This window comes from Dermacentor silvarum, chromosome 8 (genome assembly GCF_013339745.2).
Source record: "Dermacentor silvarum isolate Dsil-2018 chromosome 8, BIME_Dsil_1.4, whole genome shotgun sequence".
Lineage (NCBI taxonomy): Eukaryota > Metazoa > Arthropoda > Arachnida > Ixodida > Ixodidae > Dermacentor > Dermacentor silvarum.
Window position 1 is genome coordinate 141,965,998 of NC_051161.1, and position 72,089 is coordinate 142,038,086.

At 45.4% G+C, this 72,089-nt stretch overlaps 1 protein-coding gene across 1 annotated transcript; it reads right to left on the minus strand.

Moving 5' to 3' along the window:
- Positions 1–4,925: 4,925 nt before the first annotated feature.
- On the minus strand, positions 4,926–53,479 carry LOC119461738 (uncharacterized). Its single transcript, XM_037723112.2, has 9 exons — positions 53,325–53,479; positions 42,301–42,421; positions 41,118–41,245; positions 39,082–39,220; positions 33,438–33,592; positions 23,527–23,701; positions 14,650–14,798; positions 10,021–10,147; positions 4,926–6,938 (listed from the first exon to the last, which is right to left on the minus strand). Exons 1-9 carry the CDS (start codon positions 53,371–53,373, stop codon positions 6,710–6,712), a joined length of 1,272 nt encoding a protein of 423 aa, XP_037579040.1. The 5' UTR covers positions 53,374–53,479; the 3' UTR covers positions 4,926–6,709.
- Between the last annotated feature and the right edge of the window lie 18,610 nt (positions 53,480–72,089).

A 72,089-nucleotide genomic window follows, 5' to 3' on the forward strand; every position in this document is an offset into this window, starting at 1 on the left:
TCATTGAAGAATTGTACATACCCTTGGGGGAGCGGCACATAATAGACTTTGCCACATACTCAGTTACTCAAGTTGGTCCGACAGTTGGTTTCAATCCCCGTTCCGTCGTCACAACATACATAGAGATACAAACATACATAGATACATAAATAGCTAGCCCTGGCAATGTCCATGCAAATCCCTAAGAATGCGAACGCATGAAAACAATTGAGAGTTCACTTTGTGAGATAGGGTGTATCTTTGTCGTTATAGTTATCCTGATCCGTGTTGTAAGGTAGTCTGCGTCTGATAACTGGCGCTTGTTCATGCTCGCAGTACGCAGTGTTCGAGGTGGGGTCCAGGATTGGGAAAAGAGCAGACATCCGCCGCCCGTAGGAATTTTCAAACCCCGGTGAAATGTGAGGTTTAAATAACGACAAATCGGACCAACTTGCGTTTCTTTCAATAGGCTTCCTAAATTTAGCGAGGGTTTTCTTTTAGGCAATGCCACTTGTATTTGACTTGAAAACGAATTGAACCAGTGGTAATGGAATTTCACTCTGTGCACAGTGTCGAAAAGCAATTTACGGCGCTGAGGCCACGCGCAATGGTCAAAATCTGAAACGAGCGCTGTTTCCACTTGATGCTGACCGCCGCAACCACCCTCCACGACCAACGATTCCTTGCGGACTTCATCGGCATAGCGCTGAAGCACGTTGCAAGAGACGCCCTGGACTAAGGGTATCGACGCATATTTTTTTATCGTAATATAAAATAATTTCGCTCTCTCTCTCTCTCTAAACTTCTTCCTAGGAAATAAACTGTTAGCTCACCGCGTTGAATAAGAAAACAACATCTTATGCTTACCCCGCTAAGCTAAAGCATGCTATCAAAACGATATGTCGGCTCGCGGCATAACATGTACCATGATCAAATTCAGACCTTCCGAGCTATAATTCGTTCTACCGCTGCCTGCGGACAAAACTACATTAGTGAGCATATTCCTGCTGCCTAAGGCATTAGTAACAGTACTGGTGGGGCAGAAAACTAAACTAATCAACCCAAATGAAGCTGAAGCGTACAACACTAATTCAGCCTAATCAAAATTCACTCCGCGGCTTGAAACGCCAGCAACATATTTATCATATATAAAAAGAAAGCAATGGCCTACTCGCCTGGAATTAAGAAGTCGTCCTGAATGAAGCGTTTCATAGAAACAGCCACCATCATGCCGCTCTCTGTTGCGCACCGTCTGCTACTTTGTGGAAACGATGAATTGCTTTCCTTCCACCGGGATGACACGCCCATAATGGTATACAGCTAAATGCTTCCGAAATCCTTTTTTTTTCTTTTTTTTCGGGTTTGTACGCCGTGGCACTACGCTGATTTGAGATGACTTTCAATTCAATGGGTCTCATGGAAGAGTGTAACCCACCGAGATAATCTGAAAATTAAGGGGAGGCGGAATGCAGCAATATTTAAACGTAACGCACTTTGGGCCACAATAAAAATCATGTGGTGCGTAGAGCCTGGAAAAGAGTTATGGTGCCAGCGTTAACGTTCGCATGTGCCATTCAGTGCTTAAAATAGGATATCTTGCCGGAGTTGGAAGCTAACCAAACATCGTTAGGCCGGTTGGCTTTGGGAGACCACAGTACAACCACAAATGAGGCAGTGCAGGATGACCTTGGTTAGGCCTGTTTCGAAGTCAGAGAAGCGCAGATCAGAACTAATTTTGAAGAAAGACTCAGGAACATAGGTCAAAATAAATGGGTGGCTAAAGTGCACGACTATCTGTACGAGAACGGAGGAAGATGTCAGGAAGGTTGGAAACCAAGCACATGGTAATTGAAACTGTTAATAAACACCCAAGAGTCACGAAAAAAAGGAAGAGGGAGAAACAGATACAGCGAATTGGATGCAAAGAATGGAAACAAAAGACACCATGGAGATTTAAAAGAACGGAAAGAAGTAAATTAGAAAGGAAAATCTGTACGATAACACGAAGGGAAGTGCCTTGTTCGAGTCGGTTGCCTAAGGAGAAAAACATACTGGAGCAAATGTTCACAACAATATGAGGCATCTGTATGCTAGAGCAAAAATTCGGAGCTAACTCAGCAAAGCCTAATCGAATGCGAAGGGATTCACTAAGTGAGACCCCTAGGTAACGTACACCTTCCAGAAGCGCTTGCATGTAACGTGCACGGAAGGATCAACCGGTCAGCACTTGAAGTATACAAGAGACGTTTAGAGTATTGGCGAAAAAAAAGTTCGCCTCCATTCCACCCTGTGAAAGTGGATGCATAGCGAAGCTGGTGTGGACGTTATACAAGTAGCGCCACCCCAACTGGTGTTAGATGGCGTTACACAAACACCATCACCATAAGTGACGTATACATCACACGCGCATGCACGTCTGCCGAAGTGCAGCATACATTCTCTTTCTTCTAGGCGGTCCACCAAGCGCAAGTGCGTTACCAAACTATATAATGTTTAAAAGTAAATTGCGTCAGAAAATGCGTAAAGTAAGACTTACACACAAGTTGCAAACATGATAACGTCGGATTGTAATTCAAAGGTAAGAGAAAACATAATTCTGTTACGTGGAAACTCGAACACAAGCCGCTTTTCCAGCTGCCGTGCCGGTACTGTTGTTGGACAGTGAAGGCAATATTGTCGATTAGGGTCGTAGCACACGCTATGCGACAGATACAACGGGCAGAGCACCCATGCACCCAGGACACGCGCCTTTGCAAATGCTAGGCAGCACAGCGGGGAGTGGCATTCCAGGAATCGCCTGACGTGTGTGCGCAGGCGTGAGTAAGAACGGGTGCGAGCGAGAAAATCAGGGGGCTTTTGCTCCTTGAATATATGACTTTGCCTAGGTGCTACGGAGGAAACGTTCCTTTGCTCGCTCTGTATGCGTTTGTGTCTAGGCGTGCCGGTATTGCGGAGTGAGGTCACGCGCTGACCATGCGCATGCGTGTGTTTGTGCACGCTCCGACGCTGGCTGCCGGCGCGGTGAACCAGGTGAAGCAGTGGGCACTGACACCCCACTTGGTGATCGCTGTGTCTAAAGGTACGTCGGATGTAAGCGAATCCCAGAAGCTAAAGGTACGTCGGACAGACTATCTCGCGCCTTGGGTGCTCGTGCTGAGTCAGTCATGCCGGATTATACCTTTCTCGTGCCTTCCGGCGCGCTACGTTCATAATAATGTCATTGATTTTCCCGGGGGAGCAGTGAGGACCGTTGTCGAGACTAGGCCTGCTCTACGAGACTGGGCCTGGCACGAGCAGTATCTTCTCTCGACAATGGCGAACGCCGGCAGCAAGAGGATAGTGGCATGTGGAATTTAGAAATTAAACGACCGCGACGGCATCACGTCGACGGCATGACAACGAATGCGTGATGGCGACGCAATGATGGCGATGGCGTGACAACCGTATGCGGACTATGGGATGACGACGAGTATGTGACGAAAATGGCGTGACAACCATGAAGCCTTTATGACGATGACGGCATGACGGGAATCGGGTGACGAAGCTGGGATGATGACGACGGCACGACGGACGACGAGGAGGGTCAGACAACTGATGCATAATAGCGACTCCCTGACGATGACAGCATCAGAACGGTGGCACGATTTAACGACGACAGTGTGATTACGATAGAATGACAAAGAAGGATTGACGTCGATGGAACGACGCAGGCGGATGACCTTGACGGCATGCCGACAATGAGCTGACGGTACCGAAGTGATGTCGATGGTACAACAACAGCATGCCAATTACGGCATGACCACAGTAGCATGACAAAGCTAGAATGGCGATGATTCAACAACCACGACGACATCGATGGAAACAGCCACATCACCAAAATTAAACAACCACGACGGCAACAACCATGACCTAGTGGCCCAAGCTGGTAGAAAACTTGGCTCGCTGAACCGGCGTGATACGCTCAAAACGGCGGAAGTAAGCAAAGAATGCTAATCGCATTAAAATCTGTATGTCCCATGTCTGATAATATTCCCATGTATTATATTTTGGCAAATCCTGTATGATGCGCATTAGAACATAAGAAGGTCTCATATAAAAACTTGTACGCTCCATATGATTACATGAATGTAGCCCTGTGAAGAAACCATGATCTCAGTACGCAATATCATATGATTATATGGAGGTCGATATAAAAACTTTATCTCCCATATATCATATGGGGCAATTACCATAGATAAAATCAACGTATTCATACAAAGGCTCATAAGCTCCAATCCAATAATCCCATATAAGTAAACTGCACCTCTATTTGTTTATATATTATTATTGGATTGTGTAGCTTTGAGGATTTTCGATAGGGTTATTGATACTGTACGGAGGATGAATATAGTTGCGCAGGCTGTAGAATTTCAACGGGGCTTGTTGGCGGTGTATCGCACCACCTACAGTCTCGGCACCTGTTCACGCAGTTGACAATCGGGGAACCCGGCAGTCGGATCGCCATGAATGGCGAACAGAACCTATTGCCGCAATGCTGAGGATGCACGTGACGCACACTGGTGAGAACTTCTTCACGGGGAGGTTCTTCTGCAGAAAAAAATGACGATACTCCACGCCTAAAGACCTGAAGAACGAAACTGGTCTTACCTTTCAAGTATACGACGATGCAAATGCACGTTTCTGCTTGGAGAAATCACCTTCGGTTATTGTCTCCAGGAAGTGGTTTTATTGGACAAGCGAAAGAGGATTATTAGGGGCCTGGGAGAGGAAGTCGGCATCTGTATTGTAGTCCATGCTTTTATACTACGGGGATGACAAATTCATGCTGTCTGGAGCTACACCCAGAGTTGCTCAGGTGATTCGTCAGATAGGCTATTATTGAACACTCATTTTGACTATTTAAGACACCGGCCATAGACGAAAGTGCTGTATATGTTAAATGAATAAATAGGGCACAATATTTTATTTGCCAAGCTCAGAAAAGGGCTTTACAGAAAAGTCACAGAACTAGACTTCCGTGCTTCCAGCAGAATCTGACTATAATTTACAAACACGCAGTGAAGTTTGAAGATATTGTACGCACACAGAATCAAAATAAAAACATTAAAATAAACAATACACATAAGGTTTCACAAAAATCCTGTTCGGCTCGTACGTACCGCGTGACATGGAAACTTTAAGCGAGGGTTTTTATGTGACAAACACGTGGTCTTTGTAATCACATATTCCATTTCATGTGCTTAAACATATAAATTTTCGCAACGGCAACAACCAGTCTAAATTTGGAAGGCTTCTGACTATATACATATATTTGGTCTTAGCCCGTACATCGTAGGTGTGCTTGCGAAACGGAAAGTTGAAAGTGGGACAACTTCATCAAACTACATATATATTGCCTAGGTTGAACATATAGCTCATCTACGGTGTTTCAGGTAATTGTAGCTGATTTTAAAGATATATTGGTACATATTATACGAATGAGACACCGTTTATTGTTCCTAGTACTTTTGAGTAAAACAGACTATATTTGAAGTATATTTGTTAGGTCATTAAAAACCTTTTATTGTGAAAAATTATAAATGTCTAATTTAGAGCATAGGTCATATTACAAAAGTTGCAGAACATGCTTAGAAGCACCTAACGAAGTTATTTTCACCTTCTTATCTTTTGCGTGGTTCTTTTTTCCGGGTCTTTGAAGAAAGCTAACCATATATCAAAAAGAAAAAAAACTTGACTCACTGCGCGTTTGCATGTTGCAATTGCAGCACTCAATTGCGTCTAAAAAGAGTTAGGTAACCTGTCACGTAAAAAAAATGAACTTTTTCTGCAACTAACAAGTCGACCGACCAAGGCTGTTTTCTGATTTTTACTTTGTTACTTTAAGATGGTAAGTTTTTTTTCTATGCACAGAAGTGCTCCAAAAAACAAGTACTAAGTAGAACGGCGTATCCAACTCTGTGAGCACTGCCCGTAATGATTAAGGTCCTAAGATAATTATTTCGGAATTGGGTTCGAACACTAGGTTCGAGCACTTTATCAGGTTACAACTCCAGTTAGATTCAACCACTAGCCGGGCCATGCTTATTTTCCCTATTCTCTAAATTCGCGAAAACTTTTTATTATCTGTGTGATTCTGCTTTATATGAAACTTAGTCACTTCTGTACTTAGGAAGACCAAACTAAAGCGCACTGTTCCAGATAACTTTACTAGTTGGGTAACAGAAAAGTCACAGAACAAATGCGCTAACTCACGGTGCAGCACCAATATTACACAGGGCTGCATGGGTTTATTTGATGCCCTTTTGCTTATTTTTTCCTGCACATGCCTTGCGTATGTAGAGTGATTTGAACTGAACTTGCGTGGTGCGTGCTACAATGACCCATTTTTTTATGAGTGCAACGTTTTTACTCACAGAACATTTTTTCTACGTAAAACTCTGCGAGAATACAATCAAATGCCACAGCGAACGACTAGATAGATTAAGGTCAACCCTCTTTCGCTGAAGTGTTTTGCAAAGCTGTGTGCAAACATGTGGTAGTCACGAGTGCAATAAATTTTGGAGGACACACTATGGTTGTTTTGCAAGAAAAGACGCAGTTTCTGGAATAATGCGTGTTCCGCGCCCCACGCCATTTTTCTATGCACAAAAAACTAGTTGAGATCACAGCTTTTCTAAGACCAGTTCTCTGCCTTCTTTCATGTAATGCTGCGCATCTCCCTCCGTGCGCCTTACGAACATCCGGACACCACACGTTTGACCATTGCTTGTGCAAAGTAGAGAACGAAAGGCAGCAAGCAAGAGCCACTCGCGGCTGATTTGGTCGCACCGGAGACTGCGACGGTAACGAACGCCGTTCGCGCCGTTCGCAGGTAGCCGTCAACTACAGTCAGGGAAGCGCCGTCGGCCTTGCAAGTCTGGAATTCGCCACGGATGCAGTCCAGCTGGTTCTGGAACAGCCTGGGAAGAAAGCAGGAGACGGGCCTTCTGTCAGGAGTCTGAGAATTGATTTCAAAGCGTGGTACAGCTAAGGGCAGCGTCTTTATTATTAGAGACAGGTAGATAAAGAAAACATCACAGACGAAAAGTCTCCAAGGCGTTCTTGCGCTAATTGTAACCGAAAGACACACCATAAGGTACCAGCAAAAGCGTGCACAAGTCTATTCCAAGTACAAAAAGTAACAAACGGCTGCAGGTTCAGCGTAGTCTATAATATTTACTTAGACGCCACGATAAGTTCCTAAGAAGTCAGAAAAATACATTTCGCTTTTGCGCTATGTTCTAAGCAGCGAAGGCGATTCATTGAGAAATAACATGCCCACTACTACACTCGCGGTCCCAGCAGCTTTATTATTTTCAGCAAACAACGTGCAACAGTCTCCGTATATGAGGCTCAAGTTCAGCCATTTGTTTAGCATGACCTTGTGACAGAACCTCTCCTTGTTCTGGCAGGTAATGGTGTTGTCACCCTTACTTGCCACGAGAAAAGGACACTGAGTTGAGCGATGTTGCTTGCAGTAAGACCATTGGAACTTGAGGCATGTGGTATATCCCATCACGTTAACACCAAAGCACCAACAGGTAAGGGACGTGGTAAAGAAAACACTGGCGCCGATGTTCGGGTCAACATAAGTCAATTACCAGCATGTAGCATTTTTCTATCTATGCCAGATGCGATTACTTCCGTTCATTATTGTTACCCTATAGCTATACAGTATACTTCATTGCGAAACTTGGAACAGCTACATCTGTTTGTTTTTTCTTCTTAACTGTTCGAATGAATGTTTCGAGGCACTGGGGCTCCATTACACCATAGAAGAATTCATAGCAGCTCACAGAACTGCCCAGATGGAGAGGCTCTACTAAAGTCAAACCAGAATACATATTCTGGATTCACTGCACATCAACTATGAACCTAGAACTGACATCAAAACAGATATACCAGCGGACATTAGGAGACACCTATATATCCCTCCGTTACCCAAACACATACATCCTTCGCACAATGAAGAACGAAGAAAAGAAAGAGCCAAAGCATTAGGAAGAAGGTTTGAAAATTCCAAAGATGTGCTCTATGTAGACGCAGCCGACCACGAACATCAAGATGCCAGGGCAGTAGCAGTAGTCAATAATCAAGGACATGCAATTGCATCAGGCACAGTCCTAACAACAACGCGAGAGCTTGGAGAAGAGGTCGCCATTGCACTAGCAATGACATCTTCTCCCAAATATAAAATTATAATAAGTGATTGCAAGACCGCTATGTTAAATTACGCTAAAGGGCGCATCTCGCCAAAGGCGCAAAAATCCTCCAGGCTGGTTTCCACGGAGACCGAGTCAGGGGAATACAAATCATCTGGGCACCAGCCCACTGTGGCTTGCCAGGCAACGTGAATGCGCATGACGCGGCTCGAGGTTTCGAAGACCGAGACGACGTCACCAACACCAACACGGACGCATTCGTAATCCGCCGGTCGGGCAGAGATAGGCTGGTTTCCTTTAAGGAAATTATTAATCATTACAGACTAGCCAGGGCTAGATATCCGGCAGCACATTGCTAATTTAACAAATGGCAATCGGTGGCTTGGCGGCTAATACAAACCAAAACATTCCCCAACCCCATTGCCTTCAGTAACTATCACCCAGACGTTTTCACAGACACATGTAAGCATTGTAACAACCGAGCAGATCTTCAACACATAATCTGGGCATGCATAAAGAAACAATATCATAACAATAACTGTTCAAAACCACAACAACCAAGTTTAATAATAAGAAATGAGGAGCAATGGGAGTCCGTGCTGCTCAGCTCGGACCCGGATGTTCAAGCAAGAGTAGTCCAAATGGCTGAAGACGCCGCCGCGGCTCAGGGGCTGCCGGCCGCCGTCTAAAGGGGGGACGGGGGAGGCTTCTAGTCATTGCCCCCTCCTCTAACCACATTTTGGGCAAAATAAAGTTATTTCTCTCTCTCTTAACTGTATTGTGTGTGTTGATGTTTGTGTGTGTATATTTACTTCCATTTTCTAAATTACCAGATATTACGATAGTATTTCTTGTTTTCTTCTATTAAAAATGCCGTCTGCTGCGTTAAATTTGAGCATCTAGAAATTTCCTTGTTATCATGCCTGAATGACCTTGTTGTAAGAAGAGTGTTTAGCTATTAGTGCTGTCTTGACTGTTACCAAGAAAATTGTCCATATGTACACAACTGCTGACCAATGAAAACATGGACACCGGGTGCTTGCCAAGCAGCTTCGCAGCCTTTAGCCGAAAGGACCGTTCCACACGTGACAGAAATAAAGCAATTCAATTCCAATGAATCCTCATCTGAGCAGGGCAGTTAAAGACCGATGGTTGGATTTACTGATGAAGTTTAACGTTCCAAAACAACACCGGCGCTATCTCGTGAAGCACCGTAATCAAGCTTTTAACTACACATAACTAAAAGAGTGCTTTCACATTATCATGCCGCCACGTCACTCTACAAGAAATAACGCAGTTTGCGTAATATGGCTATCTATTGCAGATAAAAGCCACAGTTTCTACTTAAGATATTGGGGGCGTCCTAACATAGCCTAAATTTGCAGTTTTATTGAACTTAGTTCCGAGAATTAGTTCACAATTATGTAAGTAACCATTCTAATACTTATTCATACAAAATCAGGACAAGACTAAAACAGGTACGAATCCAGTGCTTTCTTAACAAGCATCATGGGCGACCTGAAGCAGCGCCATGAATGGGGGGACCTAGGCACTCTTGTTCGCTGCAGGGTAGCTTGTTGTAAAGAAATAATATTGAGTAAACTAAAATAAGTCCTCTAGAATGGCCGTTAACACAGAAAACTCAATGAGACAGCTTGCCCCATTAGCCGCGGATATGCGACAATAAACCAGGCCCACACAATGCGTCCTCGACGTGGGGCGCTGTTGCCTTTCCGGATTTCTTTTTAATCCAAAGTCATAAATCTACAACTCGAATTTCTTTTTAGAATAGGTTACGCTTAGACGATAAAACATCAGACGCAGTCTGCGTCATACTCACTTGTTCGCTGCACCAGGAGACAGAGCGGACCCGGATTGGGAAACGTTGTGCACGAATGTGTTAGAGCACTCGCTGATGGCATCATCGTTGGGGTTGCAGCCGTCGCCATGAAATCCCCCAGCAAATTCTGCACAGAGACATAACTCAACGCTTAAACATGAGTTATCGGGCCATTGAAGATATTGAGATTCTGCCATCGCAATTGCGTCTATCAACTGGCTAAGTAGAACACTCTTACGATTGTACATGTATGGTATTCTGATTGCGTAATAATTTCTTCTAGGGGTAGGCGAATAGTCTGAACTTTCGAATAACGAATCGATTATTCTGCCATTAAATTCGCCCTTCTAATCAACTGGCCACTATTCACGAACCACGAACACGAATCTTTCTATTTTAGAATATTTGAAATCTTCAGCAGTCCAAGATCAAACATAAAATTGGAGAAAAGTACGATAAGTTTCCTCCCAGCGTACATAGTAAATTTAAATCATTAAAAATTATGTAGCGAGACCGGCTACGTCACTCCGGGAGCCAGGCCACTAATTAAAGCAGGATAATTCACACTTTCCGAAGAGCCCCAAGCATGTGAAACAAGATGCGTATTTATTACTTATGCACGATTTGTGGTCTCACCGAACAACACTTCTTAACGCGCAATATTATGACAAGAACTTCCTAATGGTATGAATACTAAACTGTGAACATCGTGGAGTATTAATGATGAAAACAGCGGTTCAGTATTTTGAAAACTATTCAGCATTTCATTCGATCCACTCCTTGCACTATTAAATCAATATTTGATTCGGTCTCAAAAATCGCTACTCGCATGCCCCAATTTACTTGTCTAAATTGCACCGGGTGTTTCTTACGAAGACTTTAAGCGATATTTAAAAATAGCTCTTCTGAAATAAAAGGAGGGTTCCTTTGGAGCCACTGGTGGCAACCACGGGGTGACGGCGGATACATGGTAATTAGCTGCTAATCAACAAAAATCAACAATTAACTTTAAAACTTTTAGTTTCACTGGGCTCATCGTAATCGGGAAATTGAAGTGCGCTCTCCGTACAAACCATCCCAACTTTTGGTTCTAGAAAAATGAGATTACCAGAGAGGGCGCGCGAAACCTAAACTGGGAGACTGCAGTGCACGCAAAGCCGCGCCCATCGAGATGACGTTCTGCTTACGTCACCAAGCAGCGGGCAGCCAGTGCACTACGACAGTGAGGAGTACAGGTAGCGGCAGTAAGCGCTATCTCTAAGTGCAACTAAACATGCAAAGGATCCTTCAATGGGCAGCGTAACTTTCTGGCCCCTGTGTCATTTCGCACCCATAGTATACGTATCTATGCAAGAAATGCTTAAGTTGTATTTGACGCAGCGCGCCGCTCTCTGCTAACTATTTCTCTTACGCAGCATCCCAAAGTGTCAGTTGTAGTTCTGTTCTGACGTCGTATAAAACTTCCACTTAAACCGTCACCCTTACCAAATTTTCTCTACACGCGCTCGGTATTGTGCTCAATATTGAACTTTGTCACTATGTGCTCGATACTGCTTCCAATATCGCAGCAAGGCCGTCATAAGAAATTAAGTTGACAGAACCTATTAACATTGCCTCCCAAACTTTTCTCTGTAGCTAAGCAGCTGGCTTACTCAACGATCTGGAGGATGTGAGAAAATCCCTTTAACTATCTTGCAGGAAGCCCCAAAGACTCGTTTCGCTACGCTGATTGACTTATTTTCCGAAGTTTCTTCAAGGAATGTTTTCCACAGACATTCCGGTACACGTGGGCCTTTTTCTGAACTGCGAGCGCTGTGTGCATGGTATAGTTTATCTCCACACCGTGAAATCAACAAAGTGAGTCGCGACAGCGTTACTTATAAAGCACAGACCGGGAGAGCTGGCTTAACATGAATTTGCTTTTTGCAGTCTCAAATGGTTGTAGCACCGAGTGCCCATGTCATGCATTGGTGCATGCGAAGATAGATTACAGTTCAAGGTTGGGCGAAGACGGCACCATTGCCCTGTCCTTCTCTATTGTACGTGTACTTTCCCAATGTATCAGGCCCAGTGAAAATACTCTATGGGAGTTCTTTGCTTCGGCTCACACAATTAAGTAACAGATAAAAGGAAAGTTTTCAGCATGTCAGCCTGCATAACAACCCCAAGATTCTTGCTCGCGATAACGTTTATTATATTGGGTATTAACTGTTGAATCGCACTAATATTGTAGGCAATATATTGTCTACATTCGAATTCACCAACAGCACGCTTGCGTTTTAACAATTCAACGTACCTATGCAAATTTGCAGTATAAAAAACACTGTTACGTATAATTTGACGAAGACATGTTGACGCCGTGGTGCAGTTGCCTAGTGGGTTCGCTTTCAAATTCAGGGGAGGCGAATTCAATTGTGACGGTTCGTCGAAAACTATATTTAGGTTCCGCCATTTTTGGTTTCTATATTTTTTTATGTTCTGTGGGTCAAAATCGGGTGTCGTATTTTAAGAAGAAAACTGGGGAGAAATTGGGGGTTTTGTTGTCAGGCAGGAAATACTGGGAGAAATGGGGGATTTTGCGCTCTTGTAGCCCAAAGTTAGGAATCGTTCTCGTAAGGTTTAGAAACGCTTACCACAAGCAGTTACTGTATCTCCATTTGGACACAAACATTCTATTTGAACAAGCGATATCATTCACAAAAACATGTAGCGAAAAATAGAGCTGCTCGTAAGTCATGTGACGGACTCATCTCTACAAATCCTCATTGTCACGCATTAATAATATATTTAAAAGAAACCACAAACACAGAAACGACAAATGAAAAGTAGTTTAGCGATTCCTTGTGTACTCTGTTTTCTGCACTTTTTTAACAAAAGAAGAAAGTACAAAAAGTACTGTTCACAAGCATACTTCGCAGGAGGTGCGATGCTTCTCCTTAACTTGAAAGCCCTTGTTGACGTACATTGCCATTGGAACCATTTATGTGTCCATGTTAGGCCTCCCGGGCCTTTCCTCCATGTCCATTGTCGTACTGCTTTACTGGATCCTTTATAAGCTCTTGCAACAAACTTGATAATTTAGTTGAACCACTCACTCGTCTTGGAAGGTAACGAAGCTGGTAAAACATCCTCTCAAGGCCACAGCTACTGCTCACAATGCAGAACGTCTGCGCTTAGTTAATTCGCTTCCCAGCGCATGCCGCCGTTTACAAGTATGCGACGTGCCAGTGTCCCATTGCGATATTCTTGCAAACGCGGCTATTAAAGAACACAAGTTCTGGTTCACTCAACACCGGCAGGCGCTGAATATATATCTTTTAGTGAAGAAGAGGGACGATGCAGTGAGGCATCCTTAGCAGCGCTGTCTAGTGGGTCAGGCTCTCCAGCGCATCGCTCGGACTACGCCGCTCGCGCCCGCCGTTCCCTGAGCTGATCCAACAGTCGGCTCTAACGCTTGCGTGCAATAAACGCCTTTACAATCTTTATATATGCCAGTTTTCGCTAACAGTGTTAGGTGCATGAAAACGAGGCATATACAACATTCATGTATTATTATTATTATTATTATTATTATTATTATTATTATTATTATTGCTATATATTATTATTATTATTATTATTATTATTATTATTAGTAGTAGTAGTAGTAGTAGTAGTAGTAGTAGTATTAGTATGACCTATTTTGACTACATGCTCAGCAAAGATAGCCAGCGTTAATTTATTCTGTAACACTTACATTTATTATTATCCTTCATGAAAGGGCGAACTTCGGAGAGCAATGGGGTTCAACCCAACTTTTAGAAATTTTATTTGAGGTGCGAAAATTGGGATTCCTCAGGTTTTACCCGAAAACGAAGGTCCCCAACTGTGTTGTACTAAACAGCTGACCTCATGTGCGTCAAGGTAATGCATCCCACTCCCGCCAAAGAGACATGCAGCGTCCCTCGCGTTTGCTTTGACAGCAGCCTCTGGAAGCTGGCACAACATTACGCGTCGTCACTTAATAATTGCGTGTCTTCTCTACATCATGCGCATTGCAATTAAACTGTTATTCTAGTGTTGCGTCACCGTTTCGTTTACGTGCTTCTTTAGCTTTCACAAGTAGATCCAGGCTTGGCAACAACGCAACACACTATACGTATCTATTTTGTGAAAACTAGAGTGACGAAGCTAAACACAACGTGCAGGAAAGTACAAGAGAAGCGTAGAAATTCACAAAAACCAAACAACGCAACAGAAAAACAAATCCATCACTTAAAGCACAAGAAGACGCCTTTCAAGGAAATTTTGCTATTCTATGCTTATTTAATTTTGTTTCATCCGAATTAAGCCTTAATTATGCGTTCATCGAATTGTGCTTTGCCTGTTCGCCCTGTATCGGAAAAACGTTACCTGAATGTACGTCCAAAAGCTACACAGGGGCTTTAAGTCAGCTGCAATAGTTCAGCATAATGTTTACAGCTTAGAATTATACAAATCCACTAAAATTCTCATTTAGGGGGTTCTTTCCCATTTCTCCACCATCTAAATGGGGTAGCCGCGGCCAGGAGTGGATCTCGCGAAACCGTACGCCCAACAAACGGTGTACAATTATCACGCCAGCAAAAACAACGGTTGTCACCAGCATACCACGCAGTTTTGCCTGTCCGTCGTCACACAGCCAGCTACGTGCCGTGTCGAAGGCCTTGATGTTCCGCTCCAGGGCACTTCTGGCTGCCTTGGTGTAACAGTCACTGTTAAGGATGTTCTTCTTACACTCGATTACATTCTCGTAGGTCCTGCACGGATGCGTAAAAAGAGTCTAGTTGCAATTCAAACAAAAATTTCTTCAGGATCACAAGGTTGTCTAGGGGCGCAGACAAAGAACCTATGTGAAGGCTTGATTAGGGGTTTGCGCCCCCTATTATGAACTAGGACCCTTCGGACAACATTCCGTCAAAGTACACAGGGAATCAATCCATACAATTTGCTCACAAATTGAGGATTACGAAATACTTAATCACAGTGAAATGCAGCAATATTACTGTGCACAATATGTGCAGTGTCAAAATGTGTACAATGAATAGATGGAAGATGCATACAAATAAACAGTAGGTAATAACAAGCTCAAAAAATTATAACATACTGTAAAAATTACTAAAGCTTGCTGAACATAGAGAACAAAGTATAAACAGCAATAAAAATATTATTTTTCATTAGCAAATGTGCGTTACATTTGGCAAATGAAGCAAATTATATAATCGTCTCAGGCGACCCTGTTCAGTGCTACATTTCACTGTACACATGCCAATGTCGGTCCGAGTGTTATAGTTGGGTTCACCATTCCGAAAGTAATCAATGCATAAGCTTCACATTGCCTAGTTTACGCTTCACCTCCAAAGCACTGTAGTCCACCAAGAATATCGCTATTGCCTAACCGATAACATTTATATCTTAGAAACACAGTTCTAGTCCGTTTTATAAGCCTCTTGATCGACACTATAATGTAGCGTTATGCATATAATATGCGAATAGCATTGTTGGCGTTATAAGGCCAATTTTATTTCCCGCTATGTAAGCTATTGTTATAATCGCCCAGGAATGTGACAGCGCAAGTCCAAGCAACGCTTCCAGACCGCTTTCCTTTTCCGAACTAATCGTCCTTCTCGATTGATTGACCTTCCATTTACCATGAGAGACTGAACGATGTTTTACTGAACGCTAAAACAGATAGTTCTCCTAGCCCGACGACATAGCGAACACTGCACTACATAACCTCCCAGAGGACCGAAAAGAGCGCCTACTTGACCACCTCAGTCATATTTAGAAATCTGACAGCCTCCTTACTGATTGAAAGGAGTCGTTGGTATTTCCAATTACAAAACCCTAAAAGCCACCAACAAGTGTCACCAACCTCAGACCAATTTCACTAACCTCCAACATATTCAAAGTAAGGGAAAAGATTGCTGCCACTCGCCTAGATTGGTTCCTCGAGACAAACGACATGCTCTACTGACCCCAAACCGGTTTTCGTACTCATCTCAGCTCACCAGATATTCTGCTCCTCATCAGAGAAGTTACTGCCGCCGCTCTTACGCTGATAGACTCAAGAATTCTGGTCGCAATCGATGTAAAGAAAGCGTATGACTCGATCCCACATGCGATTGTACAGGCATCTGCGACAAGCAGATGCATACGAGGACGAGTACTACAATTCGTGTAATCCTTCCTCTCGAAACAAACTTTTCGAATCAAAATCGGAGAGACGATTACTGCTTGCAAAGAAAACTACGTGGGAGTCCCTCAAGACGCTGTTATCTCGTCAGTCAATGTAGTGGCCCAACTTCCACCCCTTGTGCGAGCTATTGAAGAAATTGACTTCGCCATTTAAGCTGATGATGTCATCATTAGGACAATGCGTGACTCTATTAATCGCCCAGGAGAAGCAGTGCTGTCGGCTTGAATGGCCTATCCGATTATTTTCAGAAGGCAGAGCTGTAGCCGTCTCCGGGAAAAAAAGCACGCATTCGGCAGCGGGAAACAAGAAGATTCTCGCCGAAATTCCCCCAGACTGGCCTCACCTATACCTCTACGACTACAAAATTCATCGACAGACTTTCCTTAGGAATGTTGGCGTTCCCATCGACCAAGACGGAGAACCGACTACTCGGCTCAAGGAAGGGCCAGCATCGTGGCGTATGACGGCCCACTTTATTAGCCATATCACTTCAAAGGCTCGGAAACAAAAATACTCCGAGTTCACGATACTCACCGATGTGCTTCCCGCTTCAAATTCCTCTATGAGTTCCACTTCAACTTTCTAAACAGGTGAGAGGAGGCCGTAGTAGAGCGACTGAATCGCGAAGCCATGCAAATAGTGACGGGTTTACTGCGCTACACCAAACTAGTGGATTTACTACAACAGTCCCATATAAACACGATCTCCGACAAAGCTGAGAACAAGAGGCGGGTCAGATACTCCGCCTCTAAGATACAAAGGGCGCAAGAGCTGCCCTTGTGAGACTGGGATGCTGAATTGATACGGCCGACTCTTTTTCCCATGCTGCCCCTCCTTGGAACCAGCCAGTGCCCCCATCAACCACCAACCCATGACGATAACCTTAGGCAGGTCGCAACCTCACTGCGGAGCTGCGGCAGCACGCAGACGCACCACGCGGCTACAAAGAAATCTAGGGGCTGGAGATGAATACACTTGGCCTATGTACACTGATGCTGCTGTCGACAGGGTCAAAGGAATCGAACCGCTTGCGTGGACACAGAGCAAACGATAATGTGAGTGACACTCACGTAGTCACAGGTCGCTTCATACCCCGTGAAGCGGAGCTGTGGGCTATACTTCGCCTCCACGGCATCAGAACATGCTTGTAGCCACTGCAACAGTACCATGCACATTTACACGAACTCTCAGGGTGCGCGGCTTGCACCGTAACCAGAGTCAAGCAGTCAGACGAATACTCGACGGTGCAGCCCTTCTAGAAACTCGAAGTGTCCGCTTAAAACTCAGCTAGGCCCCTTTGTTGGTTGTTAGCGCGGGCGAAGAGCAATGAGACCGTGAGCGATGGGTTCCAAACAAAGACTAAACTTTTTTTTTTATTCTCTCGCGAGACATGTAGAGGCGCGTGCGCCAACAGACTTGCCTTTGAGGTGCATACATGGTGTTCAAGAGTGGTGCTATAAACCAGCCATTTACACGCGCGCCAGTTATAGCGGCGCGAGGATGGCGTTCACTACACCATCATAGTATTATCGGAAACTAGGCCGCCCACAACGCCGCAAGGGAGATTTCGCAAGCACCCCGAGAAAGCGACGTCGAAGGGCGACAGCTGAAGTTTTGGATGCGGCAGAGCTGGCTCCCTGCATGTTCTTACTGCTCCCACTGGCGTAATGGGTAAGAGAAAAAATGGAGGCAGCAGTGACAAAGCAAGCGAAGAAGCAGAGGAGGAAGACGAATTCCCAGATTAGTGCGAACGCACCCTGCTCACGAAACAAGATCGGAAGGAAGCCCTCCGCAGCCTTCTGCCCCCCGAGCCGTATCCTGTCCCGCGCGAACTTGGACGACACGCTACATCCGTACTTCGCCATCTGTGTACTGGCACGGCTTGACACAGGTTATGTTAAATGGGATGCGGCGATCTACGGTCGACATGGAACATAATCAATAAGGTTGTCGGTGTTCGCGAAGCCATAGACACACACCGTCGAGGGCGGAGCACTTGTTATATGAGTGCGAAAGAAGTAGCGCAGAAAACACATTTTGTCAACGCTGCCACCAGCAATACGTCCAAAAACCTATATTCAATCGATCCACCAGACCAAATTGGCTGATGACTGCAAGATCATCTATCGGAAAGAGTGTGGGCCGATCTCAGAAGTAGTGCTCTCTAAAACCGCGGACCAATCTCTAATATAGTGCCAGGCTAAAATCGCTTAAATTATATCCGGTGCTGCGCGAAATCGAAGCCGAATCGCGAAGATTTCTCAGGTATTCAGCAGCCCGATGCATTAGCGCGCTGCGTCTCCAATTTGCGCCGGGAGCGTGGGATAATTCGCACTGGTGCCACATTCCAGCACGCCACGAATCTCGGAGGGCACGCACAGGCTGTGCAGACGCGCTTCTGGATGGCGCTGTATGTCCACAATGAAATGCGAGAGGAGGGCTCGGCTGCAGTAGATGACTCATACGCACCGGCGCGCCCCTGTTGCAATCTCTGAGGCCACTCAAAAAACAAAACAAACTTCGCGGAAATGCCAATAGATGACGCAGCGTGTCTAGGGGCAAGCACGAGAGAGAAGCCTGGCAGCAGTACACGCTGCCTACATGACGCGTTTCGGCTATTCACATACTTAGACAGTTATCGTGGATGAGTTTTGCCCACATTTCTTATTCCGATAGCAAATATATTGACAGTCATGGCGAGCTTCCACCGTCGTCATCGGCATCGACCTCACCCGGAGGTTGCGTATATTAAATGTCCAAGCCGATAAAATTGCGGCTGGCGCAATGTATGCTAGGTGCGAGGCGAAGTATGCTAGGGTGAGCCGAGAAGGATGGTGGCGTGACGCGGCAGTGTCTTGCCGCGTGCGCAACGGGCTGAGTGGGGAGATGTGCGGCAGCTAAGACCCGGCAGAGGAAAGGGGGGGCAGCTGAGTGCGCATCCCCTCTTCTACTCCGCGGCAGCGCAAGGCGTGGCCGAGCGTCGCCGGTCGCTCCCTATATTAGAGGTAATTTGGGGTTGGTGCAAAGCTAGGCGATCCAAGAAGTCTGATGGATGCGTGCGCGCGGGTTTCTCACGCGCCTAGTTCACATAGAAGCGACGGGCAGCACGAAGGAGAATTCGCTCGCCGCTGCTGCCTCTCTTCATCCCAGCGAGTGTCGACCGTCTTCGAAGGAGATGTGTTCATGTCTCATGACATCATGCTTGTTAATTTAGTTATAGTAAGCGATTGTTTACAGTAGTTCATATGGCCGATACAACGATTAGCCTTACTTCGTATAGCTAACACTTTGGTATTGCAATCAATGCATCGCCTATAGGGCGAAACTGCTAGTTTTCTTCTTGAATACGTTAACAACAAGCAACACGTACCATTTAACCCAGTGCATTACTGCATAGTTGCCAGCATTCATACACATAAGCACTCGCAAAAACGTAGAGGCCATCATGCACATCGTCACATCACGGACAATAAGCTTCAAGGTGTGATGACATTGAAACAGTTACGTTCACTTGTGGGATCATTTTAGAACATAATGGTGGACCATTAGAGCTACAGAATGGAAACCAAGAGAAGGGAAGGGCAGTCTAGGATGCCGGAAAACTAGGTGGGGTGATGAAATTACTAAATTTGCAGGCACAAGCTGGAATCAGCTAGCGCAAGACAGGGATAAGTGAAGATCGTAGGGAGAGGCCTTCGTCCTGCAGTGGACAAAAATATAGGATGATGATGATGATCATTGAGAGCGTTATGTACTTTATCAAAAACGCTGTTGGTCTGCATGGAAGAATTCCACCGGCCAGCACGTTCGTCCTCCTTCCACCCCGAACTGATGGAATTCATTGTTTACTTGAGAACGGCGCCAGCGACACGACAAAAAAGAGAATATAAGCCGCACAACAGCGCTCCTGATGGATGAATAACGCTTTATGGTGGAAAGGCACCTGACGCGTCAGAGCGCGAACAACCCTGCTGCAATTTATTGAATTTTCCCGCCAAAGTTTCCTTTCTGTGTATTTTATTGTTCGCAATATCTTTCAGGCGAAATTGGCAGTAGAAATGCTCATGGATGGTGCTAAATTGTCACTGAATCAATGAAGAAATTAGTTACGCTTTCTATCGACGAAGCAAGGGTTTTGAACAAAGTTTAACCGTTGCTAGGCATTTAATAACATGGTCCTTCAATGCGTTTACCTTGGTGTTAGAAAACCGGTTTCATGCTACAACATCATACCCTGTTGGTGAAGCAGCGCACTGGCCACGACACGGCGGAGAGATACAAGAATACACGACATTCGCTGCACTCACAGCTGTGTCGAGTGTCGTGTATTCTTGCCTCTCTGCCTTGCCTTGGTCAGTGCGCTGCTTCAGCAACACGGTATGATCATTCGTCACCAACTCGCCCAACTTTCCACCCTACTGAACTTCATATTAAAGAATCAGCGTAGCTTGCACCGGGGGCACAATGCAGATTTCGTCCAAGTTATCCCCATCAATTCCCGGAATTTATTGATTATTCATCGATTATTCATTAGCTATTTATTGGCTATCGATTGACTATCGCAAGGTATGGGCAACGTATTTGGGCTAGGCTAAGCACTACCAAGACATCGCCAGCATTTCCCGGAATTTATTTAATACTAATCGATTATCGTTTAGCTATTGATTGACTATCGCAAGGTATGCGCCACGTATATTGACTAGGCTAAGCACTACCAACAAGAAGAGAGTAAGGGATATCCGAAATTACAACGTGGAATAGATTGAGGAAGCAGTAAAATATGGACGCAGCACGAAATCAGTGAGAAGAAAACTTGGCACAGGACAAGGCGAAATATATGCACTGAAACATAAGCATGGTAATATCGTTAGCAATTTCGATGTCATAGTAAAAGCAGCGGAGGAATTCTATACTAACCTGTATAGTGCCCAGAGAAGCCAAGCTACTTTCTTTCGAGCTAGTGATGAGCAGAATACAGATGCTCCTTCTATAACTCGTGATAAAGTTAGAAGGGCCTTTAAAGACATGACCAGGGGAAAAGCTGCTGGCGAAGATGGAATAACAGTCGATTTAATCAAAGATGGAGGAGATATCATACTTGAAAAGCTTGCGGCCGTTCGTACTCAATGTCTCACGCCTTCAAGTGTACCAGAAAGCTGGAAAAACGCCAGCATTATACTCATCCGTAAGAAGGGAGACGTTAAAGAATTGAAGAATAATAGACCCATTAGCTTGCTTTCAGTATTGTATAAAATCACCACCAAGATAATTTCCAATAGAATCAGGGCAACACTTGCCTTCAGCCAACAAAGAGAACATGCTGGCTTCAGGAAGGGATATTCTACGATGGATCATATCCATGTCATCAATGCGGTAATAGAGAAATCTGCGGAGTTCAATCAACCTCTCTATATGGCTTTCATAGATTATGAAAAAGCCTTTGATTCAGTAGATACCAGCAGTCATACAGACATTGCGTAATCAAAGAGTACAAGAGGCATACGTGAATATCTTGGCAAATATCTACAAGGATTGCACGGCAACCTTGGTAATCCACAAGAAAAGTAGAAAGATACCTATCAAGAAAGGAATCACGCAAGGAGACACAATCTCTCCAATGCTATTCACTGCATGCTTAGAAGAAGTATTTAAGCTCTTAGACTGGGAAAGCTTAGGAGTGACAATCACGGCGAATATCTCAGCAACCTTCGGTTTGCAGATGACATTCTCCTACTCAGCAACAATGGGGATGAATTACAGCTTATGATTGACTACCTTAACCGAGAAAGTGTAAGAGTGGGATTGAAGATTAATATGCAGAAGACAAACGTAATGTTCAATACTCTGGCGAGGGAAAAGAATTTAGGATCGCTAGTCAGCCTCTAGAGGTTATAAAGGGTTACGTTTATCCAGGTCAATTACTCACAGGGGACCGTGATCAGTAGAAAGAAATTTACAGAAGAATTACAGAAGAAATAAAAAGTGTACAATCATTGCATTTTACGGGTGCTAACATATGGGGCAGAAACTTGGAAGTTATCAAAGAAGCTCAAGAACAAGTTAAAGACCACACAAAGAGCGATGGAACAAAAAATGTTAGGCCTAACGTTATGAGACAGGAAGAGAGCGGTGTGGATCAGAGATCAAACGGGGATAGCCGATATTCTAGTTGACAGAAAAAATGGCGCTGGGCAGGCCATGTAATGCCTAGGATGGATAACCGGTGGACCATTTGGGTTACAGAATGGATACCAAAAGAAGAGCAGCGCAGTCGAGGACGACAGAAAACTAGGTGGGGTGATGAAGTTAGGAAATTTGCAGGCGCAAGTTGGAATCAGCTAGCGCAAGACGGGGGTAATTGGAGATCACAAGGAGAAGACTTCGTCCTGCAGTGGACATAGATATAGGCTGATGATCAAGATGAAGCACTACCACGTCATCCCCAGCATTTTCCGGAATTTATTAATTATTTATCGATTCTAGATTAGCTATTGATTGGCTATCGATTGGCTATCTATGACTGACTAAACTTAAGTAATCGCAACCATGCTTAGCTGGACTTAACCAGGCTCAGCTTCACAGGGGTATTTGCCATTGCGCTTGGACCCTTCCTGCAGTACCTCCTGGATTGCCCCACAGTTTTCTGTCTACCACAAACAGATTGCGCTAGGCATAAACAGCCCCGCTGTTAAAAAGATTTTATGCTGAGCGTTTTCTGTATTAAGCACTTTCTTATCAGTATTATAAATACTTATCCTTATTTTATGTCGACCGCAGATAAAGACCACTCTTAACGATTTCTCATTACGCCTGCATTGTGTCCGCGATTCGGTTCTGGAATATTCCGTATTCAATAATTGCAATATTCCCCTAATACGCGTGCACAGACGCTACTCTGACACATCACTGGAGGGGGGGGGGGGTATTCTTTTTTTTGTTGTTGTTGCATATAGGTGTATGTACCTGTTTCTCTCTTGTTCAGCATTTATATTTACAATCGTTATTCACATGTTTATACATTCTTGAGTTACGCGTTATGGTATAACATTCACCTTAGCGCATGTTCATTCAGCATGTTCCCGATGTTATTTAGAGTGCACATTGCATTGCGTTAAGGTCCTCTGTCAGATGCAGGTGTGCGCTTTTACACTTTCGACCTTAGTTTTCTTTGTTGATATTGAAAAGAAAAGTAGAAATATGAATAAACTGAAAGTGAAATGTGAGCCAGCTCAATTTGCGTTTCTTTGTAACCAGTGCTGTGTTCCGCATACATCGATACCCCCTCTTACCTGCAAAAGGTCTCGTCGTAGTCCATGGGTTGGGTGCGTACTTTCTCGAGGAGCTCGTTGGCGACAGTATTGGGGCTGAGGATTTCGCGCAGGCAAGCCGTCACGTGCGTCATCCGGGTCTCGCAGTCGCTGCTGCCCGAGGATGACGGCGCCTGTGGCGTGGGAGGCTGGTCACCTGCACCGTACCGTCCGCTGCTTTTACAATTTTTGAGTGTAAGCTCCGACAAGAGCATGTAACAAGTAAATAAATTTGCTAGGGATATATGTAGGTATTGCTCGCAGTTCGCAATGTGTTACTGAATAAAATCGTTGCCGATTGTATGTGATTGGCAGCTTTAGTGTGACGGACAGTCAAGGGAGAACTGCGGCACAAGCCTCTGCAATATCCACATCATGATGAAAACGGAATGTTAACGTTTCTCTCAACACAGAAAGCATCGTTATATTTAGAAGCGTAGACCATCGTTAACGTAAACGAGTGGTGGAGTACTTTCTACTCATATTTTGAAAAGGTTGTGCAGTCAGAAAAGCATAGCAAAATCATCGCCATCTTCATCAGCCAATTTTGAGGTCCTCTGCAGCGGTAAGGCCTCTGACAGCAATCTCCAATTTACCCGTCTTGCGTTTGCTGAGTCTAACCTCCAAAAGAATACGAACTGTTAACACTTGCTCTAGCAATTGCTAACATTTTTCGAAATGCTTATAGAGTCGCAGCACCTTAACGCCTTAGCACCTATGCATAAATGCTCTCATTTTAAAAATTATGTATTGTCACTTCAGATGTAACAACATCCACTAGTACTTTCTACTTTCTGTATTCTATAGCACGCTGATATAATAACCACAAAATGTCAGAATAATATTGGGCTCCTAAGCTTTTGCTGACTTTTGTCAGCAGATTATCAGAAAAGAGCAAGAAAAGCTTATTAAGGCTTGGTGTGCATTATATCTGGCGCATTCATTATCAAATACGTACATAGTATCATTTATAACAAAACAGCAATTTTGCCGCAATACTCCTCTGTTGCTTACTTTTCTTGATTCTTTTAGTCTAACATGGCTTTTTTTATCTGTTATGAATACGCTTTCCCGCTTCTTTCAGGTAAATTTCTGGAATAGCTACAAATTACTGTATCATAAGTTTCCTTGGCCATGTAGCTATACAACAAAAGACATACTAGGTGAATTTTTAATCGTGTGGTTAAGGGCACATATTGCAATTTAGAAGCTGAGGCCGGAAAGTGGTAACTTTATGCCTGCTCATGAAAAATCTAAAGAATAACACTATGTTCGAGATTACCGTCCGAGAATTTCATAACAAAATTTATATCAGCGCTATAGTCAAGAACATTTCGAACTGTTAGAGAAAGGTATTTAGGATTTTAGGTTTTACGAACCCGGTGAACACCAATGTGTCTCTTAGTGCCTATTATGGGAGAATAATCCAAATTGGCGCCAGACTTATAATTTCTGCTAAGCTGACATGGCTTCGCTACTGCTTGGATTCAATTCCATAATTTCTACATATTTTACAGGGTGAATAACTCAATAGTTATTCGGAAAATCTTATTAGCAGCCTTGACATTGCGATTGGTAGTGAAAGTAACATTCGCTTTTTCAAGTAGCCTAACCGAACAAACTGAATTAAGCATATGATTCATGCCACTATGAAAAACATTTTCGGACTAAGAAAACGCCCCGTATATACCCTGTATAAAACATTTTCGTAGCTTGCATGGGAGGCGCAATGCTAAAGAGACAGCGGAGCTGATGGGCAGGTAGCTAGCCTCGGCTTTTGGGCTATGCTAAGCACTACCAAGTCATCTCCAGCATTTTCCGGAATTTATTCACTATTTATCTCTCAAAGACGAAGACGAAGTGTCTGCTTGGCAGAACGTTGTTTAAGTATCTCTTGCCATTTTGTGGAATTATACGTGTACCTCTGAGAAGTCGATTCTTTGTTCGTCGGCGATGGACGCGGACCAACCCGGACGTCTGCCAGATTCGGCGACGTCAGCGGTGGCCGCGTCAAGAAAGCGGACTGGCCCTCACAGCGTCTCTGACAGCGATGACACCCATATCTACTCAATGAGCAGCGAGGAGGCCTCCGACGGCGACGACTTCGAACTTGTTATGAGCCGTAGGGCGAAGAGACGCAACAACAGGACCTCTTCGTCCTCGAGCACATTGAATGAAAGACCACAGCAGAGGCCTGCACACCAAGACCATCCTCTTCGTTCCTGTTGTACCCAACGGGAACATGAAACGCCTCAACAGGCAAACTGTTTCGGTGCTGCTAGAGGCAGTGGTGCCGAATGAAATTATCGACATCAGAGTAAACACGCGCAAGAACGTCCTGGCGATCGACGTTACGCATGCAGCCGCACTGAATACCCTGCGCAACGTCACCGACCTGGATGGAATGAAGGTCCGTTCCCACATCCCGCTGGGCTCTGACATCGTCACCGGTGTCATCTACGATGTAGATGCCGTGATTCCCAGCTCCGACTTGTAAGTTCTTGTGAAACCAGCCAGTGAAGCTGATGTCATCGCGAGTGTTACCCGCCTGGGCAACTCCCACTGTTTGAAGATAGTGTTCAAGGGCGACTCTCTACCTTCATATGTAAAGGTGGGCCACTTTCGACATCCTGTGCGACCTTTCGTACCGAAGCCACTACAATGCCTCAAGTGCATGAAACTGGGTCACGTGAGAAGCGTATGCGAGAATGCAGCAGTGTGTTCTCGCTGCGCTGAAACGCACTCCGCGGATGATTGCAGGGCCACTGTTCTTAAATGCTCAAATTGTCACGGGCCCCATGAAGCTTCGTCAAAGGATTGCCCAAACATGAAAAGGGAGCTGGCTGTATTAAAACAAATGGGAAGAGACCATTCGTCTCACCGAGAGGCTGCCAAAACCATCAGAAAGCGGCGATATCGTCGCCGACGTTCGTTAAAGAAAGTCAGCGCCTCTACCGCGTCTGTCGCATATCCACCGGTTCCACCTCCTTTGCCGCCCAGACCGGTCACGGCTGATAGGAACCAGAATGCTGGAAAAAGTGAGACTGCGGCTGATGCAGCTTGGCCTAGGTTTCCAACACCACAGCCACCCGCAAAGCCACAGCGCACAACGGCAATCACGAATGCTGAACCTCCCGCCGATAAACTGCCTGAAGAGGACAAACGAGTGATCGCGATGCTTCGATCAATGATGAATGTCATTCGCGTGCTCCTAGGCAAGCTAAAAACGCCGTCTGCTCAAAGTGCACAACAGGTGCTGGATGCTCTAAATCCAGTACTTGCAAGCCTTGAGTAGACACCATGGCTCGTCCAATACTGTCATTTCGCACTGAGGTCAGACAAGCTTCGATTTTACAGTGGAACGACAGAGGCTTGAGGTCCCGCATCTCATCCTTCCGTCCATATATTTTCACAAATCGGATTCCCATAATCGTTATTTGTAAGCCCAAAGCACGTACTCCCATCAAACTGTCAGGGTATGAATCATTTTTATCGTCGACGTGCGAGGAGCGCAGCAAAATTGTCGTTTACATCCGCAAGGATTTTACGTATGCCCACCATGCGGTACAGCCACATGATGACAATCAGTATGTCTGCCTACGTGTAAGAAAGAAACACGTGTCATTCACACTCATTGGTGTCTACTTATCGCCGTCAGGACGACTTGAATGCGACAGACTGCGAGACATATTGTTACATACCAGTGGTCCTTGGATTATAACGGGCGATTTCAACGCACATCACTTACTCTGGGGTAGCTCGGCAATCAATTCCAGAGGCAGGAGTCTGGTGTCATTCGCCAATGATCACGACGTTTGTGTGATGAATGATGGCAGTCCTACATACCTGCGAGGCCTCAAGTACAGCAGTTGCCTGGATTTGACTTTGGTATCACGATGCTTCAGCTCACAAGTACAGTGGTTTTCAGACATAGAAACGCATGGAAGTGACCATATTCCCACTTACTTAAGATAAGCGGGCTGAACAATTCCTCCTCGTCGAATGCAGTACAACGTATCGATTGGACTAAGTTTAAGTTACATATGGAAAATGCATGCAGAGAAGACCTGGGCCATAGCCTAGATGATACCATCTCAGAGGAAATGAGAGAAGCTTCATGCCTCCTAATGATGACAGCGAACTGTTCCCAATTTGACGTAGAACTGGAGTGGCTAACGGCACTTCGACGACGAGCTGAAATGAGGTACAGGCGCATGAAGGCAGTTTGTGACCTGAGAATGGCACTAAGAACACAGAAGAAAATCCAGCGCCGTTTGGACAAATTGCAGGAACAGCGTTGGAAGTCCTTTTGTGAATCACTGGACCCTCGGAAACCACTTTCATACATCTGGAGGACAGTTCGTGGCCTCCGCTCGTCTCCACAACAGCGACATCCTTTCATGGCATTAGCCCTACATCACTGCCAGACGCAACTTGAGGTGGCAAATGATTTTTGTGCGCAGATCGCTGGCGTGTGTGTCACCCCCAACGCCGAAGATGTTAGTGTCGTCCCTGTGTCTCGCGTCCTAGAAATGGAACTTCCATTTACTATGGAAGAACTTGACGCATCTTTGGCTGCTTCTGGACGTTCATCTTCACCAGGGCCTGACGGCATCACCTATGCAGCTCTTGCCCATCTTGGACGAGAGGCCAGGCAAGAGCTGTTGAATTACTACAACCGCTCATGGCATGACGGAATTGTTCCTCAGCAATGGAAAATAAGTCGGCTTGTACCGCTACTAAAACCAGGAAAGTCGCCTTTAGACCTGACATCATATCGCCCTATTGCCCTGGCAAGTTGCGTAGGAAAAGTAATGGAAAAGATGAACCTTACACGCCTAGAATGGTACCTTGAACGCCACAATATATACCCTGACTCAATGACAGGTTTTCGGCGAGGCAGGTCTTCAATAGACAATGTTATCGACCTGACAACGTACATACAGCAACAAAAATGCCTCAAGCGCATATCAGTGGTGCTCTTTCTTGATGTGAAAGGGGCATATGATAATGTCACACATGAAGCGATCCTTGAGTCATTGGAGCCTGTCGGAATCGGTGGCCGTTTGTTTCAATGGATCAGAGACTATTTGACCAGAAGGTACTTCTATGTGCAGACCGAAAATGGCCCCTCTGCCAACTATTATACCTACGGCGGCGTCCCACAGGGCGGGGTATTGAGCCCTATTCTCTTTAACCTAGCTATGATTGTCCTTGCTGAACTATTACCCAAGACAATACACCTGTCGATCTACGCCGACGATATTTGTCTTTGGTCTTCTGCGGTGACTCGTCTTCAAGTGCGCGCAAGAATTCAGCGGGCAGCCACCCTAACTTGTTTGTATCTCAGAAAACAAGGCCTTACTATGTCCATCAAAAAATGTGCGCTCATTGCGTTTACGCGCAAACCCATGACACCGTACCCTGTTTCTCTCAATGGCCAGGCTATTACATACCAGAAGTCTCACCGCTTCTTAGGTGTGATTATTGACAGGAACCTTTCATGGAGCCCCCACTGCATCTACCTGAAGCGGAGACTAATTTCGATTATACATATAATGAAGTTCCTGTGTGGAAAAACTTGGGGAACGTCGGTGCGGTCCATGCTGCAGCTGTACAGAACACTGTTTCTGGGATTTTTACGATACAGCTTGCCGGTTTTAGCGAACACATGCAAAACAAATATTCGTACCCTCCAAAGTTTGCAAGGCCAGGCTCTGCGGACATGTCTTGGACTTCCACGATGCGCCTCGACTCATGCAACAATCGTGATTGCTAGAGACTACTTGATTACAACATATATTACGGTTGACAACCTCAGAGCACACATTCGACACCTGTGTCGCGTACCTAGTCATCACATTGCTGATTTGCCGGCACAAAGACCTCAGGCCACGTTTTCGAAACTTGTTGCGACACATCGAGGCTGCCTTCCATCGGGATTTACACCAGCAGCAAGACCACTGTCACCCCCGTGGTGTCTACGACAGCCACAAGTACACCTCACGATTCCGGGAATTACGAAAAAGCTCCGTCAATCCACGGTAGCTCTATGACAGTTGACATTGTCATTGCTTAACGATGCATATGAATTAAGAACGCAGGTTTACACCGATGGATCTGTCTCAGCCACCAGCTCCACAGGCGCTTTTATCATCCCGACCTTAAAAGTCACAAGCAAGTTCAAAGTGTCCCACATAACGACTTCTACGGCAACAGAACTTGCCGCCCTACGTACTGCTGTTAATTACATCGCAGAAACACCACCTCGAAAGTGGGTCATTTTTTGTGACTCCAAGGCAGCCCTTCAGAGTCTGCAGTCAGCATTACGACGCAAGACACATGAACAACTGGTGTTTGAGACCAGAAAGGTTCTCCATCGAGCCCTCATGAACGGACATGACATCATCTTTCAATGGCTGCCGGGTCACTGTGGCATCGTCGGTAATGACCTTGCTGATGATGCCGCCTGGTCAGCCCATAAGGAAACCCTAACTGTTCCTATACCCTTATCAAGGACAGACGCAGCGAGGGGTCTTCGTTTACTCGCTCAAACCGAGACAGAAACGTCCATGGAGCAGCCCGATTTTTACGAACTGTCATCTCCACCGGCTGGATCCTACACGGAGGCTACAAATTCCATCAAACTTACCCCGCCGTGATGCAACTTTACTGTGCCGCCTGTGGTTAGGGTGGCTTTTACGAAAGCATACTCATTCCTTCTGGGCATGTCCGACACACCAATCTGTGACTCGTGCAACTGTGAGGAGACGGTGGAACACGTGTTGTGTTTTTGTCATCTTTATGAGACCGAACGCGACATTCTCAGGAGTGTGTTAAACAAACTAGACAGGAGACCGTTTTCAGAGACAGATTCTTGAACCGTGGCCCCACGCGTCGCAGGCTCACAAAGCGACGCGGGTATTGTTAAAATTCATGAAGTCGACTGGCCTCAGTGACCGACTGTGAAGTGTTGGACAACTGCACATGTTCATACTGCGAGTACTTTCTTCCCTCTTTCTCCTTTTTTTTCATCCCTTTAATCCCCTTCCCCTGTGTAGGGTAGCAAACCGGACGAGCGTCTGGTTGACCTCCCTGCCTTTCCTTTCTTCTTTTTCCTCCTCCTTATTTACTATTTATCGCTTATCGACTAGCTATTGATTGGCTATTGATTGGCTATTTCAATGTATTGGCCATGTACTTGGGCTAGGCTAAGCACTACCAAGTCATCCCCAGCATTTTCCGAAATTTATTGATTATTGATCGATTATGGATTAGCTATAGATTGGCTATCGATTGGCGATCGCAGGGTATTGGCCACGTATTTGGACTAGGCTAAGAACCACCAAGTCATCACCAGCATTTTCCGGAATTTACTGATTATTGATCAATTATAAATTAGCTATTGATTGGCTGTCGATTGGCTATCGATGACTAACTAAGCTTAAGTAGTCCCAACCACGCTTAGCTAGACTTAGCCAGGCTAAGTTCGCTAAGCTAGGACTTCGCTAGTTCACAGGGATATGTGCCATTACACTTGGACCTTTTCTGCACTACCTACAGGATCCCCCCACAATTTTCTCTCCACGACAGGCAGATTACGGTCGGCATAAACAGCTCCGCTGTTACAATTGAAAGCCCTTCCCCTGACGAGAAAATGGGGTAAGCCCTGTTTGTGGAAAGACGAGTTGTCGCAGGCGTTCCGATTAGTTGGCCTTAAATTCAGGGTCGGCAGTTCTTCGCTCACCTTTGGCCTCAACATCGCGCTTCCGCACTCGGGGTCCGCGGCGCTTCGCTGACGTTTCGCCTGGGCTTCGCAAGCCTGCCCGCTAGAATCGGACGATAAGATTCGCTTATCTCCATTTTCTCGACAGGGGAAGGGCAGGTAATTTTGTCTCTTTGGGTCCGGCGTGTGACAAGGGTAGTACAAGGGCGCTTTACATGTCCGCGAGCCCACAGGGGTATGTGCCATTGAGCCTGGACCCTTTCTGCACTATCACCAGGATCGGACCACTTTTTAGTGTGACACCACCACCACCGCCGACACTTGTGAGCTTATAAAGCTTCGCTTAAGAAGCATTTCATTTGAGTCACCTGCGTACCTGTTGTGCGAGTGAATTATAAAGGTTCTATCAGCTACGGTGAATCATCACAGGCCAGTTTACTTATTCACATTGCTTCAGCACATGTGGCCAGGTAGTTTTTATTAAATGCGAAGCAGTTCTTGGCGAACATATGCCACTTTGACAGTATCTATCTATCTATCTATCTATCTATCTATCTATCTATCTATCTATCTATCTATCTATCTATCTATCTATCTATCTATCTATCTATCTATCTATCTATCTATCTAGCCGCCTACGTCTTGGTGCTCTCATAGTCATTTCGTACCTTGGTATTTATACAAATTGGCATAGTATGAGAAGAGTGTATTACGAACATAAATGAAAGGTCATGACATTAATATTATGGCATGTGTATCATGTAGGTCATGAAACAGCCGCCTAAAATGACAATGACCCAGCCAAAAAACATTCACACTGAAAAGCCACTGAAATGGGTTCGGACCTGGGTACTAAGTGAAGGAAACACTAAATGATGATGGCAGTAGCCGTAGTCATGAGCATGACTCAGCAAAAAAAAAGCTTAACACTCAAAAACTACTAAAATGAGTTCTGATGTGGTATACTAAGTGAATGAAACACTAAATGATGATTGTAGAGGTCATATTCTTGAGAAAGACTAAGCAAAAATTACAATGACTCAGCAAGAAAAATTTACACTCAAAAACGACTGAAATGGGTTCAGACGTGGGTACCAAGTAAAGGAAACACAAAAGGATGGTGGTAGGAGTCATAGTCATGAACATGACTCTACAAGATTGAAAATGACTCAGCGAGAAAACATTAATGCACAGAACCCACTAAAATGAGTTCGGACGTGGGTACTTAATGAAGGAAAAGGCTAAAGGTTGATAGTCGAAGTCATAATCATGAGCACAGCTAAGGCTTTCGCCTTAAGGAGAGCCTAGCTAAAGGGACTCCTGAGAAACACATGACATGAATGTCATGACATGCGTCTCTTGTAGGCATGAAACAGCTGCCTACGTCTCGGTGCCCTCGTGGTCGTTTCTTTTTTATGAAGCATCTTTTCTTTCTCTCTCCATTTCAAACAGGGGGAAAGTACATGGCGGAATTTTTGCTGAAAATCTGGCGCCGAGATGCTTCTGTTAGGCAAATGGGCAGGATGTGCACACGATGTCAGTTGGACAATGCATGATAAATTATTAGGTACAACTCAAAAATGAGCAATCTGGTTACGATTGAATGTACGAAGCGCCTCAACGTTCACTAGCATGACTACTTGGTATCGCGTTTAAATTGTCTTCTGAAAAAGGCATCGCGTTCTCTGTCCTACGCCGAGATGAGAGCTAAAAATGGACTAAAACAAAAAAAAGAGTGAAAGTATAGTCGATATAGGTGCTCGCACCATTGTTGCACGGGGTGTCGACGATGTCTTAATCCTTGAGCGCAACGTTTTCGAGCAAACAAGCAGGTTATTGAGACCCAGTGCGAATAGGAGGAGAAATGAGCTTTAAAGATAGCATGTCCGAGTTTAGCCTGACTTTTCATTTTGTCGGCAGCTTGACAGACATGCACTGCGCCATTTAGTATATCAGTATATTAAAAAATATATTCCGCACTTTTAATAAGCCGTACACTGCCAGAAGTTATGTTCTACTCATGACAAATTACTGTGCACCTTTTCTACAAGTTGCAATGTGTAAAGGTGGCAATGTTGCCTCCAGTTTAGAAGTGTACACAGACTCGAGAGCGTTGATCGCAAGAAGAAGAAAGTGGGTAGTTCATGCGATCACACTGAACACTGACCACTGTGAGGGCCCTCTGCATCCTTGCTGTCCTGGCAGCCAACGGAGTGAAGCAGGGCGCCCATCACGCCATTGAGGGCTGTCCGTATGGATTCCTTCTGGGTGCAGCCTTCGTAGACGCCTGCCGCGCAGCGTCGTAGCTCCGTCGAAACGGTGCTGGAAACAAACAAAAACAAACATTCGCCGTATCTTCACCGCTACTTCACCAAGATTTGTCCCGGCGACAGCCGTATAGTACATATCGCTAGTCTTTATGAAAAGTGAAATCAGCAAAATAGCATATGTCACTCTACGGTGGCGGCTGTTACAACATATCACTTCTTATTTGAGAAAAACAAATAGAAACTCTACCTTGTAGCGCAGATAGACATCTGCGCAAAAGTAAGGCGTGCGCCTTGTGTCACTAGATAAACACTTCGGCGCCAAGGCGATGCAATTGCAAGATATCCTTGCTTTGCTTTTCTTTGTGCAAACATATTATTTATAATAATATTCATTTACTTGAAAATTCTGCATGCCAATTCGCCCCATGCCTCCAGGGTCAGTGAACATATTATACGTTGATATCAGTTACAAAACACATTGTTGCGTGTGGAAAGACACAAACAAAAGAGTCTACGCTGTATTTACACGGCAGTCAGACCCCACGATAGACACTGGCTCGCGCCAAGAGCCTAGACACTTCATCGTCCTTCACGTGGAGGCTCCTCTCTTCAGCATCTCTCGATGGTAAGGTAATACTATCCCACAGCGACAAAAGCGCCGTCCCGATGATGTGAAGTATCCAAGGCGCGTGGAGGAGTTGTAGGGCTTGAGCCTGGTGACGTGGACATTGTCATGGGTTGCCACAACGGAGCACGTAGTGGGCGTGGCTAGAATGATCTCATAGGTGACATCGGTCAATGGCGGAGCACGCGATAAAGATCTGTGAAACAGCTGGAAAGTAGATTTTCATGAAGGCCAACTTTACGAGAAAGTGACGAAAACAACACGAGAGTGTCGCGCGAAAAAATTGACATCACGGTGACGCCGGTCGTAGCGGTGCTTCTGTTTGTCTTGAGAGAGTGGCAGTATTTAGACAGTTATTACCAGAAGAACGCGCTTAAACATTATAACAAAGAGTTACATAGACGGAGAGAAAACGCACGTCACAGCACAGCAAATACACGTATACCTTGAAAAGCTAGCATTGAAAAGCATTGCTCCCAAGCTTCCTTGGGAGCAATGTCAAGTCAACAAAAGAGCTGATAACAGTATTTCTAGTGTCGAGGCTAAAGCACAGAAGAAATACGCTCTTTATTGGCACAGCTTTAGCAGATGAAATACTGATCAGTCAGAAGGCCCTCCACATGCACGTGCAAGTTTAATTATCGCAACACCAAACACTGGAGCATCGAAAGTTGGCAGATTCGGTACAGTAATATAATTTTGTTGCCGTGCGAAAGGGACGAACACGTAGACGAGATACACAGGACAAGCGCAGTTTGCTGCTGCTGCTGCTGCTGCTGCTGCTGCTGCTGCTGCTGCTGCTGCTGCTGCTGCTGATGATGATGATGATGATGATGAACCTCTATCAAGGCTCGTACCCTTAAGAGGGATAGCCAAGAATCGGGCTGGAGTAAGTGCCAGTAGATACCAAGGATCTACATCTACAAGTATCTCGTCCTGTGTATCTCCTCCACGTCTCCGTCCTTTCGCGTTGCGCTAACATTATTTTACTAAAGGGTCTACATGACATACTCCGTGAGTGCTTGATATCCAGCGTTCAGCACAAACATATGCACTATTCCAGTGCGGGAGACGGTGGGCACCACGTGCCGTAAACGAATTTGTGCGCGGGTAATACAACCTGAAGGGAAAATGCAAAAAAAAAAGTAAATAAGGGCTGTGAGTCGAACACGCCGGGAGTCGCGTAACAGGTAACTTTGCCTTCAATATCTGCGGCCTCGCTTGTTCTCACCGAAAGTTATCATTTCAGATGTCTCCAGAATAGTCGTGTGTGAACAATATTTTTCACACCGAATCAAATACCAATCTAACAGTGCCAGAAAGAATTCAAGAAACTCGAATATTGAATACTTTTGGAGTGGTTATCAAATATGAAAAGCTGGTTTCACCTTTACTCCAGCACTGTTTATATCCTGTTTTAGTAAGGTTTAAAATTTTTGTTATTACATTGCACGTTGTCAAAGCCTCACTTATTAATGGCGCAAATGGCGCAATAGGAACAAATAAGTTCTTTGCTCGCATCCCTGGAACTCTATGGAGAGTGGAAATGACCGTGGTTGAGTCGAGCCAGTAAAATCTGGCTCTCTGAGAGACGTATCCTGCGCCATTACACAACTTTATAACAACTATGATGTTTTATGATGTTTTATAACAACTATGATCATGCGGATGAAATTTGTACTTTTTCTTCAATTTTACGTTTGACTGAACACATTATGATTCTGAAACATTCAAATACTATTGAGAAAATTTTCTTATTTACAAACAGCGACTACATCATTCGAAGACATCTCACAATGATGTCGTCATTATCCTCGCACATAGATGTAGTCAGGTAAATATTCAAGTCAAAAACAATAGCCAAGATAATTTCACATAGAATCAGGGCAACACTTAGTTTCAGTCAACCAAAAAAACTGGCTGGCCTCAGAAAGGGATATTCTACGATGGATCACATCCATGTCGTCAAGCAGGTAATCGAGAAATCTGCAGAGTACAATCAACCTCTCTATATGGCTTTCATAGATTATGAAAAGGCATTCGATTCAGTAGAGATACCAGTAGTCATAGACGCATTGCGCAATGAAGGAGTACAGGAGGAATACGTGAATATCTTCGCAAATATCCACAAAGATTCCACAGCTACCTTGGTTCTCCACAAGAAAAGTAGAAAGTTTCCTATGAAGAAAGGGGTCCGGCATGGAGACACAATCTCCCCAATGCTATTCACTACATGCTTAGAAGAAGTACTCAAGCCATTAGACTGGAAATGCTCAGGAGTGAGGATCAACAGAGAATATCTCAGCAACCTTAGGTTTGCAGATGATATTGTCCTGTTCAGCAACACCGGAGACGATTTACAACAAATGATTAAGGACCTTCACCATGAAAGTGTAAGAGTGGGGTGGAATATTTATATGCTAAAGACAAATATATTGTACTACGGCCTGTCAAGACAACAAGAATTCAGGATCGCCCGTCAGCCTCTAGAGTCTGTACAGGATTACCTTTCCCTACGTGAATTACTCACAGCGGACACTGATCATGGTTAGAAAATTTACAGAATGGGCTGAATGCATACGGGAGGCCTTGCCAAATCCTGACTGGGAGCTTACCACTGTCGTTGAAAAGGAAAGCGTAGAATCATTGCATTCTATCGGTGCTAACATATAGGGCAGAAACTTGTAGGTCAACGACGAAGCTCGAGAAGAAGTTAAGGACCGCACAAAGAGCGCCGGAACGGAAAAATGTTAAGTCTAACATTGAGGGACAGGAAGAGAGCGGTGTGGATCAGAGAACAAACTGGGATAGCCGATATTCTAACGGACATTAAGAGAAAAAAAATGGAGCTGGGCAGGCGAAGTAATGCGTACAGTGGATATGCCGTGGACCATTAGAGTTATAAGATATGTGCCAAGAGAAGAGAATCGCAGTCGAGGACGGCAGAAAACTAGGTGGGGTGATGAAATTAGAAAATTTTGAAGTAGTAATTGTAATCAGCGAGCGCAAGACTCTAGCAATTGGAGATCACAAGGAGAGGCCATCTTCCTGCAGGGGTCATGAAAATAGGCTGCTGCTGCTGCTGATGGTGATGGTGAAATATTTAAGTGAGAGACGGCCAACGTTTTTTCAGAAAGAAGTATTCTAGACCAACTGGCTGACACTACTGAAACGGTAACTTCACTTCGGCAGCAACGATCTAACTTACGCCCTTCCACTACTGCCAAGAGGGGTGCATGTGAAATTTGTGTGGACTCACTTGTGGCACGAGCGCGTGCCGAGCGCGAGCACAAGCGCAAACCGTGGGGCGCCAACGAGTCAACTGCGGAAGACTTGCACTCCATGAAGATGGTTATGCAGCGAAGCTGAAACGTACGGCCCCGGGGTTTACCACTGGGAGAATCCCGAGGGTTCATTAAAGTATTTCTTAATTATGAGGTTACACACACGTTCGGCTACGACGGTGAAAGCGACGTCACGGATGGTATGCCCGCAGTCCGCCGTTGTCGCTTGCATTCCATGTCTCGAGTTTGCTCGGCGGCATGGTTAGCAGCATTCGCCCGCCATTGCCACTTGCAATTCTTTGAAATTAAATTGCTTCAAAATTACACCTGTGTGTTACGTAAGACAATGAATGGCTCATACTCCCTTAATCAATGGCTCACACCCCCATAAACGCGGCCTCAAAATTACGACGACAGAAGATAAGTGAAATTCTACGCTGTAATGATTAGCGGCTACGCAACAAGCTGTGGAAGCAGACGACGACGACTAACGCGGGAGCCGTGGCGCGAGCGCGTGCCGAGCACGAGCACGAGCTTACGAGCCAGCTGCGGAAGAAGACGACCACGCTCGAGCAGCTCTGAGAGGAGCTGGTTTTTTCAGCGTTACATCGCCGGCGCAGGCTAGCGTATACAAGCTTCGCTTGAAAAAACACTGATTCAGAACATCAGCAGAACAAGACATGTGGCCTTTGACATGTGCCAACATCCTTCTCTTACGGCTGGCCGTAATCTCATTCATTACTTATGGAGCAGTTATGAGATACAGATGTCGGTCTTTGAATCAATAAATGTCGTAAGAGCACGTTCACAATCTTGTTGCAGGTCCACAGCTGTTAGGTAGGCATTCGTTAAAAGCGGCCTTCGGCTAAAGCGGTGTTCAAAAAAAAAAAAAAAAAAAAAACAGTCGGCTGTTCTGGGTACGAAGCGAAAAGCATATTTGCGTAGGAAGCTTCACAAAACATTTACAAAAAAAACTCACGATGATATGTTTCATGTCATCATTGTTGCTTGAAAAGAAGAGGAAAAAACCTGGACTAGTTACTAACGGTGAACTTTCGTGGCCTCGAACTTACTCTGTCGTGCTATAGTTGGTAACAACATTCTCAGCAATAAAGAGAAATAGGCGGATGCAAAGCGCGCACAACAGCGCTCCTGAAAAAAAAGTACCACATTTTAATCCGCGGTACTTTAAACAAAGGAAAGAGAAGACAAACATTTTGTTTACAACGGCAAAATAACACCCAAATTACACCACTTAGTGCTAAATTTGGCTTCATTTTCCGCTTTTGTCTACCGCGTTTGGGCAAATGCGAAACTGTCGCATGGAGAAGCTACGCTCATTCAGTATGCGTTCCACGAAACAAAACAAAAAACTTTCAAATATTGTCAGAATGCTTGGTGCAGTAACACGGATGCAAGCGCTTTCGTAGCTTTCGCTTGAATGCCGCATAAAGTCGTTCGCGTGCATTTGTACATGTGGTGATCGTTATTGCGGCCACAACAATTACACGGACACTAGAGGAGCGTTCGCTCCGCCCTTTCCCATTATAGGAAGCGGGGACCAATGACCGTCCTTGTGGTTTGTCACAGCCGAAGAACCAGTCATAGAAACCGAACATGAGCCACTCTCACCTGCACACGCTCTCGTTGCGCTCCGATCGCAGGAATTTCCCGATGCTCTCGTACTGGACCAGAGCCTTGGCCGCGCACTCGACGGCGAAGTTCAGATGGAAGCATTGGCCGTGAGGCGAGTGAGCCGCGGAGAAGATACCTGCGTCGATAAGTAAAAAGAAAATGTTTCACATATGTATGCCGATCTAAAAACTAATACATCACAGACAGCGAAGCTCGATAAGTGGGTTCTTACACCAGTCGGAAGTACAAGGAGTCTGTTTGGAAGTGCTAGGCGTCTCTACATTTGAAGTACTAAGCTACCCGCCGCGGCGGCTTAGTAGCTATGGTGTTGGGCTCCTAAGCACAAGGTCGCGGGATCAAAGTTTAATGGGGGCGAAATTCAATGGGGGTGAAATTCGAAAACACCGGTGTACTTAGATCTAGGTGCACGTTAAAGAGCCCCGGGTGGTGTAAATTATCCCCCCCCCCCCCCCATCTAGGCGCCGCTCATAATCATATCGTGGTTTTGGCACGTAATGTACCAGAATCTCATTTTATTGAAGTATTAGGCTCTATACTTTGGAAGTTCTAGGCGTCCGTACTAGGCTCACGGTCTAGCTCGAAGGCAGCAGTCGTCACTAGTAACAGCCTGCCACAACCGCCATCGAATGCAGCAGCGTTCTAGCACGGTCGCACAGTAACAAAACTCCCCTTAACAACTTCGCTGTAAAATATGCAAATTGTGTTTTATTTCTACGACAATGAAATTTTCAAGCGTGCAAGCACTGCGTTACCCTTCTACCGTTATCGCAACCACGAAAGCTTTCTCCAATTGAGCATGAGCCCACGCAGGTAGGCGGTGACGGTTACCATTACCTACGCTAAAATAGTAACCCTACGCTAAAATGCGCTACTATTAAAATACACGCTCAGCATTCCCTACCTTATAAATGCCCATGTGGATAGCTCCGTATATGAAGGCCATGGTTCTTTCAACTAACAACTAAGAGACTTTTCGGGAAGAGCGCGCGATATGACCCGTTTACCGCCATCGAAAGGCACCTGTCTTTTAAAGTGACGGTGTTAGTGCGACTACAAGTGTTCGAAAACATTTTATGCCAGTTTTCACGGTGTCGAGAGAAAATCTAAGTCACTTATCTAGCTTATGAAATGCGAGACGTGTTGAGGGAAATATGTAGGCAACGTTTGAAATCTGTGAGTCCTTTAAAGGCTATACGGTAAATCCCTAAACTTACATTTCGTGCATCTTCACAGACATTATATGAATGAAACGATAACAAAGTTTCCCGACAAACCTGGGTGAATCAAAAGTGATAACATTTCTATATTTGTAGAGAATAAACCATGACATGGGCGCACGTGTGCCAAAAGATTTATATGTGGGTTCACGAAGGAGGGCTACTTGCACTAATTTAACACTAATATGACTTACGGGGAATCGTGCAATTAAAAAACAATATTTGTAGAACATTACTGATAGCAGCGTTGCAGAACTTTTCAAGCGTAAATTACGAACCTCGTAGGAAGCTTCCCGATGTTCGGAAAAAACTCAACTTCCTAAAACATTCATATACTATAAAAATAGGATATCTCTTGGAGGTTATGTGTAAGCAAAGTTTTAAGAGATTCTGTTAAATATGAAATTTGGAATGCAAGTGCTGTAAAGTGTCATATGATCATATCCGTTATGTTTCCCAGTGCTTCGAGTGAACTCTACATTGCACATAATTCATATCTGATGTAACCTGGGGGTGTATAATGAGCCATGTGTGGCGAAACGTCTACATTTCTGGCTTAATTTGGACCTTTGCCAATTATTTCTTAACGGTCATTTTCTGCTGCTCTTTTTCTCTTGAAGCTTGCAGTAGCACGTGAGCCTGTTAGTAAGTCGTTCTCAGCAAGGCGATTTTCACACAGTGACGCGAACCTATACGACATATGTCGATCGCACTGGAAGCGATAAATTAGCTAAACCGTGTAACCAGACTGGACACTCTGACTTCATTTCTGGACAGTAGGAGGCGTCCACTCACGCAGGTTGTCCTCGCTGCAGAGGCTCTCCACAAAGGCATTCGCGGGTCCCGTCCACGGATTGGTGTCGCAGCTGTCGTTTCCGTACGCAACCGCACAGTTCTGGAACCCAGTGTCATTCTTCAGTGCTCTGCAAAAAAGAGAAGTAGTGCAACTTTCACCACACTTTGTCAATGGGCATCTGAGCTTACTCAAACACCGGTGCGCACTGCACTTAGCAGTTTGAAGTTACCTTCTTTGTACAAAAGAAAGAAAACACTCAAGCAAAATGCTGCACAAACGCACCACCAATCCACACCGTGACACTATACCAAATCAAACAAAACGCCTTGAAAGGAACAACGTGACGCACAGAAATTTCCATTTCTGTCATAACAAAACGTATTTGTGTACGGTTACAACCGTTCAGAATCAGGAAGACAGCTACTACGTACAGCTTGTAGAACTAAAAAAGTGCCTGCAATGAGAGAAATTGAACAAGAAGCCCTTCGCGATACAGAAATCTCACAGTTAACAAACTGCAACCTGAGTAACTTGTTCAAGTTGCGACCGCTCAGTTGAAATGAATTATAATTTTTTTGTTTGACAGTAACAATACTTCATTTCGCATACGGGAACAGATCATCACTGATACTCTTGATGCATCACCAAAGTTTTTGTTTTTATGGGCTACGCTCGCCAAATCTCCGCTGTGTTGTATCGTGCTCTGAGACACGGCGCGTACCTACGAGGAGATTGTTCATCACAGCAAGTGACAAGATCACCATACAGCAAGTAACAAACAAAAATATAAACAATAAATTAAGCAACGTGACTAGAATGACCTCTCATGGTGTGAAAATGGAAAGTAAAACAATGAAAGGAAGGTGGTATTCCTAGTGGCACCCGTAACAATGCAACCTTCAAGGTACAGGCATGAATTCATAAAGGATCGGTAAAATAGCGCCGTCGCTGGCGCTATATTGCTAGTGCACCATGGATCCCCCAGTAAGAGCATGCAAAAGAGCCCTGCTTTCACATCCATCTGCCGTTCCCGCTTTTTGGACGCAGCGTTTGCCTCCCACAATACATATTTCGCACGCCATGTTACCATTCGCGAGATTTTTCTCGGTTCTTAGAAGAAGAAACAAAATCTTCATGTTTCTTCGAAGCCGCCAGTAAAGAAGCTGCTCAAGGGTTTCTCACTCGCAGAGCGGGATAATCTGGTCGTGCTTCTCAACAAGCTCGAGGGCCTCTGCGGCTGCTGACTCGTAGCACTGGTCCTGCAGCGTGCAGCCATCGGGGAACACCTGACCTCTGCACAGAACTGAGAATAAAAGCAAACACGGTTAAAGAAAGGTACTTCGCTGTAACGTGAAACTTTCAGGTATCAATTTTTCAGGTATCATAACATTTGTTTACAATCCCAGACCTTATGGTAACAGATGTTAGATTGAGATTATTATCCGCCGACCGAGAGCTGCGAGAAACGAGTTGAGGCACCACAAGCTTTACTTGAAATGCCTGTATCTAAGCCTTCCACTTGCTGACGCACATCGAGTTTATCAAAAAATGACATTTACACTCCATCTGAAAGTCAGTGAACCCCTCCGATAACTAGATCTATCCTACAACTAGTAGCAGTGCCGGACCTTACAAGAGCCCTGGTAATTGCTTACATGTTGAATAAATTTTGCATATGCATATATTCTCTTATATATATATATATGTATATATATAAGAGAATAATTTCCCAACCACCACGGCTTCGATGCGTTCGATATCATTTGATCAAAACCTCACAACCACACGGCGCTAATAAAGGAGCAAAAGTTGCTGGGCGGCTTGGTGCTTCATTACTGAATTACATATTTTTGCACAAACATTTAACACGGATGTGCGGCAAGAAGAGACATAGATAACTCGTCGCCGACGCTACTAACAGCTTTATTCGAAGGGCAGCCAGCTACACTTTACACACACATTTCATTTGCGCAAACACACCTGCGACATCGGACAGACTACAGAGGGCGTATATCAAAGCCAGCAAAACTATCTGAAAGCATTAAAAAAAACGTGTTCCGCGTTATGCAATACATCAAAAAGTGTGATTTACACAAACATTACTCTTTTTTTCAATAATGTAGAATACTTGCAAAAGTTCACGTGCCATTTTGCCTTTGCTTTTACCCAGAACCTTCACAACATGAAATCGTCGCTGGCAAGAGCAGGATTTACTCCGTTTTCAAAAATGCGCCGTCAAGTCCTTCTGCAAGTTAGTCAATAGCATGCTCCCTCATTCGTTCATCAACGCAGCGGTCAGTTAGTCCTACATGGGACTTTCCACAGGTCATGGAGATTTCGGTCGCCACCCCAGGGGCCAGACTGTGTGTAAGGCTTGGCATGTTTCACGTGTCTCCGTGTGTCTCACGTGAGTTTGTGTGTCTTGTTTCTGGTTGTGCCCGGGTTGCGTCGTCAAATGCGAGCCCTACTTTAGAACGTGAACTTCCGTGAAAGCTCCCATGTGTCATTTTCGGCGAAAGTGAGCGCGGTCGGTGCGGTGATATCAGTTATCCGAGCAGCAGCTGTAGCCGCTCGCTCACGTCAGTGAAGCCTATTCGAGGCTCGAAGAGTGCAGCGCGCACTTGCGTCTCGTTAATATCACTTGTTGCTTCCGCCCCGGATGACAAAGCTTTGACAAGGCACAGCCGGCGAGACAGGATGATCGCGGCCAGATAACAGAGATAGCGTGTCGTTGACAGTTACGTCAACGAGGCTTGTATCAGCACGGAATGTACGCTCTTTCTTAGTTTGGTTTTAGAATGACGAGTGAAACGCGCAAGCAGTCATCGTAACGCTATGCGTTGCGACGCCCGAATTCGGCGCATGACCACAAAATGTTCCAGATTGCACTGAGCCATAGCGACATGTTCCTATGAGTACTTACACTGAAGATATTTGTTGCTAAAGAACAGTCAGTACATCAAGCAATGTGCCTATATCTTTCCTAAACATTCCGTCTGAAAAGTGTACTAGTAAACGTGGAGTGCGAAAGGATTAAGACATGAAATTTGGGCTGCTAATGTACCCGAATGACGTATGCATAATCATATTTGTAAGCTGTGACGAAAGGTCACCGCCGCCGTGGAAGCAGAGAGAGAGAAGAAAAGATAAAGGAAAGACAGGGAGGTTAACCAGAGGTTATCTCCGGTTGGCTACCCTGTACCGGGGGAGGGGTAAAGGGATGCGAAAGAAGAGAGAGAGAAAAAATGCCAATGTCTCACATAGCGCCAAAAATGCTGCCCCTTAATCTAATTACAAAAGCCTAAGCACGCGCCTTTAACTTAACCTTACGGGGCGCAATACATAGGTTGCATGGACGTCATCATGGACGCCATATTGGGGTACCAGCAGGTCGAGAAGGGGCGTAAGCAAGGAACATGACAGCATGACAGCAACAAAAAGCGCGTCTTGCGTCGAACGTCAGAGCGATAACAATGATAAACCGGTGAAAAACAATCGCCGTGAAAAAGCAAAACAGTTTGCCCGTGATAATACGCTGCACTGACGTCATCGTAGTCGCCATCTTATTATTAGGTGGATTCACACGACCGGACGGATAAGGAATTTTCGCAGCGGATGGCGTATCACGTGACGCGCGCGTCATCAAAACGTGCCACCCTCGCCTAGTCCGGGCTCCTCCGCTCGCGGTCCTGATTGAAAATGCTCGCCGGTATTTCCATCCGTCCGTTTGACGGTCGTCTGACCTCAATTTAGCGTAGTCAGCGTCAAATCTGTCAACGTCGGACGCATTGGCGTGGCTACGATGGCTTGTTATCGGCTTGGAGCCACGTGTGATTTCGTTGTGCAGCAGTGACTGCGTGTATTTTGTTGTGATGCAGCGGGAAAGGCGAGTCGTGGTTGCGCGCGCATTTCTATTTACTCAGACCGCGCAGCCTGCGTGACTTCAACATGAGTGAGGTGCACAAGAAAACGCTAACTGACGAGGCAACCGTCACTCTTTTGGTTCTTGTTGAAGGATTCATAGCACTATGGCATATAGGGCACGCCCAGTATGCAAACGCGCAGCTGCTAATAAACGTTGGAGTCGAGAGTAAGCACGCGGATTCCGCAAACGGCGGTCCGGCTGTGCGAATGCGACCTAACTCGGCTGCGCCGGATTCAAGTGCTGACGTCACTGTTTGTCCGCGGAGCAGGCGGGATTTTGCCCTCGCGTGTGTATCCACCTTTAGGGTACCAGCGCGTCGAGATATGGCTGCGTGACGTCACATGAATACTATCTATATTGACAGGTATAAATGTTTATCTTTCACCGGTGGCCGCTTTCCACCGGCTAACAAATGTTAAACGTTATCGCTCGGCGCAGGACGCGCCTGTGTTGGAGGTTTCTAGAACGTTATCGATGCTTCTTTCCTTTGCCTGTTTTCACCGACGGTTATGTTATCTGATTGTGTGACCGACGCGAATTGTCTAGAACTTTCTGGAAGACACGCGGGCATCAGGGATTAATCTAGAACCTTCGATGACTCAGGTATAAAAGCCGACGCGTTTCGCCACTGATCAGATTTTCGACGATCGCCGACTGTGTTCGCCGCTATCGTTGTGCTTTGAGTGTAGCTTGCTTTTGTGGTGCTACATTAATTCATTGTAGCCCAGGCGAGCCCCGCCCATCAAGACGGAAGGACAAGTGAGCATGCATTTTATAGCGCCCTACGTCGGTTTTGTCGCCTTTGATTTCTAAGGGTTTTCAAGGTATCCAAAGTGGCCAACGGAAGCTTTTTCGTACAGGTTTTCTTTACGTTTGGCGAAAACGGTTGAACGTCAGTTAAACATTGAAATAAAAGTCATTGTTCAAACCAATTTCAACGGATTAAGTTCGCCCACGTAACCTAAGAACAATTTCAGGAATACAGCCTAAATTAATGTGTTTACGTAAACCCGGTGGTGCTCTTCAGCTGCACAGAAAGACTAATAAAAATAACAAGATGCACCACCTAGTCTTCAGGCCGAAAGTAGCTACAAACACAATTAAAAGTACGGAAGCCCCCCCCCCCCCCCTCCCCCTGAAGCAAGATGTGAGAAGCAATACGTCATTTTACTCGTACCTACCACATAACCGCGTGATCAAAAGCGACTGCCCAGCTACGAAGCGCTTCTTCATCTCAGCGTTTATACCGGGTGTTCAAAATTAAGCTTTACGGAAGTTTCAGAAAAAGCCTGTGGCAGGTAGCATAATTCTTATCATTGCGCTGGGTTATTCGAAGAGGCGGACATTAGTACCACGAAAAATCAGAACATTTATCCAACTAATTAACAAAAATGACTAATGAACTTCTTAGTTAATTACATTACGACACATATTGCAATTTACGAATTGTATCCGGTGAGTTTGCACAGACGCATCCACTTGAAATGAATTTCCAGGATGACACCAGTTTAGTGATATTTCCGAAAGGGTGGGACGAAATACATGGGTGTTCCAGTTACTTTTGTGTTTCAATGTACAAAACAGCATTTTGGTAGAAAAGTAAGTGGAACAACAGTGGATTTTTACGGCGAGTTTGATGGCTCATATCTCCAAACTGGTGTCATTCTGGACATTAATCCCAAGTGGATACATTTGACAAGCTCACCGGCTACAACTCATAAATTGCAATATGTCCTAAAATAATTAACTAAGCGGTTGATTAGTAAAGTTTGTTAACTAGTTCAACATGTGTTTCGATTTCTAGTGCAACTAATGTCCGCCTCATCGAATAACCCAGCTCAATGGTAAGAATTGTGCTACCTGCCACAGGATATTTCTAAAAATTCCGTAAAACTGAAAAAATGAACATCCTGTATATGTCTCCCACCACCGGAGTATTACTTTTCGGTCACCACTTTCAAACGAACATGAGTGTTTGAGTAAAGTGCCTGCCTACCAACTCGCAATGTCGAAAACTACAATAACTGTCCTGCCACTCCTGAAATGGCACCAAACTCATTTGGATTTACAAATTGTATTTTTTCTACATTTGCATTTTTTCTTCTGTTTTGCCATTATGGACAATTATTGGCACGGAAGCTTGTTCTTCAGCCAAATACTTCTATCTAAATTGTATGTTGTGGCCTGAGTTTGCATTTAGTTGGTATAACACAGCTACAGAGAACGTAAAGAGAATGGCGCTGAGGTGCAGTGTCGTTGTGCGGCGTATGCAATCGCTTTGCATAACTGCCATTTAACTGTCTGGGTGGCCTTGATTCTTTGAAGTGTTTCTCTGTCGTTACAAGCTAGCAGCAGAAGTAATTGTATGGAACTCTGATATTAGAAATTTATGAGACAAAATGGAAATCTATAATTTGTGTTCACGCTGTCTGGAATAGCTTATAACTTTATTCGCTATGAATTTTAGTTTATCAAAAGCAAATGGGCTTTCGCTCTTCTCGCATACTCTAACTCTTTTGGATTATGAAATGCCGAGAAAGATTCTAGGTTTTCGGTGCTAATTGTCCAGGAATACACGATCATAAAATCTGTTGCGAGGTTTTCTCACTGTCGCTCGCACCTTCCGTCTTCCCTTGGCAACCGCTTTAGCATACCGACTGGTTTTACTGGGGTCAACCATTATACAGATAACAAAGGTGTTTTCGTTGTGCTAGTTCTTTCCGTCACTCAGTTTCTCGATTTAAAATATCCTGATGAGGGGAAAAAAAACTTTAGATCAAGATGGATTATGGTGTTTTACGTGACAAAACAAGAATCCGATTATCAAGCACGCCACAGTGGGCGATTCCAAGTTAACTTGGACCATCTGGCTTTCTTTAATTTGTACCTAAATCAGAATGCATGGATGTTATTGCATTTCGTTCCCATTGAAATGCGGCCGCCACGGCCAGGAATTGAACCCATGGCCTCGTGCTTAGCAGCGTAACCGCACAGCCACGAAGCCACCACGGTGGGTAGGGGGAAACAATTGAAAAAGTCTGTTGGGGCTTTTGATTGCGAAAGTCAGGTTTCCTAACCACGGCGCCGCAACAGTTTCATTAAACTGAAGGAATAATATGAGCACGTTATGCACTTCGTAGCAGATGAGGCAAGACCATAAGACGTGCCGGTTTGGGCACGCCTCATGTCTGGCATTGCAAGCATTACAGCACCATAGCTCAACCGCAGACATTGGATGAAAAGGCTCAGGCTTCAATACGTGATCGCGTGAGTGGCATTGTGTTGCCTCCTCTGGGAGCATAAACCCACATAGAAACCGAAACCAGTGGCCGCAGTGGGGTGTCCCATTTCAATGAATGGACTTGAAGCGGCTGCAGTTGTCCATGTGGTATTCGCTCTTCTTGTTTTGCGAGTGTCACTGGTTGGATGAAAAGACACGCAGTGGGAGTTGTCCGGCAACCGCGTAGTGCGAGCTAATGACCGGGTATTGCTGTCGCTAGGGCCGATGTTCTCGAGGTGGCTTCTCCGACTAAGTGATATAGCAAGACGCCTATGTGTCGATTTAGCAAGACATTTTTTTTTGTCATCGCATTTTGACAGCCGCAGTACAATACTAAAGGACAACACTCATCCACAAAACGTAAATTTGATGTCATAGTGACATAAATAGCAAAACCTGACGCTAATATGTATTGCGTGACATTGTGTATTGCATGGTTGAAGAAATACGGCAGAACCAATGCACTTGTTGGAATCTTTATTATTATTTATCCTCCACGATAAGCCCGGTTTTTTCGTCGAGAAACGGAAGAGCACCTACGTCAGACCCCGGGGTCAGACTAAAAAAAGCTTCGGTTAAAAGCTGCACCTGCCTGCAATCGAGCACGCGGCTGTTACTGCATTCGGTATATTTAACATTCTAATGCTTTGTTGTAGCATATCCTTCAAGACCTGGTAGCAAAAGTAACGAATCAAGGAGGCCACAGTCTCTATTGCACTTACTTATTTTTGATGCCTTCAGGTTACCCTGGCAACCCTTCACACTGGCTTCTGTCTCCCCGGCGGTGCAGAAGTGGCACCGGCCTTCCCTACGCGCACTGACGATATTTATCGCTCACGCCGCATGGAGGCCACACCATGAGTCTTTTTCATACGGAGACTGTGGCGTTACAATAGAAGTGCAGACGTCAGGAGACGTGCCACTTCCCGCGTGCTTCTCGGGACACGATAGTTAGGCGTTGCAAGCACTGGGATGCTATGCGTGACCATCAATATTTTATAGTTAGCCACGTTCCTCTTCTGATTAAGAATGCATCTGAAACACAGGTCAGATGTAATGGCAGTGAATTAGCAGGCTCCGTAAATTGTAAACGGTGTCAAAATCTTGTAAATTACGTAAAGCCTTCGAAAACTGCTTGTGCAGAAATACTTATCACAGGAAACGTGGACTCAGCTGCGCTTTTATAAAACATCGAGTTCCCTCAAAAGCGAAGTGTCCTTTTTTAATGCTATAGCAATTAATTACATGCACACTCCAGGCGAATCTATGTCTTCGGCGTCGCCGTGAAGTTCCTTTATATTTCAAGTGCGATCAAATCGCCGCAGCGCCCCGTAAACTGAAGGGGCGAAGGAAAACATGCGAGGTTGAGCCGAGAAGGATAGTGGCTTGGTGCGGTGGCGTCTTCTCTTGTGCGCAAGGCAGGAGGGTGCACGTCGATTTTTCGTGCGCGCAAGGGGAACGTAGAGAGTTGCTGTGAAGAGGAAAAGGCACTATTGTCTGCAGCCCTTAAAGGGACTTTAAAGAGAAACCGGAAGTTGAGCTTTAATAGTAGATTATCCTTTCACGATCACAGTCATACCATTCTTACTGCGAACAGAGGTTTAATAAGCGAAAAAATAGCGAAAAACTGAAGGTTAGGTGCTGACGCCCGTTCGTATTTCCCGCACTACACGTTCGTGACGTCGGAGAACACAAACGCAGCCCCGTCGCGATTGGTCGAGAGCGATTAATCGCTGTTAATAAAACGTAAATTAAATACACCTTAAACGTATATAAACAGCATTTGCAAACTTTTTAAACCGTTTCAAGTGAGGAAGTACAAGTTTAACGCAAAATAAAATATATAAAAAGAAATATGGCACGCGCCGCTACATGCGGTCGCGATAGTTACGTTTTTGCCCCATGCATCGTCGCGCGCGCCTGTTCTGCTCTGTTGCAGTATTTGGTTGCGTGTTGCGTAGCTCGAAAAACGTTGACTTCGTGAGAAACAGCCAGAAAATGCCTCATGTGTGTAGTGTTGAGGGTTGTATAAACGGCGCAAGGCGCTTGCTCAGGGGAAGCGGCAGTGTTGACCCAACTGTGTCCTTTCATGTGGTGCCAGGCGATGATCCCCAGTGTGCTCTTTGCATTTCTCGCCCTCGGATTATGTGTATAATCCTACCCTCGGAAAGCCTCTTGACGTGCCCCAGAGGCCAGTCGTTTCTCGAGCTGATGCTCCCTCTATGTCGCCTTCATCAAATTCCCTACTGGTGCCCCTGCAGCAGCAAACTGGCTTCTCGGTGAATACTGAATGTCCTTAAGAAAAGCCACGAAAAAACTATACCGAGTACGCGCGCAAATTTCTACGCTTGTTCTGTCGGGAACATCGTCGCCGGCCGGACCGGACGCCTCACCTTCCTTCGACGAAAACGAGGCTTAGCTATCCGTTGGCGCGGCCGGCGGCTCATCGCCATCGTACGTGGAAACACCTGCCGCGCGAGCACGGAGAATCATTTCGCGCTCTATTTCACTGAAGTCGCAGAAATGCCGTCCTGCTTCCCAGGCGAGCTCTTAGTTGTAATGTTCAGCGTCAGCAACCGTATCCATCACTGCCACAGAACACCTAAGCAATATCGCAGCGAACGCAAATGCAGCGGCCATGCAGCCTATGATGTAGCCAGAGCCTCGGCCATTTGCACAAGCTGTGACGTATCATGGAGCCCTCTGATTCGCCGAGAGCAATGAAATCCATGACAACACTGCTTCAGCGCCGAATCTGGAGTGAGAGAAATTGAGGACGAGATATTTGGTCTTGTTTAAGAATTTCTCCACTAATAACTCATATTTTTGCACCCAACAAAGACTGGAAGCATTCCTGAAGGTCCCTCATTTATTCCAGCTGAACTTCCTCTTTCTCTTTAGTGTCCTTTTAAGGGAGCACGACTCAGCGCCTTGGGGAGGAAGAGAGGGACGGTTTCGAAACCGGAAATTAAAATGGCTCTACTGTATGCTAAATCGATGGCTTACACCACTTGTATAAGAGCTAAGTTAGAATATGCTGCGATTGTTTCAGGTCCGCACAACTGTTTCCAATCCGCACAACAAATAATGTTATGCAACTGCAGGGTCTTAACCACAAGTCTGTAAGATTGATACTCTAAAAATATAAAAAGGAAGATGCACCATCCGTTTTGATGAAACACATTGAAATTCAAGAACTAGAAACCCGAAGAAAATTTGTGCTCCGATGTTTTTTTATACCTGTTGGTCATGCAAAACTAATGCAGCGTGCCGAAATCTGTCCACCCCATCACGGCTTGAAGCACTCGTCACAGTCATTAGCATTCAGTAAGCCCTATATTTGCGCAGACTAACAGCTATAAATATAGTTTCTTTCCGAGGACAATAATTGAAGATAGGAAATAACTTCCTGAGTGTGTTGTCGCGTCCGGTGACTTTGCTACACAAATTCAGCAATGTTTATTTTCTCTTCGAACGAGTATATTGCTTGAAATGTTCATAACAATACTGTTCACGTTTTGTTTGTTATTATCAAACTTTTGTTCTTCTGACGTTTGCTTTATTATGTGCTATTGTAGCCCCTCCTGCTTGGTCCAAACAGCTGGCTCGCAATGTTTTCTTTTCTTTCTTTCTTTCTGTGGGTTTATTAAAGGCAAATTCGGTACAAAATTGCCTTGGGAGACACGGCTAAAGGCTGAGGAAATGCCTGACTTTGAAATAAATAAAGCAGATACATAATTTCACCCTTGCTAAACAAACTGTGCCTCAGTCGTATCTTGTGCTGTACACCGCGACACTAAAAGCTATCTTTTCAATAAGATTGCAATGCAGATATTGGAACGTTTTTTAAATAGCTATACAGGGTGATAATTTCTAAGTTTTATGCAATTTTTGAAAGTAGCTTGTTGCAGACAACGTAATTCTAGCCTTTGAGCTGGATTATTCAGAGATGCGGACATTACTTGCACGAGAAATCGAAACACATATTCAACTCATCAACGAAGACCCCATAATTATCTTTTGAATTAATTATTTTACGGCACATATTGCAATTTACGAGTTGTAGCAGGTGAGTTTGCAAGGTGTATCCCCTTGTAATTAATTTACAGAATAGCGCCAGTTTAGCGATATGCAGCATCAAACTAGTCCGTAAAAACAGTCTGTTGTGGCACTACACTTTTTTACCCGCCGTTCTTTTATACATTGCAGCACAAAATTACTGTAACGCCCATGTATTTCGTTCCACACTTTGGGAAATAACATATCGAAACTGGCGTCATCCTCGAAATTCATTTGAAGTGAATACGTCTGGCAAGCTCACCGACTACAATTCGTAAATTTCAATGTGTGCCGTAATGTAATTGGTTAAGATGTTAATTAGTGAACTTTTGTGAATTAGTTGAATATGCGTTTGAATTTCTCGTGTTAGTAATGTCCACTTCTTCCAGAAGTCCAGCACAAGGACAAGAATTTGGCTATGTGCCACAGGCGAGTTTCAAAAAGTCTAGAAAATTTAAAAATGATCACCCTGTAGATAAAATGGTTGACAACGATTAGGCTACCGTTGATTTTATGGCATTGAAAGTCTCATTTGAATGAAATTAAATCGCAAGCTAGTACGTCATTGGACCTTCCAGCCCGGCACCGCGAAAATGAGCACTGCTGCCGGCCCAGTGACCTCGACCCCAGCTGTTGCCCATGTTAATCAAATAGTTCTTTGTTAAACGCCTCACCATAACGTAAGCTTTCCTTCACTGAATGTATCGATCCACATAGACAACGCGATGCCATATGCCGCAGTAAATCCTTTTCTTGCAATTAAAATGACATAGGGACTGACGCCCGTGGAACGAAGGTTAAGTGGGCATGACCAATGGACGAGGGCACTTGACTCTGTCATGGAAATTCTTCTTCAACACAACACGTCTCTTTCGTCCCTTTGCATAAAGTGCAAGTCCTTGAATGTCCAGTGAAATCAAAGCCTATGTGGCTTGTACTCACCGAGCAGGCTTGCAAAAGCCAAGAGGCCGAATGACATGGGCGTAAACATGGTCGGTTACGGAGTCCTTTTGGCGATGGCGTCGGCACACTACGGAGTGACTTCGAGGAGACAGATTCCTTTTCGCGAGACGCCGGCCAGTATAGGTACAGCACGCGACGACGACGGTTGCCGGAAACGGAAGAGAAGGCCGGAGGCGATAGAATGGGGGAGGAGCCGCCATCCTCCTGGGTTCGGCAGCGGGGGCCGTTGGCGGCTGGGCCGCGACGGAAGTCTGCACCGTGACGCACGCATGGGTGCAGCGCTGGCGCCCGCACCACAGGCCTCGTCTGCTGAAGCAGGATCCTCGGTCTCTCCTCCAGCGTGGTGCGCTTATAGCGCGCGTCTTTCTTCTATCATGTTGCAGTCGTAGGAAGGAAAATAACAAACGAAGGTTCCGTGTTGCTCGCCGTACCATCTCTCCCGGCTGCTGGTGGCCGGCGCCCTCCTGGTGCTGATTTGAACTAAATGCCATTCATGAACCGCGTGCATGGACACTTCGCGTATGGTGAAACGGCTCAAAGGAGCCGGCTGAACACGAAACCCACCAGATCCAGTACTGGGAGCTGTCAGGTCCCATTTTGAGAAAGTGCAGAGATATTTTGTACGTTGCATGGGGATCCAATGTCTTTCAATAGTTGAGTACCGAAGTGCTGTCCACAATAATGACGTGGGGCTAAGATGTACCAACATATTTGGCAAAACCCATCTCACGATGAATGTCGACGATAGTGTGATTAGCAGTTAATCAATGTAGTGATACACAGTATTGCCTCCACTGAAACGCGTCACGAATGAGGCTAGTACGCAGCCGGGCTCTTCTCTCGGGTATCGATGATGGTGATGATGATTTATTGGCATCTTCTGTCCCACGGGCCGGTGACGAATAGTCACCTAGCCTGCTTGAGTTAATCAGTTAGGCTCTCAATGGTTATCATTATAGCATTTTTGTGCACATCTATTTCATATTTTTTTCTCTTCCTCAAAACTAATCTATCAACGTTGTACCGCCAACTATGCCTGTAACGGATCCGGTCGCATCAATCTCTTCCCTGGTTTTCTTTCCCCAATACTCTAAAAGTATCTTGCTTATCTCCATTGCTAACCGGCTGATGCTTCAGCCCGTTTTAAATACAAGCACTTTTGGAAGGTGTACGTTAGCTACGGGTCTCTAGGGGTTAATCCCTTCGCATTCCATTATGATGTGCTCCGGATTTCTGCTGCAACATACGCATGCCTGGTATTGTTGCAAGTATTTGCCGCGGTATGTTTTTGTCCTCAGGCAACCATCTCGAGCCTCCAATAGCAAGGCACTGCCCTTTGTCTTATCGGACAAATATTCCTTTCTAATTTCTTTATTCCCATTCTTGTAAATATTCATGGTCCTTTTTTTTTGCTTCCATTCTTCGCACCCAATTCACAATCTCGGTTTCTCTCACTTTCTTTTTGATGACTCCTGCTTGTCTATTTACAGTTTCAATTAACCTGTACTTGGTTGCCAACTCTCTTGACCTCTTTATCCCTTCTGTGTCCATCCTTTTCAGATACGGATACTTGCGCACTTTAGCCGCCGATAAATTTTGATCCATGTTCCTGAGTCTTTCCTAAAAACTAATTTTGCTGTATGCTTATCTGGCCTCAAAAGAGGTGCAATCTACGTCACCCTGCAGTTCCTCATTTGAGATTTTCCTGTGGCCTTCCAAAGCCAACCGGACTACTGTTCTTTGGTTAACTTCCAACCCCGACAAGATATCCGATTTGAGGCACAGAGTGACATTTGCGAACGTTAGCACTGACACCATTACTCCTTTCCAGATTTCACGCATCACCTCATATTTATTTTGGCAACAGTGTGCTACGTTTCATTATTGCTACATTCCGCATTTATTTCCAGATTATTTCTGTGAATGCTTGAGTAAGTCTTTCCTTCATTTATGTATATGCCGAAGTAATTACATTGCTTGACTATGGGTATGACTTGCTGTTGAATTGGCACCGCGTAATTACTTGTCTCTTCATTAAAGATCATAACTGCCGATTTCTGTGTGCTAAACCTAAGGATTAAATTTGTCGCTGCTTTGCCACAGGTATTAGCAACTGTCTGTATATATCTTGCACTGTCAGCTGATAGCACTATGTCGTCCGCATACATCAATCGCGGGACCATTTGTTGCACCATTTGCATATTACGAATGTAGGATAAATCAATCCTTAATTCCCTGTTTTCCAGGGGTCTTTCTATGCTCTTAACGTGAAGCTTCAAGAACAATGGAGACAGACGACATCCTTGCTTCAGTCCTTGGTGGATTTCCACTACTTCATTACATTTTCAACCTTACCATACAACTTGTACTCGGTTGTCTCTATAGATCTCCCCCAGAAGCTCCAAGAAATCATCATCTATGCCTTCGTGCTTAAGGATATCCCATAGCAATTCCCTGCCTACGTTGTCGTAGGCTTCTTAATTATCTAGAAATTATCCGCAATTTCCTTCGTTCAAATCACTTGCTCTATAGTACTAGTCCGCATTAAAAAATTACATTAAGGGGTTTTACGTGCCAAAAGCACGATCTTATTATGAGGCGCGCCGCAGTGGGGGACTCCGGAAATTTGGACCACCTGGGGTTCTCTAACGTGCCCCTAAATCTAAGTACACGGGTGTTTTCGCACTTCGCCCCGATCGAAATGCGGCCGCCGTGACCGGGATTCGATCCCGCGACCTCGTGCTCAGAAGCCCAACACCATAGGCACTGAGTAACCACGGCGGGTAATATTAGTCAGCATTGCCTTGCTCTTTGGACCGAGGTTTTTGATTAGTTGTTGTGAAACAAAGAAGCCTTCGCAGTAGAAGGTTGGAAAAGGGGAAGTTTATTGCCCGAAGGACAGTAGCAACGCGTCCATACTGGCCTGTTCGAATCAGTCAAGAAGAGCGCGAGAGCCTGAGCTCGCCGCTTCCGCTGAACACGCTAGTCCCTATCGTCGTCCTCTTCCTCTAATACTTAACACACTCTGGGGCCTGAGGTGGCGAGTTCTAAAGAGTACGGTTTCTGCACAGGTCAGACCAGCTCTGAGCCACTGGGTATTTTAACTTTCCATGCACGTACGTTGCCATCTTTACTTTGGATGCAGTCACTCACTACACCAGCTTTCCAGGACATTATGGTAGCGTTGTCTTCGTGAATAATCACAACACATTTACTTATGCTATAAGTTTTTGATGCCTTGCTCATGTGAACGCTTCAAAGTGTCAGGAGATATTCACGAAGCCATCGATTTTATACTCATTCCAATATTAGCTGCCTGTGGACCCGCAAACTAAGCAGCTCAGTATTCCACTCTCCCCGTTCATTCGAAGTGTTAGGATTATACAGGAGACGGCTGCCTAACAAAAAGAAATGAGACGGGGTTAGAATGTCTGGTTCTTAAGAATAGCACAATAAAGTTATGGGTCTGCAATTGACAACGGCTTCACTTTCACTCAGAAAGGTGCTCAGTTGCTGTAGGTCAACAGACGCCTTTCCCAATGACTAGCGAAAGCACATCTTAACAATCCTAGCAGCTCCCAAAAGCCACCCCACCAAGGAGCTCTCTGCAATAAATTTCCAAGTTGTGCCGTGGTCCGCAGCTAGGGCTTTCGCTTCGGGCTCGATCTCGCGGGAAGCAACGGCCATCCTCGGCAGCGAGGGGGCTGCCGGGTTTCACACTATAAAATGGTTCCCGGCCCACATGGGGGCCAACGTACATCCCGATGTTCCCAACGCCAATGAATTCGCCCATGACCGTGCGCGAGGTTTCGCTCCCCGCGGCGGTGCCGGCGGATTCGAAGGCGGGGACGCCGGGAGGTACAGGGACTCGCTCCTCACTTTCCACGAGATCTTGACTCATTATCATCTTTCGCGGAGGGCTTTTCCACTTCCTCACCCTAGACTCACTCGATCGCAATCGACGGCCTTTAGGATGCTCCAAACGGGGTCTTTCCCTTCGAGGGGCAGATTTAGTCACTTCTCGCCCAACATCGAACCGCAATGTCCGGACTGCGGAGAGGCGTACTGCTCATTAGCTCACATGCTCTGGCAATGTCCTGCGTTACGCGACACAGAGTTCAACAACGAAGAGGTCTGGGAGGAAGCCCTTAAAAGCGGCGACCTCTTGGTTCAACTTCGGGCTGTCCAGAGGGCCTGCGAGAGGGCGGAGGGCCACGGTCTTCCGGTCCCTGCGTGGGAGCGGCCCGCGACTGCTACCGACTCCCCCTGAAAGGGGGCGTCCAAACGCAGTTCCTCAGGACCTGAATAAAAGTTCTTTGTCTGTCTGTCTGTCTGTCTGCCGTGGGTAGAGCATTACTGGCTGACTTCATCTTTCCCGAACAACTGGTGCATCGAAGCTAGCTAACGTGCAGTTTTCTTAAATGTAGTAGCGCTGTCCGAGTATACTATTCTTGCACAAAATCTTTTGAAGGCCATGAGGAACGCGTTTCCAGTAAGTCCAACCACATGCTCAAAGCTGAATTGCTCTAACTATGTACACTTTAACACCACTGCAGTCTTTCACAAAAAGTGGCCCTGCAAAGCCAATTCCCGTAACCCCAAAAAGGCGCGAATTGCCACACGATCACTGGGAGGAGGGGCAGCCGGTGAACTCGCAGCCTTCAGTCGGAACCGAGCACAAATCACACATTTTCGCAGCAATCGCTTCACTGCTTGTCTCACACTGGGCACCGAAAACCAGACGCGAAGTTCAGTTAAGGTGTCACGGACACCTCCACGGAGCACCGTTCTGTGCGCTTGAAAAATGACGTGAGTGAGATGTGAGTTTATGTTTCTGCCATGACAGGTTATTAGTGATATGGACGCCTAGATACTTGTAGCTGACGACGAACTGAAGAGGGCAACCGTTAAGATTGTAGCCCTGAGAAATGGACTGGTTAATCTTTGGAGACACCCTCATTGATTTACATTTGTTAATGTTTAGTTTCATAAGTCATTTATCACACCAAAAGAAATTTTATTTAGGTCAGATTGAAGAATGGAGAAGTCAGACTCATTAGAAATTACGCGGTACAGAACGCATTCGTCTGCAAAGAGTAATATATTAGAAGTAACAAAATTAGGCAGGTGATTAATATAAATTAGAAAACGAAGAGGCCCAAGCACTGACCCCTGATGAACACCGGATGTTACATTGCATGATTTAGAGTCATGTTCATGAACATAAACGTACTGTGTTCTATTCTGAAAGAAACATTCAATCCATTTAAGCAAGCTACAATCAAGATGGAGAGCGCGAAGTTTCAGTAATAGCAGTCGATGTGAGACGGTATCGAAAGCTTTCGCGAAGTCAAGGAAGATGCAGTCAATACTTGAAGGTCGATCTAAAGCGGAAGACAAATCAATAGTAAAGGGTAATAATTGAGTCTAACAAGAATAAGTTTTATGAAAACCATGCTGCTGTGACGCAAAAAAAGTTATTCCAGAAAACTAATCAGGTTGCAGTAGATTATGTGCTCTAATAACTTGCCTGGAATAGAAGTTGAGGATATCGGCCGGTCATTTAAGGGGTTATGTATATCACCAGACTTATGGACTGGAATCACCTTCGCCGTCTTCCAGCCGTCCGGAAGTGCTGAACTCTGCAAAGACTGAGTAAGAATATATGACAAGACAGCAGATGAATACGCTACAGTACTCTTAAGGAATTTGTAATTTATGGTATCAACACCTGCTGATAAGGACAGTTAAGCTTTTTTAATGAAATTGTATATGCCATCAACGTCGGTCGATTGGCTATCGCAAGGTATTGGCTACGTAATTGAGCTCCGCTAAGCACTACCAAGTCATCCCCAGCATTTTTCGGAATTTATTAATTATTAATTGATTATTTATTAGCTATTGATTGGCTATCAATGACTGCCTAAGCTTAACTAAGCATCCAGGCTAAGCATTAGTACCAACAATGCTTAGCCTGGATCGGCCCACATTTTTTGGCCCTGACGGACGGACTAACGGCCGGCTTAAACAGCTACACTGTTTAAAACGCCGCCTAGCTTACCTAAGAACTTCTAGATATCGCTGTTACCGAAGCCGCACTTCAAACCTGTCTCCAGCAGGTATACAAATCATATTATGTCCGTCGCTAAGCAAACATAACGTTGCAGTCACCGAGATGCACGTGTGCAAAAATAGTAACGCAAAACGACCGCGTACATCAGCATGTACTACATACAAAGCTCAAACAAATACGATACTCAACGCGTAATCAGCGCCTAACAGCCGAAATTAAAGAGCAGCAGGCACTTTTCAACGTTTGCCTCGCATGCTGCAATGAACAGCCGATGTAATTTCTTAAAATACATAAATTTGTCTCGGTGGTGGAGTTGCAGAGATGTCTGGGAAGCTCGTGCGCAGTGACCCACGAGCGGGGACTGCGGTGCTGTGGTTGACCAGCTGACTACAACCAAGATGCTGGCAGTGCTACTACCGGAAAACCAGCGCATGCGCAGATCGGTCGGTGGGATCGGTCTTCGCTGGTCGATCTAGAGCGGTGTGTTAAATCCACGAAAGAGCTACAAAATATGGCACGGGGCAACCCAATGCAGATCGACCAGTGAAAAATAAACATGCTCCGGCAGGGAACGCAGCGGAAGTACGTTGGGCGCCCGCCATACCGCCAGCAATATCGCGATTTCATGATTTGCAGCTCAAGCCTTCAGCAGCGCTTCTAGAATGCTGGAGTGGGTGCAGCGGACGCTTTGGCAAGCGCCGAGGGTGAAGCAAAAAACGCTGAAATTGCGGTGACGACGCCGTTGCCTTATCCTGAAGCTCCCGCTGTTTCGGCAGCGCCTATTGGCTAGGGCGAGCTCACGGCAGTGGCGCACCGAAGGGGGTGGTGGGGGGGATTCGGGGGTTGTAACCCCCCCCCCCCCCTGAGGCCGACTTAACCCCCCCCCCCTTTTGTTTAACCCCTTTTCTTTCTTTACGCATTTGAGTACTGCAACTAAGATGTCAGACGCGCAATCGTCTGCACACTCGCAAAAAGCGCATTTTAGACAATTTCCCGTGTAGAAATCAAAATTAGTCCTGTTTAGATGGTATTGGCAAACTGTCAACCCCCCCCCCCCCCCCCGGCAGAGATCCTGGGTGCGCTACTGGCTCACGGGCTCAATAGCTGTCTGCTTTACGCGCCATTGTTGTTGCGTCGTTTCCACCGCTCTTTCTCAATTTTATTGACCGCGTATCAAAACAACATGCAGCGGAGTGAAACGCCTGTCACAGCGCCATGTAGCTGCGCTATAGGGTCTCCGACGCGACCAGCGTCCTGCCGGCGCTACAGTGTGGTATTTACGATGGACGCCTCAAAAAAGAGCTGAAAACACATGAAGGAAGGAAAAGAAACGAGGGAGCCTACCGCAACGCGATTGACGCTGACTGTGGTGGCCCAACACGTGGTGAAAACGTCAGAGCACGGATGTAGGGTGGCTAAAATTCTAGCCACCCTAACGGAGGATACTCCAGAGTGCGCGATAGAAGTACTATTGCCGGTTGATTTTTGAGGGGCGAAGCACCTTAGGGCCGAGCCTTGTCCCTCGTCCGTTGTCCATAGCTCTGGTTTGCATGGAGACCTCTAGGGGCGCTGCGGTGCACAAGGGCTTTACACGTGTACAGGGCTTTATACTTTACACGTGCGGTGCTGCGGTGCACAGGGCTTTATACTTTACACGTGTACAGTATATATATATATATATATATATATATATATATATATGTGTGTGTGTGTGTGTGTGTGTGTGTGTGTGTGTGTGTGTGTGTGTGTACGCCAGCTCCGGCTTCCGGAAGCCGGCTACCGCTTCCGGTTTCACTTCCGGTTCCGGAAGCCGGCTTCCGGATAACGCTTCCGGCGTTTTGCCTGAATGATCCCCTGTGCTTCGCCCACTCATCATTATTCACTTCGTGGATGTGCGGTGTTTCTTTTTTCAATACACATTCGAAATCATTTGCAACTCTTGAAATAAACAAAAACAAAACCGAGGGAAAAAGAACCAAGAAAAAATCTTTTTCCTTCCTGCATGTGAGCAGCTGCCGGCCGAGCACGCACTGAATAAAAACTACCGGTAACCAAACGTCTCAGCAAATCTCGATGCTCCGTGATCTCGACGCAAGAGGTCACGTGTTGGGCCACCATTGCTGGCTACACGATGTGTTCGCTTGCCAAGGCTGGCTGCGTGACGTAATGCTTCCTCCTATATTTTCCTTCCTCCGTGTGAAAACAGACAAGCCAGCGGACCAATCCGGAAGTGACGCCAAGCGTCGTCGGAGTTCCAGTGAAATCCGTCTCTGCTCGGCTGAGCAACGAGGAACGATCCGTCGCGGAGCGGGTTGATCCCAATCGACCAGTGGAAAACTCAAACTTCCTCTAGATCGACCAGTGGAATTCAATTTCTTTGCCACGGAGCAAAGAAACGTTATCCAGATCGACCAGTGGCATTCACCATTAGATATAACACAAGACACCCTGTAAATTTTTAACAGCGAAGCAGTTTATAAACCAGCCGTAATTTGTGGTTCGTATCAAGAAACTTTCAATAAATAAAAGAAAATAAACTTTCCCGCCGAGGCATGATTCGAACCCGCGTACCCACAAGTCCCAAGGCGAGCTTCGTAACCATTAGGCTATACAGTCACTTTTTTTTCTTTATTGCATGGAAATATTAGTAGTTATATGCGAAAATTAGTTGCGTTACATTTATATACAAATGAAAAACAAATTCACACAGGCTAGGCAGTCAAATGAAAGCTCAAAAATCGGGCAAACAAACACAAGCGTCCAGATACGAAATCCATTCAGGAACGGGATCAAAGGTTTTAACCACACTCCGCACTTGAGCAGCCTCTTCTCGAAAGACAGACCTTGTCGAGCGTGGTGGCTCGGCATGTCTGTCGATCATTCGGCTTCTCCATAATGAATACACTCCTAATAACACAAACATATCAAATGGTGCATTACTGATTCTCTTTTTGAAACGAAGGAACCGGATACCGTAAGGTGTGAGAGGAAATTCTTTTTTGATTGTTCCTTGTAAAATGTCCCAAAAATAAAATGCATCACGGCAAGGAATAAAGCATTTTATTGTCTCAGGTTGGTTGCAAAGTCTACAATTTGTATTACACGGTATCCTTTTCCATGAAGCCATGTTTTAACTGGCAGGGTGGAAGTGTGCAACTTAAAGAAAAATGTTTTCGCTGCTGGCGCTATACACATTCGACGAACACGGCAAAGAACATCTTGACCAAATAGAGACAGATACGGCTTTTCATACATAGGTGCAGGGAAAGGTTATTTACAAGTGCTATATTTACCGATGTTCGATCAACGCTAAATAAATATTCAAACGTGCATCTGGCGTTAATAAATCAAATAGTATCCACGAGTTCTTTTAGGAAGCCCCATAAGCAAGACGTGTTCTATTAACTGCAAGAAGGAAAGGATTACAGACATTTTTAAGGCAAAATAATCGCACGACAAATTGTCTCACAAACAAATACACAAGACTGAGACCTCCCTTCTCAAGTGGAAGAAAAGATTGTCCCTTATCATGGCTTCACATGATGACTGCCAAATAAAATATGCAGATATTCTCTGAAATGCCTGAACATAAATGCGAGGGCAGTGCAAGACCTGCAGAACATAAAGAAGCTTAGGACCAAGAAATATATTGCACGCCTTAGCTCTTGCGAAAATGGAGAAGTCAAGTCCCTGCCAGATTGTCACCTTTCGACGGATAGTGGTTAACCTCCCTGCCTTTACTCTCTCGCTTGCTCTCTTCTCTCTTCGACGGATAGTGGTTGTCGCGAATGTCCAATGAGGTCCACTATTAGGGAAGTTATCGAGAGGCACACCAAGATATGGCAGCGAAGACTGATTCCAATGAATATTCGAGAACATCGAGGGAGTTAGAGCCCACATGTCTAGCCAAAACCCCCTACTTTTATCAAAATTTACACTAGCTCCTGCCATTTCACAGAAACGCAAGATAGCGTTTATTGTCTCAGTATTACTGGGATTATCGACGCAAAAGAAGGCAATATCATCCGCATAAGCTAGAACTTTAATTTCTTCATCTGCACACCTGTATCCTTTAATGCTTGAGTTATAAAGTACGCTTAAGCAAATAGGTTCCAAGTATATTGCGAAAAGTAAAGGCGAGGGCGGACAACCCTGACGGACGGATAACTGTAGCTGTATTACACCTGAGAGGGTACGGTTCACAATTAAGTTCGTAGTGCACTCTTTATAACAAAGTGCTATACCATTATATAACGCATCACCTAACTGCCGATGTCGTAGTAATCGGAACAAAAAAACTGCTGAATCTTACCAAAGGCTTTGGCGAGGTCAATCTGAAGAAGAGCTACCTTCTAAGCACTCAAGTACTGAACGAGCGATATGAATATTTGTTTGTATAGCGCATCCTTGAATTCCGCATGTTTGATGGTCACCTACTAATTTAACAATGACTGTCTGCAACCTATTTGTAAGTACTTTTGCAAATATTTTATAATCGACGTTATATAATGATATCGGCCTATATCCGTTTGCTCTCTTTAATACTTCATTATCAGTGCTCTTTGGGATTAGAATCGCATGGCCCTGATAGAAAGATAGAGGAAGCTCACCGTGTTTATAGGCGTCTTTGAAAAGCCGCTCAAGAAAGGGACATAGGAATTCCTGAAATGTTACATAAAACTCGGCATTAAGGCCACCAGGGCCAGGCGTTTTGTTTTTCTGCAGAGCTTCTACTGCAAGCTTAATTTCCTTTCGAGTTATTGGCTCGTCAACGCTGACTCGATAATCTTCTTTTAATTGTGGCATAAGAAAAATAAATTGATCAGCTTTTTCTTTGTAACCCTTCTGAAGCGTGCCTGCAGTGAAAAGATTTTTTATGGTGATCTTGAAATATGGTGGTTATCTGCGACATTTCTGTATATATGGAACCACCAGATTCAATTTGTAATATTTGCTTGGAAAGTGCGTATCGCTTTTCATCCCCGAGAGCCCTTTTTGTGGGCTCCTCATCCGTGAAACATGTTGTGCGTGAACGCACCACTGCTCCTCTGTACGCTTCCATCTCATATTTCTGTATTGCTGCTCGAACTGTATTTATCTCGTCGCTATACAACCCTGGCTTCTGGCTTTCGAAGTCGTGCAGCTTATGAAGTAGATTATAAGAAAAGGTGATGTTTTTCTGCATTTTTTCTTTGAGACAGCACACATGAAAAAGCAATCGTTTCATTTTTTACTCTCTGTTTGAACATTTCCCATTGAGCAAACAGTGAGAGTTGTCGACATTGCGTTATCTCTAGTAATAATTTTTTCACTTTGTTTACAAACTTTTCCTCTCGTGAAAGTTCTGTGTTACGTTTCCACAATTCCCAATTTGGAGTAAACTTGCGAAACTTTCTGGGATCCCATGAAACAGCTACTAGACAATGGTCTGTGAAAATATAGGGTTTCACGGCGTAGTTGTGAATGTGAGACCAGAGATCCGTCGAAACATACACATGATCAAGTCGAGCATGAGAGACGCCTTGAAAGTGCCTGAACCGCACGCAAGAAGGCATGTAGGCTCCCAAGTCTATTATATTGTGCTCTTCCAGTAATTGCTGAAGCAAAGTTGCACTTGCATCATAACGCTCTGTTAGGTATGAATGATCTCTAGGATCACAAACACAGTTAAAGTCTCCCAAAACCACGAAATCTTTGTCGGTGTCTAGGAACGGAGCAAGACACAGAAAGAAAGCCTTCCTGTCACTCACTCTTAGGCGAGCATCATACACAAATAAACCGCCAATTACGGGAACGAAAAGAGAGGTCACAACATAGAAAGCGGCCTTCCTCATCAACACGTAGTGACAAATAAGCGTGATTCAACAGCTTTCTATACTAACAAAAAAAGCATCCAGCGGAAGCACCACACACTTGGCTAACACACACCTCGTAATCTGGTTGAAAAACTTTCAGCGCAAGGTTGGCATCGGTAGTAGCAGAAATCTTGGTCTCCTGCACTGCACCAACATGAATTTCATACTGCCTAAGCACGTGGAGTAACTGCTGCTGACGCCTTATACTCCGCAGCCCACGCACGTTGAGTGTCACTACACATAAGGGGAGGGTGAAGGCGGTAGCCATTTCGCTCACCTAAAGCTTTTGTTCTTCATCGCCCTTGGCCACAGCTGAATCTGTGGTCTTGCTCCCTTTGCACTTCTTTATAGAACTCTCCTGACTTCGCTGACAAAACCGCCGCGGCACACCATCACCAGGGGTGGGACCTCGTTGAGCACTAGAAGGCACACTCTCCGGTGCCGGTACTGCACTCCCTGTTGCATCATCGGTGCACGTTGCCGGACGCTTCCTCGCTTGACTGATGTCCATCGCCTCTTGTTGCTTGTCGCCATCAGGGGGCTTTTCTTTAAGGTTTCCTAGGTCATGTGTGCAAACCGAGTTATTGCCAGTAGCTTCGCTTGTGTTACTTGGGCTGCTGTGGCTGCACGGCATTGGCTCTGAAGACTGCTGTTCTTCGTCCCTGATGCCGCCTGTAGCTTCTGCGGTGGCATAGACTATCTCTGTAGCATCCATGAGATGGTTCAGTTGTGGCTCTTCTGCGATATGCTGCCCAGAACGAAGCTTATTGGCGTAGGTCGATACACAGGCGTCCACCCAGTGACCAAATCGGTTGCAGTGCAAGCATCTCGGCGTTCTGCATTGTCGACGGACGTGTCCCACACGCTTGCAACGAAGAGACAGTGGAGGCCTGCGGGGATAAGTACCAGGCACTGGTGTCCATAAATGGACATAATGTGTGGTATCGAGCTTACGGTGACAGTATCCTTGAGCACCAAGGAAACCTCCCGGTTTGTCGTCACCCACTGTTCCATACCAGTGCATCTCCACACCTCTCTATCGACAGACTTCACCTGACCGTACTCCTGGAACGCCTCTTGAACACTTCGAGCTTCAAGGTGAGGCGGAAGCGATAGTAACTTGAGCTTGATATTTTTAGTCTCCGGATCTATCACCATGCACTTCAGTCCTTTGACACGGAGCTCACCACAGGCGACGAGTGTCTGTTTCGTCGCACTACTAGCGCAGGTAAACATCCATACATGGCTCATCTGATACTGTCCTACACCTATAATATTCGCAGTATTCACTACTTCAAGCAGAACGTCTCGGAAGTCAGGAGGACGGTATGGTCTGCCACTCAAGTCCGCATGAAGAAAAAAACCGGCAGATCCTACGCCCTGTAGGAATCGATATTATGCGAAGCCCTGTGCGGGGAGCCTACCAAGTTAACGAAACGACCATGAGAGCACCAAGACGTAGGCGGCTCTTTCATGACTTACACGACACGCATGTCATGAGTCCTCAGGAGTCCCTTTAGCTACACCTAAGAAACCCTACGGCGAAAGCCTTAGTCATACTCGTGACTTTGACTTCTACCACTATCCGTTAGTGTTTCCTTCACTTAGTACCCACGTCCTAACCCATTTCAGTGTTTTTGAGTGTTAATTTTTTTTCGCTGAGTCATTGTCATTTTTGCTCAGTCACGGTCATGACTATGACTTCGACCAACAACCTTAGCCTCTTCCTTCACCTAGTATCCCTTCCGGACTCACTCCAGTGGTTTTTGAGTGTTAATCTTTTTTCGCTGAGTCATTGTCATTTTGATGTGTCATGCTCATGACTATGACTTCTACCAGCATCCTGTAGTGTTTCCTTCACTTAGTACCCACGTGCGAACCCATTTCAGTGGCTTTTGAGTGTTAATCTTTTTCGCTGGGTCATTGTTATGACCTACATGACACGCAAGTCATGACATTTATGTCATGACCTATCACTTATGTTCGTCATACACTCCTGTCATACAATACCAATTTTGGTACCTACCTAGTTATAACAAAACAATCATGAGAGCACCAAGACGTAGGCGGCTGTTTTATGACCTACATGACACGCATGTCATGGCATTCATGTCATGACATATCATTCTTGTCATAGAATGCCATGTTTGGTACATACCAAATTAACGAAACGACCATGAGAGCACAAAGTCGTAGGCGGCTAGATAGATCATCATCATCAGCAGCAGCCTATATTTTATGTCCACTGCAGGACGAAGGCCTCTCCCTGTGATCTCCAATTACCCCTGCCTTGCGCTAGCGTATTCCAACTTGCGCCTGCAAATTTCCTAACTTCATCATCCCATATGGTTTTCTGCCGACCTCGACTGCACTTGCCTTCTTTTGGTATCCATTCTGTAACCCTAATGGTCCACCGGTTATCCATCCTACGCATTACATGGCCCCTACCCAGCTCTGTTTTTTCTCTTAATTTCAGCTAGAATACCGGCTATCCCCGTTTGCTCTCTGATACAGACCGCTCTCTTCCCGTCTCTTAACGTTAGGCCTAAGATTTTTCGTTCCATCGCTCTTTGTGCGGTCCTTAACTTGTTCTCGAGCTTCTTTGTTAACCTCCAAGTTTCTGCCCCATATGTTAGCACCGGTAGACTGCAATCATTGTACACTTTTCTTTTCAACGACAGTGGAAAGCTCCCAGTCAGGATTTGGCAATGCCTGCAGTATGCACTCCAACCCGATTTTATTCGTCTGTAAGTTTCCTTCTCATGATCAGGGGCCCCTGTGAGTAATTGACCTAGATAAACGTACTCCTTCACAGACTCTAGAGGCTGACTGGTGATCCTGAATTCTTGTTCCCTTGCCAGGCTATTGAACATTATCTTTGTCTTCTGCATATTAATCTTCAACCCCACTCTTACACTTTCTCGGTTAAAGTCCTCAATCATTTGTTGTAATTCGTCCCATTGTTGCTGAATATGACAATGTCATCTGCAAACCGAAGGTTGCCGAGATAATCGTCGTCGATCCTCCCTCCTAAGCCTTCCCAGTCTAAGAGCTTTAATACTTCTAAGCATCCAGTAAATAGCATTGGAGATAATGTGTCTTCTTCCCTGACCCCTTTCTTGGTACGCTTTCTACTTTTCTTGGTGGAGAACCACGGTAGCTGTGGAAAATTTGTAGATATTTGCCAAGTTATTCTCGTATTTCCGTAGATGACTATCATGCTGGCGGCACCTGGCGGCCGAGAAAGAAATTATCGCCGTCTTGGTCGCCAAGGCAACCGGTCACGTGTGTTGCTCCCGTTCGCAACCGCGCGCGTTGCTCCCGTTCGGCCGCACGCCTCACAAGTTCTCCTGAGGGCACTCACGCGTCCCACCTGCGTCCCCCCATCTGAGGCTAGCAAATTCCGAACAAGGGTACACTGCACGTATCAGCACTGTTAGTATTACGGCCCTCGAACAGACACCGCTGTTCTTTGACTTAAAGGCCCACAACAGCAACGTTACGGCGAGCACACTGAAGCGAACGCCGTACGCCCGTGTCGTCTGCTTGGCGTCTGCTTTGAGCGGGAGACACGGGCGCCGCCGAACGCGCCCGAGCAGCCCGCCGGGCTTCTGTTTTTTTTTTTTTTTTTTGTTAGGGGCGAAGCTCCTTATAGCGGCACCCATTCCGTCCCCGTCGTCGTAGTAGTAGTGTGTAACCAGTCTGAGAAAAATGAGAAAAAAAAAATTCCGAAGTTGTGTCCGTAGCGCGGAATCGAACCAGGGACCCCTCGCTTCCGAGCGCGCGGCGTTAGCCCACTACGCCACGAAGCGGACATAGACACACGCACCACAATGGCAATAAATACCCAACATTAACGAAAGGCCGCGTTTCTAGCGCGTTTCTAACGCGTTTGTGCTAGCGCGTTACGGCCCGTGTAAGAAGCTGGTGTAAGACGCTGTGGCCTCTCCGCCTTACCTTCAACGCGTTTCGAACGCGCTGCCCAAGGCGGTCGCAAGTCAAGTTCAAGTCGAGGAGCGTTTATGAATACGGGGGGTATTCTCTCTCAGCAGTCATGTGATGGCGTCGGCAAACGCGGTGCACGTTCCGGCATGTGTAAATGGCTGCATAAGACGCTGTGGCCGCTCCCCCTTACTAGAGAGTACTGCACGTTTCTAACGCGTTTGTGCTAGCGTCCCCTTAAGCGGGAGATCCGATGATTCCCTCCGGAGCGCCAACCTTTCCCTTTCCCTCAAGAACCACTTATCATCATCATCCGGAGCTTCGCCCACTCATCATCATTCACCCCGTGGATATGCTGTGATTTTTTTTAATGCGAATGCATTTCTTAGTCGGGGAATTGTCAGGCGTCTGTCGGTGTCCGCGCGCCGGCAGGTGTTATCTCTCCGCTCTCACTCCCTCTCCCATAGCAACAGCTGCGGGCGCGCGCGCTTATCCTGGCCCCAGCAACCGGAGCAGGTGTTGCAGGCGGAGTAGCGGAGAGGAGGAGCGCGCTCTGGCGTGTGAGCGCGCTCGCATCGCGGGAACTCTAGGGTGCCTCGATGCCCAGCGCCGCCGTCCAGGGTGGAGACAACCCCGCTGGCACCGCCATATTGAGTCACACGAGCTGAGACTCAGCTACGCTTGCGTTCATAAATAGTGTTACTCGCGGCGCACTTCCAAGTGCTTTGTCTTGATGAGGATTTCTTTATCGGTATCGCATCTGCACATCTTTATAACCAATAGCGTTAACTCGTCGAAGGTCCAAGACGTAAATGTATGGCGCCGGGAACATGCCCCAAGTGGCCTAATTCAATTCACATTTAATATGCCGTGTGTTTGTTTGAAATACGCACTATTTTTTTGCGCTTCGATGCTTGGTATATAAGGTTTGCGACCCCCTGGGTGTGGAAGTGTTTCTTTTTCGCTGTTGTATTTTGGTTTACACGTCAAGCCTCCTTTACCGTGGCCAGCCACTCGCGCACAGCGGTTAGTTTCCCTTGCGTTGCGCGTGCTCTTCGCGTTCGTTGCAATTATTTGACGATATCTACGCGCAATTTTGCTTTTTTTTGCCCACAAAACTGTGTGCTGACAGGATTAAGCTGGTGTAAAAATAACTGCGATGTGAAAATAAGGTTTAGTTAGTGCTGTAGAGAACCATGTAACGTAATTTGTCTGTGTCAATCTTGCGTAGTACACACCAGAAACCAAACGATGCAGAAAATACATTTACTTATAATGTCTAGTACAATCAATCATGAAAGAGATATGTACATGAAAAATTATATGTAATGTGTGGCGCCTGAAGGTTATGTTGAAAGACGAGAGAAAAAAACTTCGCAAGGTAGGCTCGACACACAATTCGGGATAGTGAGAGTTTTTTTTAATTTATTCATTACATGGGGGGGGGTTCAAGTGAGTACGTCAACCTTATTACACACAATATAAATCGAAAACAAGAATGCAAACAAGAAAACGCAACCGCGGGTAATTTTAATCAAGATATCCAGCCAGAATACATCAGCTACCATCGAATACGTCGCATCAGCCAAACACATCGATGGCGAGTACAGAACATTTTATAAATAACCATTACAACACTGATAACTACATTGAAAAAATAAACAACACTGCATACATATCGCGTACAAAAACCGTAAATGAAACTAAGACAGTCAAATACGCTTAGCAATTGTTTTCACTTCGAAAATATAGTCCATGATGATGTAGGGCTGTTGACTTTAACAAACGGCGCCCATCCTGTCGATTTCCCCCGTACTGGTCCTCTTCAAAGTGTTTCTAAGTACAAGTAAAACAACAAAAGTGATTATTGATATGAATAGTTGCCTTGTAAATACAGAGAACCCATTACAGTGCTTAAAAATAAATTTTCGCAGAAGTAATGCTGCATTACCTCGCTTCACACGTTTCGAAGAAATGTACAGGCTACAACAAACACCATGCCAGAAAGCGCCGAAACATTTTGGTCCCATGATGCCCCTTAACTCCACTACACCTGGACATACCGTGCACAGGCATTTAAAGACCGTCACAGTACCCACTACGATCGGGAATGAGCACGAATGACCATCGGCTTACGAGCACCACGCTACAAATAAATTCGTCTAAAAAATCAGCTATATAACGTAACAACCTGAGATCCGCAAGATATCTGCTGAGAATAGAGAAAATCACAATGCTTCGCTTGCCACGTACACAACAGCCGCTCTCCCCAGAAGAAGCACGGCGTTCTTTAGTCCCAAATAACGAATAGCGAAAAAAGAAACAAGAGACACACGATGTGTGCTTCCCGTGAAAAAGTAAAATAGGTGGTTTACATGACGATTTGTAGCTAATGTGAGGCTATTTCGCGGCGAAGCATTTTCGTCAGTTCTTAAAATAAGGGTACTACTCCCATAGACTGCTCCGATCAAAACGGCAAAAGACTATGCGACGCGCGCTCGCAAACCATAGGCTACTCAGCATCGGTGCAGTGCTTAGTTCGTGAGCGAACGTAGGTACGTGAGCGAGGATCAGAGAATACTTTCTTATTTATGAAAAACACCATGCGATAGTCTAAACTTTCTTGACACTTACCTCGCAAATGTAGGAGCTATCCGTTGCCTTCCAGTGATACCGCTTTACTTGGGCTTCCCATCTCTTCCTTCGCTCTGGGTCCCGGGGGAAGCGTAAACGAAGCCCTTTACGCGTCGATCCGGTGCACTTGGGAACACAACAGCCCGTCATGTCGACTCGATGCACTTGACAAGCTTGTTATTCATGCGGCTGAACACTGTCCAGCAAGTAGAAGCGTCAGCGAAGCATCCGCGCGCACTG

Excerpts from the sequence above, each read along its gene's own strand:
- LOC119461738 (XM_037723112.2), bottom strand. The coding sequence starts at position 53,373 with ATGTTTACGCCCATGTCATTCGGCCTCTTGGCTTTTGCAAGCCTGCTC. Across the intron at positions 33,593-39,081 it reads CGCAACGAGAGCGTGTGCAG|CACCGTTTCGACGGAGCTAC; the intron begins GTGAGAGTGGCT and ends GTTTGTTTCCAG. Across the intron at positions 23,702-33,437 it reads TGCAGAGGGCCCTCACAGTG|GTGACCAGCCTCCCACGCCA; the intron begins GTCAGTGTTCAG and ends GGTACGGTGCAG.